This window comes from Lactuca sativa, chromosome 4, assembly GCF_002870075.4.
Source record: "Lactuca sativa cultivar Salinas chromosome 4, Lsat_Salinas_v11, whole genome shotgun sequence".
NCBI classification, from domain to species: Eukaryota; Viridiplantae; Streptophyta; class Magnoliopsida; order Asterales; family Asteraceae; genus Lactuca; species Lactuca sativa.
In genome coordinates, this window is record NC_056626.2 from 50369645 (window position 1) to 50441733 (window position 72089).

General features: G+C 34.6%; 6 protein-coding genes, 1 long non-coding RNA gene and 1 pseudogene across 8 annotated transcripts; 4 read left to right on the forward strand and 4 right to left on the reverse strand.

Moving 5' to 3' along the window:
* Positions 1–4213: 4213 nt before the first annotated feature.
* LOC111903139 (carotenoid 9,10(9',10')-cleavage dioxygenase 1-like) lies at positions 4214–4929 on the forward strand (annotated as a pseudogene).
* A 514-nt stretch (positions 4930–5443) lies between these two features.
* LOC122197287 (uncharacterized) lies at positions 5444–7164 on the forward strand. The gene is made up of 2 exons (XR_006190272.2): positions 5444–6345; positions 6693–7164. It is a non-coding gene; the product is annotated as an uncharacterized LOC122197287 (long non-coding RNA).
* Positions 7165–8517: 1353 nt separating this feature from the next.
* Positions 8518–10764, forward strand: LOC111901092 (nuclear transcription factor Y subunit A-4). 2 transcript variants are annotated; one of them, XM_042900956.2, is made up of 7 exons: positions 8518–8727; positions 9011–9214; positions 9286–9371; positions 9462–9524; positions 9616–9765; positions 9843–10190; positions 10393–10764. In XM_042900956.2, exons 2-6 carry the CDS (start codon positions 9022–9024, stop codon positions 10182–10184), a joined length of 834 nt encoding a protein of 277 aa, XP_042756890.1. In that variant the 5' UTR covers positions 8518–8727; positions 9011–9021; the 3' UTR covers positions 10185–10190; positions 10393–10764. The 2 variants fall into 2 exon arrangements, with proteins under 2 accessions (XP_042756890.1, XP_023752753.1); XM_023896985.3 differs by having other exon boundaries at positions 8521–8727; positions 9011–9217.
* A 1694-nt stretch (positions 10765–12458) lies between these two features.
* Positions 12459–17282, forward strand: LOC111901173 (telomerase reverse transcriptase). Its single transcript, XM_023897082.3, has 11 exons — positions 12459–12882; positions 13150–13227; positions 13379–13444; positions 13604–13763; positions 13856–14166; positions 14251–14377; positions 14484–14619; positions 14701–15775; positions 15849–16339; positions 16429–16701; positions 16794–17282. The coding sequence occupies exons 1-11, from the start codon at positions 12559–12561 to the stop codon at positions 17071–17073; spliced, it is 3321 nt and encodes a 1106-aa protein (XP_023752850.1). The 5' UTR covers positions 12459–12558; the 3' UTR covers positions 17074–17282.
* Positions 17208–18265, reverse strand: LOC111901276 (uncharacterized). The gene is made up of 3 exons (XM_023897165.3): positions 18021–18265; positions 17641–17868; positions 17208–17554 (listed from the first exon to the last, which is right to left on the reverse strand). Exons 1-3 carry the CDS (start codon positions 18078–18080, stop codon positions 17390–17392), a joined length of 453 nt encoding a protein of 150 aa, XP_023752933.1. The 5' UTR covers positions 18081–18265; the 3' UTR covers positions 17208–17389.
* Positions 18266–33632: 15367 nt separating this feature from the next.
* On the reverse strand, positions 33633–34772 carry LOC111901468 (chaperonin-like RbcX protein 2, chloroplastic). Its single transcript, XM_023897355.3, has 5 exons — positions 34562–34772; positions 34392–34483; positions 34228–34285; positions 34079–34144; positions 33633–33993 (listed from the first exon to the last, which is right to left on the reverse strand). The coding sequence occupies exons 1-5, from the start codon at positions 34751–34753 to the stop codon at positions 33877–33879; spliced, it is 525 nt and encodes a 174-aa protein (XP_023753123.1). The 5' UTR covers positions 34754–34772; the 3' UTR covers positions 33633–33876.
* Positions 34773–34908: 136 nt separating this feature from the next.
* Positions 34909–40152, reverse strand: LOC111901375 (cellulose synthase A catalytic subunit 3 [UDP-forming]). Its single transcript, XM_023897255.3, has 14 exons — positions 39881–40152; positions 39569–39685; positions 39147–39342; positions 38809–39029; positions 38593–38707; positions 38310–38505; positions 37938–38204; positions 37378–37861; positions 37169–37294; positions 36864–37076; positions 36516–36783; positions 36232–36434; positions 35784–36134; positions 34909–35695 (listed from the first exon to the last, which is right to left on the reverse strand). Exons 2-14 carry the CDS (start codon positions 39590–39592, stop codon positions 35111–35113), a joined length of 3249 nt encoding a protein of 1082 aa, XP_023753023.1. The 5' UTR covers positions 39593–39685; positions 39881–40152; the 3' UTR covers positions 34909–35110.
* Positions 40153–51469: 11317 nt separating this feature from the next.
* On the reverse strand, positions 51470–53130 carry LOC111904682 (transcription factor MYB83). The gene is made up of 2 exons (XM_023900439.3): positions 52752–53130; positions 51470–52672 (listed from the first exon to the last, which is right to left on the reverse strand). The coding sequence occupies exons 1-2, from the start codon at positions 53054–53056 to the stop codon at positions 51997–51999; spliced, it is 981 nt and encodes a 326-aa protein (XP_023756207.1). The 5' UTR covers positions 53057–53130; the 3' UTR covers positions 51470–51996.
* Positions 53131–72089: the final 18959 nt, after the last annotated feature.

The following is a 72089-nucleotide window of genomic DNA, read 5'->3' on the forward strand; positions in this document are numbered from 1 at the left end:
TAAACTTTTTAAAAATAAAATAGTTTTTCTAAAAATGTTTCTACAAAGAAAAGGGTTGTGATGCGTGCAATTAGCCGAACTCAAGTAAATATTTCCCAAAATACCCATACATGTGTTATGCTTATTGTTTTGGTATGAATATATGAGAATTGCGTGCTAGATTAGGGCTAAGGATTTGCTTAGGATTACAAGATAGACTAGGAGAGATGTCTATATATGACTGCTGATTGAGCTTTTGGAACAACATGCTAGCATGTATTTCAAATATTGGATAGAATGGCCTGATTTGTGATGCTTTGTAGCCTAGGAGGAATTGGATGTTATGACAGATTTGGAATCTATGTTGGTGGAATTGATTGCTAAGTGTATGATTTAAAAATTATAATACATATAGGATCATATAGCCCTAGAATGACTGATTTGGCCTTATTTCTCATTCCTTGTTTGGTTGTGGGCTTAGGGTAAAATTATTCATTTGACAGTCTATGTGATCCCATTTTGTGTATAATTTGCATGCATAAGGCAACCAACAGTGTTGGTAGAAGTTCCTAGCATCACATAATCAAGTTAGTTGGAGGATGCATTTTTATGTTTTATGGCATTTAGAGTATTACTGTCCGAATGATGATTGCTTTGTGCTTTGTGGGACCTATATTGATGTGAGCTAACTATTAAATAAATATGTTAAGTTACATGCTACAAAGGTTAAATAATTCTAGAATGATTGATTTTGCCCTATTGCATAGCTCTCGTTTGAGTCTAACGTTGTAGGGTTGGTTCTTTTATTCAAAAGATTATATAAGTTTGGTTGCATGTAATTGTATTCATGAGGTAGTTAACTGATATTAGTAGAGGTTATCCAGCAGTTAATGGAAAGGTGAGGTAGGAATCCTGGGAGAGTTTAGGAAGTGCCCTAAAGGAATTAGTGCGCTGTTTAGCGGTGTGTATTTGTTAAGAGCGGGTATATGTGATTGGATCGGACGCTAGTAGCCATGAGTAGTTACTTAGAGGATCCAGAACGATTCCTGAGGAAAGTAGATATATATATATATATATATATATATATATATATATATGTGTGTGTGTGTGTGTGTGTGTGTGTGTGTGTGTGTGTGGAAGGTAGTATTAGGCCCGTACTACTGAAATCACATGATCCGTACTCGAATCGAGGAGGATTTCGGGGATTCTAAGGAGCTGATTGAAGGTAGATTATATGGTTTGGCACCAAGATCCACTGCAGTGTGTTTCTGTGCTTATCGGTTATGGTTGTTCAGATTGAGGATGGGTTTGGTGAATTGTTGGGGCCTTAGTGGTCATGTCAGCCTGGGTTTTGAATGGTGCAGACCTAGGTGAGTTAGTTGATTTTGAGGTCTCGACGTCCTTGCTCGAGGTAGTGCTAATTGAGTCGTGGGACTCAAAAAGGAAGCGATTGTGATGATCAGATCGAGGATTGTTGTCGGATGCTGGGTGATTGGGAGATGGATTGGGATGTCACTATCTCCGACGGGGGTTATGCACTTCCATCTTTCTGCATTCGAAGGAAAGATAGAGCAGACATGTGATTTTCAAAGTTGGGAGGTAGACCCAACATAAGGCTAGATAGTTGCGGTTTTGGCAAAAAGTATGGCAGTGTATGAATGCACAAGAGGATTGTTGTGGTAGGTTTGCCTTGGGATGAGATCAAGGGTCTGCTTCCTTGAATATGGTTAGGCCGGGTGCTAGTTGATTGTTTCAAGTGACCGGGGAAGTAAATCGAGAATGATAACTTTTGTTGTCTCTAATGTATCCCGACTATGAGAATGATGCCTCTTATATTTATGAATGATTCTTGTGATGAATTAATGGTTGGGGATTTATAGACGAGGTGTGTGGTAGTCCATTTGTTTCTAAATAACAAATCGGGGCTATGAATGGACTGTCAAAATTATTGCTTGTGCATCTGCATCAGATTCTTGAGGTTAGAGGCGGTTATGATTGGGAAGTTTTCCAGGTCTCCATCTGAGATTCGGAATCTCTTTGAGTTTGCTTGGTGTTTATCTGGAAGACCATAGTATGTTGTGTTATACATTCCAAGAGTCAGGGATGGTATGTACTTAGTTGATTCGATTCAATATATGGTTTGTTTGCAACGTCATTTGGTGATAGTCAAACCCTAAGTGAGTGAGAACTAGATATTCTGCTTGGAGGTTCATATATATGTCCGAGTTTATGATTTTAGAAGAATGGGTCATAGGGATCTGCGGTCCGGGTATATGAGACTTTGGTTCAAGATATGGTCAATATTAGGGCGCATAACAAGTTGCTATTAGATATATGTGCTCAGAAATGCATGAGTTGTCTTCACGACAAGAAGCTGTTGGACAAGGTGTAACTTCCCAAAAATTGCTATGTGAAAATTTCATTTTAAAACCAACATAAACATCATTCACTCATTGCAAATCCATCAAAATGTAATAATGTATAAAATAGTTATCAGAGTAAAAATCATGTCATAAAATGCGGAATGTTGGTGGATGCGGTGCGATCATGTCAGACCTTTCCATTTTGAACTAAAAGTACATGAAACCATAAACATAAAACTGTAAGCACAAATGTTAGTGATTTCCCCCAAAATACCCCATACCAAAAATACATAACATCTCGAAACTAAATTGGGTTTATTTCACCCCTTCGGTATCTTTCAACTGTACTGAGTCTATTTCACCCGCTTCAGTATCTTTCAACCAGTACTAAGGATCTTTCAACCAGTATTGGGTCTATTTTACCCATATAGCTAAGCATACAATCATATCAACAAGAGTCACAAAGACAACAAGCACAAACAAGCATATCAACAAGTGTCACAAAGAGAACTATCATCCTATATACATAATTCAGTGGGCCGACACCCACAAGTATAGTGAAGAGACTCACCTAACAAACAATGATCAACTGCTACTGCTCCTACTGCTATGAGTGCAGGTGCTACAACCCACATGTATAGCCATACAAACTACAACCTTAGTTTCTCTTCCAAAACTAGGGGTTTGACCAAAAGTCAACGCAAGTTAAATGTCAAAGTCAATGGTCAAGGTTGACTCTCCATGTCGTGGCCATCCTTGGCCACGTCGTGGCCCTCCAATGACAAAATAGACGTGTTTTCCCCAATCGCCACGATGTGGCAACTTAGGCCACGCCGTGGGCACTGGGTTCCAAGTATCTTAATGGGTTAAGTCGAATCCTCCAATCCTAAAGGTTCCAAGGTCCAAATCTAATCATTATTATTGTCTAAATTGATAAAGTTTCCAACTTTTTCCCTTAAGAATTACCAAGAGGTCTAGATCTCAAGTCTTAGGTCCATAAAGCACAACCATGGCATGAGCTGAATCAAGAATCACTTAATCCCTTAAGTCTCAAGCCCATTTGCTCTGGAAGAGCTTATAACACTAAAACCAACCTAAAGATTGGTGCTTTTTAAACATGCATGTCCAATGCATGTCTTGGACTTAACTTAGGTCAAATTTGGGGTTTATGACCAAAATCTTATGCATGGCTTAAACAACCCACCAAACTCTAAATCCAAATCATGAACTAATCCAAATGATCTAGAAATCCATAAAGTTGCAACCTTTATGAAATCTCACCATCCTATCTAACAAGACCAATAAGAAATTGAGACAAAATACAAGATCTAGCACTTTATCATAAAAGAGGCGGAGCCTTGAGCACTTACAAGGGTCCAAAATAGAGCTAGGAAGGGAGATGGAGGCTTTCTTGTTGATCATTGGCTAAATCCTTCTTGCTTCTTCCTTCAAAACTCTCAAAAGCACTCAAGAAAGCTTCAACAACAGAGGAAAAGGAATTTGGGTTTCTTTTGAGTTAAAGATGATGGTGGAGGTTGAGGGTAAGCAAACCCTAGTCTCCTAATTCTTTTAAATAAGGTGCAAAACCTGGATAATTAGGGTTTAAGACGTCAGCCACGATCACGCCGTGGCCTTCCTTGCCACGTTGTGGCGAGTCAAAAAGACCCGCAACCAAAAAATGTATCGCCATGTCGTGGCCATCATTCCCGTGACGTGGCGACTCCTTAAAGTCAAATCTTAAATTAAAATAAAACATACCTTAAGACCGGATGTTACACAAGGAACTCGTTGTATACACACTTGACTTCGCGGTAAGAAGTTGTTGGACAAGGAATACATGGTGATGATTTCACATTTGATTGAAAACTCAATTTGGAATCCTTCCAAGTTATGAAAAGAACGAGCTCCAAATTAAATGGTTTGAGCTTCCAAATTGCTTCATTTTCACAATGGTACGTTTCCCTATTCTACCCTTTCTTGAAGAATCTCTTTCCCTTTTTACCCCTCACTCTCCCTCTTTACCAACCAATGCATGGGAGGAAGGAGACGAAGTTGTTTTAATCACATGCCGCCTTCAGAATCCAAATTTGGATATGGTTGGAGGAGGTGTTAAGGAAATGCTTGATAATTTCGCTTATGAACTATAAGTTTCTACCAACCAACCTTTAGGGGTGTAATAGTAATTTTTATCATGATTAAAATAATTTTTATTTGTCAAATGAGATGAGATTCAACATGGAAACCGGTATTGCTTCTCGAAAAAAGTTATCCGAGTCAGCAGCTGACTTTTCTAGAGTCAACAAGTGTTACACTGGTAGGTTGGTCACTAACTTATTATTATTTTACATTTTTAATGATTTTAGTCACTATTCGAAGTAAAATGACTTTTTTACCCTTTACTCCAGGAAACAATGATATGTGTACTGAAGATAGCATTAAAAAGGTTACATGAATTGTGAAATTTGATTTACATGAAGAGCCTGAAACCGGAAAAACAAAGCTTGAAATTGGAGGAAATGTTTTGGGAATTTACGATCTTGGCCCTGGTAGATATGGTTCAGAAACAGTTGTTCCATTGCCCCCATAGAGTTCCATATGGTTTCCATGCTTTCTTTGTGATAGAGGTTAGTTAGTGTAGGACTAGATTTCTCGGTATTTTTCCTGTTGACCCTTTTTAAAATGGATGATTTCTTAATATCTACTTATACCTTTTTGTTTTGTGCTTTTTAATCAAGAGCAAATTCAGGAAGAAACGAATTTGTGAGTGCTTTAGAGTCAAAAATAACTATACATACATGATGGTATGAGAAGTTTCTCTTGACATTTATATGTTATATATGGTTTCGTAGTATCTTAATATGATTCCAATGTACACATACATATTCATACTCTATAAGTGATATATACAATTTAATACAATGGTATTATCAGATATGTCTATTTGTTTCTTTTTTGAATTTGTAATGTTTGTTTCTTATACGAATTATAGGGGTAAAACACCATTGTTAAATCTACTTGATAAAAATTAAACATTATGATTAATCTATAAAAAATGTAAAGACGAACTAAATATAATAACTCAAAAGGTGAGTGGTCTATCCGTAAGAAGACCCACTGTTGCCCTTTAACTCCATCCCTTCTTCCAATCACCGACGACTCTTCCCTTTCTAGTTTCAAATTCCCATTCTTCCTTAAATCACTCATCGACGGAAAAACTCCATTCGCCATTGTAATTAGAAGTAAAGACTAAAAACGGAAACTCACCATCACAACCTATTTAGAAGTAAAGATCATAAATTGAAACCGATAAGGTTCGAACCACCAGTTCCACCCTCTTCGTCGCTGTGAATTTGATATTGTTCGATTTTAGTGTAGAGATAAACATTCAAATATGATATGGTTCGATTTCGATTTTGCATCTTATTTTCAATTGCTTAACATAGATTTTGAGTTCCCTTTAATGTGGTTCCCGATTTGTTTAATATGAGTTCAACTAGGTTTAACCTGGTGAAGATATGGATGTGTAATGGTTCATCGATTTGTTTTTTAGGAATGTTGGTTTTGTTAGACTACTGAACAAGGTATGATATGCTTGTCTATGTTAGTTTTTCTGAACTACTTTTGGTGTATAAATAAGAAACTAAAAATGACAGTGATGAGTGGTGATTGAAGAGGGTGGGAAGGGAAGAGGTATTGATGGTGTTTGATTTGATAAGGGGTGCCATGGGAGAAAAGGTGGTGGTCGGAGGCTTTGGGATATCATGATACAGAAAGCGATGAAGGTGGACGGATGGACTAAAATGGAAAATGAAAAAAAATACAGGGACCATCTATGTAATTTTGTTTTGCTTAAAACGCTACACGCTTCCTGAACCCTCGAGCACAACTAAACCCTAGAGATTCCGTCGCCGAAACCGGTTCTTCCTGTCGCAGACTCCATAACAGAGCACCGAAGGCTCATGTAGCCTTGCGAGTCTGTTCAGGACATTGATTCCTGGATGCGGTAATATCCAGTTATCTGTGTATGAATCTCTATTTATACAAAGCTCGGAATGGAATCGATATTTTTTTGATAAATTCTGATAACATTCTTCACTTTCTTACCTCTCCATAATCTTCGATCGATTTGAAATGTTTTCATTACTTGTCTTTGTGGGGATTCTTCTGTGCGTTGTCGAACAGAACATGTAGCTGTTTGAAAAAGAAAATTAAGATTATTGCATCGGAGTTAACTCAGGGGCATCAATTCTCTGTTTTGAATTAAAATAAACATTTTGTTTTTGGTATTCAAAATAAAATCCATGATTGAGATTATTTTGTGTTGAGAAGGTGTTTTGTTTTCTTTCACAGGCATCTTTTTGCTGCAATTTATATGCTTCGGTTTAGCATAACAAGAGCATATGCATACTTTCCTTTTTATATTTGCTTCCATTTTGTTGACCTAATCATGTAATTATTTCAACATCCCCATGATGAAATATTTAGTAATCTGAATGTGTACATGTTATTGGAAATGTGGTGCTCCCTTCTGCTTCCTATAAGCATAAGGTAGAGGAATCACAATTTCACAACTACATGTCAGGCTGATAATAGGCATTCTGAGGGATATACATATATCTATCATATCTTATGGTATTCTGCCTTTTATTGTATTTAAAATCAGGATTCTTATAATTGTAGTTATTTATCTATTCATTGTTGTTGCAACCTTTTCCTAGATTCTAGGCTATGGTAATGTAAGTGATTTGCTAAAAAAGCATATCATTTTTGTGTATATGACAAAAAATGTTGTGTTGAATCAACTTCGTTTCTGTATTTTCTCTTTAGGGATCTATTGAACTATTTGTGTTCATTCCCTATATCACTAAGCAAAAACAAACAAACAAACAAGGTTGAAGTTGATGAAAATATGAAATCAACACATAATATTCATTTAATGGATGGTAGTTATTTCGGGAGCTATGATAAACATGATCTAGGTCAGTTAGATAGTTTTGATTGTTCTAATCATCTGATCATGTAAAAAAGATTGTCTTAAAAGTTACTAAATAAAGTTTATTAACGATTACATATATTAATTGAATATGTATTTAACAATTTGCTTGGATATAATTGGCGGTATCGGGTGACATTCTTCAATCTTCATCGCCAACTCTTTCTTTTGTTAATAATTTCATGTTGTTTGAGAAAATAAAGTGATTTTTACGACAGTAATATCCAAAACCAAATCCATGGTTAGATTATAAATACTCAAAAGTTTATATTTATTTTGCGAACACATAAGGTGTTATTAGTGATTGTCTGTTGATTAAACATAAAATATGTTGCCCAAATAAATGAATGAAGATTAGTTTTTGTTAGAAAAAAAAGTATCACACTTTTGCAAGAGTGGATTTTAACGAAACAGATGGTCATTTTATAATAAAAAACAAAATATATGATTGTCTTGGTATAATACTATTATTTTTCAATTTTTTTAATTTTAAATAACGGCGGATTGTTTCAAAGTAAAGAATCTTATAAATCCCGAACACTATTTTAAATGTTTCTTTAAAGTCATCAGCCACCTTAATGTGGCATTTGGTAATTTTAGTGAATATTTTTTCCTTTTCTTTTCAATTTTTAGCATACTATAAAAATAAAAAATAATACAACTTTTAAAAACAGGTGAATCTATAGATGCCAAATGGCAGGAAACGGGCCACAAGAGGGGTATGTGGAGGAAACGTGGTCGTTTTATCTAGAATCAAGCTAGCCAACAACACTACCGTTCTGTCCGTCGAGTTGACTACGTCAAACTTACTCGTCATGACTCATAGTGACTTACGACGCCTGCCTTTCTTTTTTATTACCCTATTTATTTTATTATTTTATGTGGTCCACATTTAATTATCAAACTAAATTACTAAAAAGATAACTTAAGGTTAAAATAAGAATCTTATTAAAAGTAAAAGTGTAAAACACAATTTTTATAAGATGGATGACCATTTTTATAGTTTACTGTAAATAAAATTTTGACCAAACCCTCGAAATTAATTACAGTTTCATGAGTTACCGACGGCAGACAGCAAGCGAAGGGAATTTATATTTCTCCTTAACAGCGACACAGAAAGCAGAAAGCGACGTCGGCGTGAACTCTAAGTAAAATTATTTTATTAAACACAACAAAAATCCTAAATATAAAAGTATGAGTAGTATCAATTTTATAATGAATAATTACAAACAGCACACACCATTTCTTTGTCAAATGCGTCTCTTCAATTTATAATATTGTTATACTTGTTTAATTTATTTGTCATCGATCATATTCGAATGGGTTGAACTCAGTTTCAGTATCATCTTCAAGATTCCCAATTTTCTCCTTACCTCCGACAACATCAAAAAGGTTAGTCAGTTCAATTCTATCCTTTTTCAATTCAATTAGGGCTTCCTGTTTTCAATTGATTGGATATTAGGTATTACATCAAACTCCATGCACGCTCATGGAGTTCGGAATAATGATAATAATTAGGGATATTTTCCTTTTTAATCGGAATTGATGTCTATACGCTCAGTGATTGATTATTACGAACTAGATTTGCCAAATTTAATGATTTTATTAGTTGAGATTAACCATTTTGATTACATATAACAGTTTTTACTTTCCTGATGAGTTCTGTTTTTCTAAGGATTCGAGAATATGCCCACAAAACGTCAAGAAGAAGGTCAACAAGCACACAACATCTCTCCATCAACAGCGTATTCACAACCTTGGTGGCATGGGATTGGAAATGGCGTGATGTCTTCTTTTGGTGAAACAAATGGTGTTATCAAGTTCGGAGATAAATTACAAACCACTAGTGATGATGTTGTTGAAGATACAGATTCCCCCAGTGGTATTTATGGTGAATTTTATTTAGTTAATTCATATATTTAAGAGTGTGTTTCTTTACAATTGACATAGGAATCAACATTTCTGGATTGAACATCAACAATTGCCAAGAACAGGAACAAGTCAAACAAGTTGAAACGAGTTCACTAATGGAAATTGTAATCGCTTTTTTTGTACATATATGTATGTTTATATTGGTAATTACTAACTAGAGATATAACTTTCTGATATATAAAACGATTTTGCAGGTGTTGACATCTAATTTGTATCAGGATCCACATTATGCAGGAATGATGAATTATGGAACACAGGTGAGAATGTGACAGATACACACATGACACACCATTAATGCAAGAATGATGAGTTTTATACTTAGTTTTTTTAATCATTTTCTTGATCCAGACACATCCAAATTTACATAGAATGCCATTACCCCTTCAAATGGAAGAGGAGCCTGTTTATGTAAATGCAAAACAATACCATGGGATTCTAAGGAGAAGACAATCAAGGGCAAAAGCAGAAATGGAAAAAAAAGTGATTAAATCCAAAAAGGTAGGATTAATAAATGCATACATGTTAAATAAATTTCCATTGTTAGTTAGTTATATTATTGGCATCCGATTTTTTAGCCTTATCTTCATGAATCGCGACACCAACATGCTATGAGAAGGGCTCGGGGTTGTGGGGGCCGCTTTCTGAATACAAAAAAGCTCAGTGATGACATGGACACAAATTCTGTACAACAAAAGGAGCCAAAATCAGGTGTATCTAATTTCCATGGAAGCTCTTCAATCTTTGAAGATATGCTTAAAAGAAACTCTTCCTCAAATGACAACAATGATGATCATCATGGTTTGTCATCAACATTCAACTTCCATTTGATGGGTAGGGAAGAGGCAGTGCATTACTTCAAAAAGGAGAAGGGTAATTTGGTAAATCAAATCCCAAAAAGAGACCCCTATTACAAATGAGAAAAGGTCAGTATCTGTTGAGTAAAGTATCTTTTCAATTACTTTTTGTCCATTTGGCCTATTTTATGGTAAAAACTAACAGCTTGGACATAATTACCCCACACCAAATATGGTGTAAGTTATTTAAAAAAAAAAATCTGGAAAATGGGTAAATAAGTAATATTTATATTAGAATTGGTAAAACTGGTTTTGTTTTGATATTTTGCAGGGGTGAAGTAGATGTTGTTTTCCCTGTGTGTGAGTGTTAACTGGCAATTCATTCTTGGCTTTGGTTACTTACTTGAAGGGTTATTAATGGTGAAGCGTTGATAATCTTTTGTGCAATATGGAGTTGTACTATGTACGAAGAAGTTGTACATTTTGGAATCTCAAAACAATGTTTTTTTTTTTTTTTTTTTTTTTTTTTTTTTTTTTTTTTTTATAAATACTTGAAAGGTATGGTTTGCGGATGACCTCATACACTAGCTGCTCAGCATGTTTGGAACTGGTGATTTTCATTTATTTTTGAACTGTAATCGTGGACTTGCACTCAAGAAGCTCATAAATTCGTATGATTTCCCTACAAGGATTCCAATGTTCAGACTTAAATGTCATTGCATTATAGTCATTAAGATCATATAACATATATCTTCATTTATTTACAATAGAGACAAATGTGAAAAGATAATAATGCCATTATCAGAGTTATAAATGAAGAAAAAAAGAGAATTAAAACTTTTGATTGAGAAGTACCATAAGACCCGAGGGTGTATGGAAACAATCTTTCATTTTTTTGTCTTACATACGAGCCTTTCCATCATTTTTTTCCCTTACCAAAACATAGGATGTGTACTTTCATTTAATGTTTCTTTAAAATAAAAATAATTGATTTTTAAGATTTATAATTTTTTTAAAATGAGTAATAAACATAAAAATTGATTAAAATTAAAACACCACATCATTAATTAAAATAAAAAGTAGGTAAAAAAACTAAGATTAAAATAACTAGAAAAAACTACATTAAAAAAACAAACCAATTTCATAATCTTCTTTTTCTTTTTTAAAACTAGCTCGAGGGTGTGTCCTGAAAGATAAATAGTGTTCTCTATCAAGAATTGTTTGAAGGTTATATATATATATATATATATATATATATATATATATATATATATATATATTTTTCGAGTTTATAGTCGTTACCTAACAAAAAAAAATTACATTTCTATCGTTTTTTAACGGCTACAAAAAAATGGCATCAACGAATCAAAGTAGGAAATCCTCCCTTACTCCTATCCTGCACACCCATTCCTACACCCTCGATGTTGTGTTCCAAGGTGTGGGATCCGTTCTTGCTTTTGCTTCCGGCTGCACTTCTTTCGGCCTACTACTACTAATAATAATAATAATAATAACAATAATAATAATAATAATACCGTAAAAATAAAGAGTTTTCGGAACCAAATTCATAAACTCCAGGGAACAATACATTTTTTTTAAATTTACTCTTAAAGTAATCATATTTTATCATTTAGCTTGTGTGTATTGGAGAATATTTAACTTGAGAAAATAAGACAAATTTAGTCTAATTTTATAATTATTTCAAAAAAGTTAAAAAAAACTCAAATAGCTACTAAAACTGAATTGACACTTAATTGTTGAAACTAGGGTTGGTACAATATGAAATGGCAATATGGAAATTAAGAATGATGAATCAATCTCAAATAAATAAAGAATCAATGAAATATTTCTGTTTTCATATAATCATTATATCCGATTAGATTAGGTCAAAATTAAAAATACCTATCAAATATTTCAATACCCAACATTAATGGGCTCATAAATCCATAGCTTAATGACTTCTCAATATCCAACATTAATGGACTACAATTTGGTCATAAACTTATAGCTTATTGACTGCAATTTCGTTATACTATTTAAGATTTATAAAAAATTATTCATACTTCAAATAAATAAGAATAGACATATCATATGAAATTGAGGAGCAGAAATGGTAGGTAACCAAATGCCATTTACGATTTTCTAATGCCAAAATGTGCCAAAATTCAAATTTCTTTATTTATTCGTTTGATGAATTCGCAGATATAACCGTAAACTCGTAGTCCGAATAACAAAAAGTTTAAATGAAGTATTAATCTATTTCTCTTTATATTGTTTATAAAATTAATAACGGTTATTTGTCGTGCTTATTACACACGACAAATATTTACCGGAGCCGATTTTCATTTGTTGGTCTTTCTTTATTTATGATCAATATTACTGGAGCCATTTTAATTTTGAGTTCCAATTTAAAAAACAAACAGTAACTTTTTAGTCGACCAACCCCTGACCTTCTCTCTCCCTGCATTCCAGTATTTCTAGTCTCGATGATGGTTTAATGGTCGGACGAACGGATCAAATGACGAAAAAGCCGAGAGTACCGGGGGTGCTATGGAAATTGTTCCAAAACCGTGCCCACACACTCGCCGAAACCATACTCTCCTTCATACCTCCACCGTCGTCGGCGACGGTTCAATGCCGTTGCAAGGATAGTCGCCATTGCCTCCGTTGCTGTTGCGACGGTGACCGTATGTCGTTTCTGATCAGGGAAGACGACCCATCCGACTACTCGAAGCTCCTCAATCAATGCTTTGTAGTCGTCTCGGACAATGCGCCCTCTCTTCCTCCTTTCGATCCTCATTCTCGTTGGTCCCAACTTCAGGTCTCTCTCTCTCTTATGCACACACACTCACACACAGTTCATGTACAGACGCAGCGAATGCAGTAGGGTTTTTTGTGGAAGAAAAGAGGTGCAATTTGACTTGTACGAAAATGAAAAATGGAGGAAAATCTGAGATTAAGTTTAATCCATGAAATGAAAATATATATTTCGAAAGAAAAACTTCAATTTCGTACAGGAAGTCATCACTACTCCATCTACTTCAATCAATTTGGATTTCATTACAATTGTATTGATGGCTATGTGCAGATTGTTAGAATGACCATTGAAATGATGTCATGTGAGAATGTGCTCACAAAAAATATGATATGCGCAGGCTATAACAAGGTACGCCATTGTTTGGGGCTAGCTGAACTTGTAAGCTGCACCCTTTTGTTGTCTTCATTACTTCTACTTTCTTTCTCTCTTCCAACAAAATGCGAGTTCTGCATCTACAATGCACATATACTACTGCTAATGACTTCATATCTGTTGACAGCAATTTCGCTCAAGCATCATTTTAGAAGCTCTTACATCGGCTTCATGGAGTCTACTATTACAGAGGGTATCAATATCTGATTATTTGTGAAAGGAGTAAACAAGAAATCGATTTAAAGTATAAATTGAAAAGACCGAATTGAAGATATAAGGGTTTTTCTTGTTCTCAATGTCCTTTGTCTATCTATTTATCTGGGTTAATCTTTTTACCATATACCATATGCAGATAGGAGATGGCCTCATGGTTTATCTACTGAAATATTCTTCAATATTTATCCTCATACATCGAAAGAAACACCATCAGGTAACAGGAATACCCATTAATGACATGTGCTGGAAACTCTTGAAGCAGACATCCGAATCCAAAAATCAGCAGCCTTCATTAGGTAAAACGCTTCATATGTAGCTTTTTCCCACTTTTTTTCACCTTATCTTTTATCTGTTCATCATCATCTTCTTCTTATGATTTTCTTTTTAGTCCAGAAAGTTCCAGAGAGATACCATGAAGTTGATAGTCAAGAACATTCAATGACATGTCTTGGATGTGATATCAAGAGTTCTGCAACTCCATCTACAAAGCTTCATATGAAACAATGCTCAAAGATGAGCTGTCATGGAGATTCCAATTCCATAACAGATGCTGACTGTAATGGACCCACATTCACCCAAGAAGATGAAGTTCTGACTGTGCATCAATCTAGGAAGCGGTTAAGATCATATGCTTGGCTACACAGACATAAACTTAGGAAGTTGTCATCTCAGAACGTGTGTGATTCAAACTCAGAGAAGGTAATTTCTTTTCCATTATATACAATCTCATCAATGGTGTTGTTTGTCTTATCGTCTGATACTTGCATATGATCTATCTGGCAGATGAGAATCCCATGTTCTTGTTGTTCAATTTGGAGAACACTCCAGAAAGTTCCCAGAAAAGCTCAAATTAGTAAGCAATCCATGTTATATAAACTAGAACACGCCTCATCGATTCTTCCAGGAAAACGTATCCTGTTCCATTTATACATTTTGTACAAAACTTTATAATCATTATTAAAATAATATAAATATCAAAGGGTACCTTGATTGATTGATCTTAACAAAGTTAAAAGACATAATCAATTCCCTGAAGCCAAATATTGCTGGAGCAAATGCACTCTTTAAAGAAATATTTGGATCAAGTAATGACTCTCATTCAACCCTATGCTTCCACAGCAATAACATTTGTGTTATTGGAACAACATGCTTGTGAGTGACATTAACAATTTAACATTAATTATAAATACATAAATTATATTCATTCTTTCACTTCTTTTTTAACTCTTACAGATATCACTCTCTTCATAAGCTTCTCAAGATTCTTATAAGAAAAGCCATTCGTTGCCCATGTCTAAAGTTATTAAAAAAACATATCTTTGATAAAAAAGATTTACATTGCTCAAAAGGGCAAGTGGTGTCTTTTATATGGGCAGCTTCTAGAAGCATTGTTCCCGAAGAACTACTAGGAGATTTGAGAATCCTCAGAAAAAATATTTCCAAGTTTATCAGATTAAGGATATACGAGAAGTTTTCTTTACATCAATGTATGCATAAACTCAAAACATCAAACTTCTCCTTTCTATCAAACAACCACTCTTTCTGCAACTCGAGCAACATTGACCACAAGTTTGGGGAAGTCAAACAAAGAATTTTAGGAAGATGGATATATTGGTTCTTTACAAGCTTCATAGTGTCATTAATACAAGCAAACTTTTATGTAACTGAAAGTGAGCATGGAAGACTAGATGTTTTCTTTTATGAGAAATCAATTTGGGAGAAATTGATGAAAAGCTCAGTGTCATCCTTAAAAGACAAGTGCTACAGTTTATTAGATGTGAACGATGTTAAAAAGATTCTAAGTAGTCGAAAATTTGGTTTCTCAAGGGTAAGATTTTGTCCAAAACCAAATGGAATAAGACCATTAGCCAATCTTAAATCATCATCAAGATTACCTAAAACCAATAAAAGCTTCAAAGCTGTAAACATTGTTCTTCGTGATTTGCATGCTGCACTAAAAGACATTCAACTCAAAACACCAGAAAAGTTGGGATCTTCGGTTTTCAGTTACAATGATGTCCACAGAAAGCTGCGTGGTTTCTTGACACGTGTCAAAAGTGGATTGGAGAGTTCGCATTGTGTTTATTATATGGTTGTTGCTGATGTCCAGAAAGCTTATGATTCAATTGATCAAGATAAGCTTCTTCATGTGATGAAAGATGTTATAACAGATGATCATCTTTTACATGAAACACACAATGTCACCATTTCAAAGAGAAACATTCAAATCTGTCAAAACATTAATTTGTCTAGACAGTTTCGATCTCATCTTCATTCTCCCTCATCTCATAGCATCCTTGTTGATATGGTATATTACTTTTTCAAATATAATTTATATATAATCTGAATTAAAAAAAAATTCTATGATGTTTTGATTTCAGGGAAGAAAAAGAACAGCAAGGAAAGACGAATTACTTTCTACTTTGAGACAACATGTTAAGTACAATGTGTTGCGTATAGACAAAAGTTTTTATCTCCAAAACGTTGGTATACCTCAAGGAAGTATTTTGTCTTCGTTGTTGTGCTCGTTTTACTATGGACACATGGAAAATAGTAAACTTGTTCCATTTCTTGATAAGGTTTCTGAAGGGCATTTTGGTCAGAATTTGTTGCTTAGGTTTATTGATGACTTTATTTTCGTCTCGACATCAAAGAAACAGGCTCTTGCGTTCTTATCGAGGCTTGAAAGAGGATTCTGTGAGTATAATTGTAACATGAACAAAGAAAAATTTGGTGTAAATTTTGATGGTGAGAAAATTAGGGCAGAAGAATCGACTAGGGTTTATTTTGATGAAGATGGTAATAAGTTTTTGAAGTGGAGTGGTTTGTTTATCAACTGCAAGACTCTAGAAGTTCAGGCAGACTACACCAGGTTTTATTTTGTTTTTAAAATGTTATATATATAATCATGTTATGTTGTTATATTTTTATAAACTTTTTTTTTAATGATGTTTTAATAAGGTACTTGGATGGGAATATAAGTTCAAGTCTTACAGTGAGTTGGCTAGGGAATCCAGTTTGTGATTTGAGGGAAAAACTGTGTAACTATTTGCGACCAAAATGTCATGCGATTTTCTATGATTCAAAGATCAATTCAGCTTCTGTTGTGAGATTGAATATCTATCAGTCGTTCGTGATATGCGCAATGAAGTTCCATTGCTATGTTTGTGATTTATCTAACATCTATAAGTTTGAATCGGGGTCCTATATGAACATCATCCACAACTCTTTGAGGTAATAAAAGCAATATTTCTCTTTTTTTCATGTGTTATGATTGATGATGAATTTTATACATCATACATGTGATGTGTTTATGATTTTGTTAGGTTTATGTATAAGCTTATGAAGAAACGGATGTATTCTTGTGTGGTGAATATGATTGATGATAGTTTAAGGCCGATTTTGAGAGTGAAAAGGAGGGAAATGGAATGGCTTGGATTAAGAGCTTATTTAGAGGTGTTGAAGCGAAAGCAAGGGAGGTATAAGGAGGTGTTATCTTTATTGGAGTTGAAGTTAAAGTCGCTTAATGTAGGAATAGTGTCACCTGCCTTGAAGTTTGCTGTTGACAAGTCAAACTCCTCAGTACTCTGGAAAATCAAGTATTGAATCCTTTAAACTTGAAAGCTTACTTTCAATCCTTTTTGTGCAATGTGAAGCTGTACCATATAGGAAAAGGGTTGTACATTTTTGAATCGCAAAACAATGTTTTGATACTTGAAAGGTATGGTATTAATGTGTAATGATACATGAATCATGATGATCATATTTTAAGCTCACAACCATTACATCTATATAACTCATGCAAGTTAAATACATGGATCCATAATTGAAAGAACAGACTTAATCAAAATCCTAATCATAAAGAAAAAAAAACTTCCAACTTCAAGAAAGGAGAAACAAAACAAGTGATAAAAAACTTGATTTACATTCTTTTCGATGAATTGTTGCCTGTAACACAAGATTTGACCAACTCCTTCAACCCTCGCTTTTTCTTTCTCTCTGTCGTCGTCGTCTTCTTCTTCATAGCTTCTTCTTCAACAAGTCTCCTCTTCTCCCCTTCTATCTCCTCTTCCATCTGCATACACAACTAATCATCGCAAAAACTCAGATCAATATATGCTCTAAACACGTAGTACATAGCTACTTGGATAAAGCTTGATGCATGCGTATTACCTTGGCTACACGCTCTTCCACATAAAGTAGCCTCTCGATGAGTGTGCCTTTGACTCCTGTCTCCACTATCACGTCGTCAATCGGACGACAGTGCTTCTCTAAGCTCCTGGGAGAGAAATCAATGGATGATATTTGACCTTCGCTAGTCAGTGTGCCACTCGATGGTGTCGATGCACAAGAACTCTTCGGTGTTCTGTTTCCCCCTCGTATCTCTTCCAATTGCCTCACCTGTATGTCCACAATTTCAAATCAATCGCCAAATTTTTAACAATAAAATATTACCAAGTGATCATCGATCATACACGATTAATCCAGAATATGATAATTAGTTATATAAACTGGTTAATTAGATACAAAACCAGATTATACTGGAAACTCACAATGGTATCGAGACGATCAAGCCTGGAAAGCATGGGTTCTTCGACTGTACCTACCGCCATTGTTTAAAGCCTGAAACACAACTTTGTGCGAAAACTGCTCTTACTTTGTTTTTTTTCCCGGGAATAAAAGCTTAAAAGACTTCAGGGTTTCCCTCTTTAATCTTTATTGATGCATTGGGAAGAATGAAGATGATTTTATATATGCGTTTCATTTATGCAACTGAAGATCGACGTGTGGCCGGAGATCGGCAGGTGGCGAACTGGGTTTGAAGCCACGTTGCATGATTACGTGTCGTAGATAAGATTGTTATCGCGGACATGCATATATGGGACTTTGTTGGGAGTATTTTCTTTGTAGGTCCCTTTAGTTTCAACCTATCGCAAAATATCAAAATATATTATTTATTATCCAATATATAATTTTTTTTTTGAATAGTCGGATATATTAAAAAGAAAATCTAGCAAACAATTAGAGGTATAGTAAGAACAAGTGGTGACAGCTACAATGGAGTTATATCATCAATTTAACCAACTAACAGGAGATATTTGTTTCAAGGAAAGAAAGGATTACTTTGAAGTTCATATGATAAAGTGGGGTGGGATTTAGGCTCACTTGAATGGAGTTTGTGGTTGTATCACGAATCCTTGATCATATATTTGGCGAATTTAAAGGTTCAAATTGTGGAGGGTCTTCAATTTCATACTTAATTTTGGGGTGGTGATTACAATTTGTATCACATGTTATGATTTTGATCAACCTATTAAAATTAAATTTATGTTTGTGTATCATTGTTACTACACGGATTTTGATCCTTTTTTTTTTTCATCATATGCTACGAGGGTTCGTTACGTAAAATATTGAACGATCACGTTTGTATCATAGTATATCATAAACTTTAGGGGTTTAAAAAATCATTTGCATTTGCATGCATGATTCGTGATTGGTAGACATAGGATTTAAACGACTAGTGGAGGCCGAGGGGGTCATAGGTCATAACCTTCTTTGCTCTTCAAAAGTTTGTTGAAAATTTTGTTCGTACTTAAGAAGTGTAGTTATTATTAATATTGAGATAATCTGAGTTTTATTTACTCATCAAGACAGGAGATGTCGGTATAGAATATTGAGAAAATCAATCACACGAATCCCCTTTTGAATTTTATACTTCATTGTGTATATCATTTTGTCGCGGGGGAGCTTAGTAAATTTTTATCCATTCAAGATCATTCTCATGACCATTTGAAGGCTTTATAATCATGTTTTTGATTATAAATTGGGGGAGAATTTGGTATGGCCATTCGAAATTGGATTTGTGACTTTTCAAAGTTGAAGATTTTTGATAAAGCTTGTGGTAGAATTATGAAGGTAGCTTTTACAGTGGAAATTCTTCATCGAGCTCTACTAAAGCTTTTATAGAGAAGTATCCTTTACAGCGGAAGTTTTTCATCGAGTTCTGCTAAGGACTTGTTATATCTCCGACTTCTTGGATTTTCTCGATCAAGTGGAGTTACGAATCTTAAAGTTTGGGTTGTTACATGATATTTTTTGATGGCTTATATCATTAGCTTATTTGAAGATCATTGTGACTTGGAGGGGGAGCTCTTCAAAGACAAGAAGTGATTCAATTTCTTTGTTCTGAAATGGGTTTTTATGGCGGGTTTGGTTTTCATGAAGATTCTTTGGGATTACATTCGAAAATGAAGTTTAAAGACATTACTTCAGTGCTTGATTTATATATCCTAGAGCCCGTGTTTGAAGACTATTGAAGAATCAAGATTCGTGGATTGCTTCATATATTCCTCGTTGCAAATCTTTTTATTTGCTAGATGCTTGTTTTGGAAGTTAAAGCGTTGTCATCCATTCCATACTTTGAGGGGGAGATTGTAGGGTTTCAAAGCACTCCATGGATGATGGCAATGGGCCCTTTTGATGAATTCTAGGTTAAAAGCCCAAGACTTGTATTTTCCCTATAAATAGTCATGTATTATTCATTATTAGGGTTAATAGAGTGAGGCAAAATTTTGCCGCCACGTGAGGTTTCTTATGTAGTGTTAGATTCTTTAGTCTATGCTAAAAGTGTAATTTATTCCTCTTGTTATGAATAAATCGAGTGATCATTCGACATAATCTTCATATTTGTGTTTGTTCTTATTTTCCGCATCTTGTTCATCAAATCTCAATTAGGGTTTTAATCCCAACATAAACCCTTTTGGAATTAGGGTTTTCCGAAATTAGGGTTTTCTTAACCCTTGGTTTCGAAAATTTGGAAAGGGTTTAACCCTTTCCCTTGTCTTTCAAGTTTTGAAATTAGGGTTTCGTTAGCCCTCCAGATTTTCAAAACACGACAATGATTGAAATCATTGCCTAGCTTCCTCCCCAAGATTTGCCATTTTCGAAAATTAGGGTTTTGGTAGGGGTTCTTATTTTTTGTAATTATCTCCTTATTTGATTAACTAGATAATTATAAAATTTGATTTGTCCCTCCCATTTTTTTTTTTGAAAATTAGGGGAGTGGATTAGGTTAAATTATCTTGATTAATTTAATTGGCTAATCCCATTTTAATTAAGATAATTATTGAATAATGTGTTTTAATTTTTAAATTTAAATTAAAGATTTTAATTTTCGAAATTTAATAATTAAACATGAAATGTTTAAAATATACCTTATACTATATGTAAAGTTAAATGTTTAATATTTACTATATGTATAAGACAAGTCAGTCGAACCGCTAGTAAGCCTCATTCACGAAGTTGATATATCCCATAAGGAAACTGCCTATAAAATGGTAGTTTAATGTGTGTCCACTCTCACCCACAACTTCCCTGATCTCAGACCCACATATCCACCACATACGCTAGATAACCTGCACATTCGTGCTGAATGTACTGCCGAGCCCTGGTAGCCAAAAAAATCCCTGATCCCAATCTGGTGCCCTCTCCGCAAACAATTAGTTCTCCCTCACTTGGGGTTCGAACCACCACCCGTTGACCCTCGCAGTCAATCATGGCACCAAAGTGATTGAGCCAATCCATACCCACGATCACACACACATCCCCCATGGGAGTCGGAATCAAGTCGATCAGAACAGATACCACGAAGATTTCTAACACGCAACCCCAATAGACTGCAGAAGCGGAGATTCCATGTTTGTTGGCGATAGAGACTCGCAACAGACACTCTAGCTCTACCACTGGCAACCCGAACTCCCTACTAAATGTCTGAGAAACAAACGACCGACTCACCCCCGAGTCAAATAATACCAAGGTAGGTAAGGAGTTCACTAAAAATGTACCTAATCACAGGCACAACATATAAGCATAAAAAAGATATAATCAGTAAGATAAGGGATAGAAACATACCAGCAACCACGTCTGGTGCTACCTTGGCCTCCTCTGTTGCGAGCTGAAAGGCGCGTACCTGAGCCCTCGGGGGGTCCGCTCTACCCTGCCTCCCATCGGTAATCCTCAGTGTAGCTGGCATCGGAGCCTGTGTTGGTCTTGTCGCGAGCTATGGACAATTGGTCTTCACGTAACCAACCTGTTGACAGTGGTAGAAGATCCTCATATCCTAAATCGAGGCTGTCTGGTGATAATCTCTCGCAAAATTCCCCTCCTTTCCGCATTTACGGCACCCGCTACCAGATCTACAAACCCCTGAGTGACCCTTCTCGCACTTGCTACAAGTGCGGCTTTGTTATCCCCCTGACCTGGAATCAGCGGTCTTAGACCGCTTTGGCGCCGACTGTGACTATGTCAGGGCCTGCCGCTGCTCCCTCAACTGCAACTGAATCTTCAACTCACGCCGCCTAGCGGCCTCCTGTAACTCCAGAAGCGTATCACAACGTTGAGTTGCCACGAACTGTCGAATTTCCGTCTTGAGCATGCTCAGATAACGTGTCATCTGAGCCTTCTCTATAGCAAACTCTGGGAAAAACATCGCCCTTTCTGTGAACATACGGGTGATCTTCGTCACCGTCTCACCGTCCTGTCTCAAATCTAGAAACTCCTGAGCTAATCGCTCCTGCTCGACTCGTGGAATATAGCGAGCGTGGAACATATCCCAGAAATGCTCCCGAGTAATTGCAGCTCTCTGATCATCAGAATATGATCCAATCATCAATCTCCACCAGTCCTTTTCCCCAGACCTCAACAGGTTCAGGACACATCTGACCTTCTGGTCAGTAGGACATGAACACGTGAAGAAACACCCCTCTACGTCAGATAACCATCTGATGGCTTTGATGGGGTCCTGAGTCCCATCAAAAGTAGGAGGCTTCTTGTTGTCAAAGTCCCGATACTGAAAATCCCGACTGGCTCCTAACCTGCCGCTGATACAACCGTTGTAGCTCCTGCGACAGCGGCCTTAGTGAGGGTTGTGTAACGTTCATTGAATTACTCCATCATAGCGGTCTTGATAGACCCAAACATCTCCGATATCTGAGCTCGGAACATCGCAACAACCTCATCATGAAGGATCTCCCGGATCCTGGCGTCCATCTCGTTTGGACTCATATGACCGGTAGTCTCGGGCACTGGTGGTGCCTCCTGTCCACCGTCTCCTGATCCTGATCCGGATCCAGTCACAAATCGTCGAGTAACCACCATGCAGAAAAATATACTAGAAATATATCATATATTCCATATAACAATCTGGGAACCAACCCCCAACGAAACCCTAGGGGTCGTGACTTCCTTGCTACGTATATGGGTCCTATGCTTTCAGTATTATGGGCCCATACTAACTTTCACACCTACCCATATTTGTCTCAAATATCATCACAACGTCCTAAAACTATACGTAAGCATGGCATGCACTCAATCCTCACTCCTAGAGGAAGGCTAAATATCTCATAACTGGCGGACTCATCCCAAACAATTCATCCATGAAACTTCCACCAACCCTACAACACTAGCGTATGCTAGCCATACGTAATACTAGACCCTATAGACATTTGAATACTTGGTCCTACTATAAGCCCACAACCAAACAAGGAACAAGAAATAAAGCTAATTAAACCAAATATTCTCAGCCTATAAGATCTTAATTATGTACAACCTATGATGCATACACTGAGCAACTACAATAATGATGTCAATTTCATATAAGGAAAACCCTAGGCTACAAGGCATCATATAATAAGACAATTCTATCATGCAATTCGTGAAGATCCCTAGCCTAGTACTAGCATGCTGTTCTAACGTATCACAAAATCAAATAATTTGTAAGGTATTTTGGGGTCTATCCGCGAGCTCCGGCTGATCGTACACTTGCATCCTCTAGTATTTTGAAAACGATTTGAAAAAAATCATTTTTAAAATCTTGCCCTTAGTTTGAGACTTGAGACACACGGGTGTTTCCTCAAATTCACTCAAACCAAGGCTCTGATACCAACTTGTAAGACCCATAAAATTCAAGCCAATTTAAAACTTTTTAAAACATTTAAAACCATTAAGTTATTACAGTTTGTTTTCAAAATAGTTTAAACATCAGAGTATCCCCAGAATCAAATCATGAAAAATATAAGGAGGTGCACGATCACGCCTTCGCCTTCTCGCGATCATCGGAAGTACCTGAAACATAATCAACAACTGTAAGCCCGAAGCTTAGTGAGTTCCCCCAAAATACCAATGACATAAATATATAATCATATCATATAAACAAACACAGTATGCATAATGAGCCATCAGTCTGACTGGACCGCCTCATAGGCCATCAATCTATCTAGACCGCTCTCCGAGCCTTCGGCACGTCTGGACCGCCTCTCAGGTCCGTCAGCCTATTCGGACTGCTTGTCGGGCATTCGGCCTGACTATATGCCCTCCCGGGTCTGCATTCTATCCGATCCGCCTTGGGTATCTTGGCCTACAACACAAAGTAGGACCTGCCTCAACCCAATCCCCCAAACCAACAAACATGTGCACATATGTAACATCCCAAAATTCAAGGCCAAAAAAATTTGTTTTTAGTTTAACAATTCATAAACCAACAGTATAAAAACATCTGTAATAATATCCCATATCAAAACCAATGTGTCAATAACCAAAGCAAGTTATTGTAAAATAATATCAGAGTGTAATATCAAAGATCTCATATGCGGAAATCGTAGTGTGATGCGTTGCGATCGAGCCGACTCATTTCCTTTGAAAGCGAAGTACCTGAAACCAAAACTGAAAACCGTAAGAACTAAGCTTAGTGAGTTCCCCCATCATACCATATATCATATAAACACATAATGCCTAGCATATCTGGGTGCTGGCCTCCCTTTGGCATCTTTCAACCGGTAACTGCCTAGCATATCTGGGTGTTGGCCTCCCCTTCAGTATCTTTCAACTGGTGACTGCCTAGCATATATGGGTGTTTGCCTCCCCTTCGGTATCTTTCAACCGCTATCTTCCTAGCATATTTGGGTGCTAGCCTCCCATTCGGTATCTTTCAACTGGTAACTGGGGACTATTTCAACCCTACCACTACCACATAATAACATAAACATATAAATCATATATTGCCTAGCATATCTAGGTGCTGGCCTCCCTTTCGGTATCTTTCAACCAGTAACCGGTGACTATTTCGCCCCCTACCACTACCACATAATAACATAGCATACTAACACATAAAGCATAATAGATAGTGGCAAACCAGACAATCATCTCAAACATAATCACCTACTGGTGGGCCGGTATTGGTGCCTTAGACCCACCTCTACTGGAAGGTAACTCACCTCGCACTGTTGAAGTCCCGTAGACAAAACTCTACCTGCTGGATGACAGGTTCTCGAATGTCAATCATTAAAATAACACCCAATCAGTAATTGGGTTACAATATATATATCCATAAGTCCATGCTTGGGGTAAAAAGGCTACTTTACCCCCAGCTTAGCTGTAACGCCTGTGTTTCTGGGCTTGTCATTAATGTTTATATAATAGTCTAGGTTAACCTTTATAACCCGTTTTGAAATAATAGAAGTGTATTATTTGAGTATTATGTGTTTTGTGCTTAATTGCTTAATTATGTGATTTGATTAATTAAGAATAAAAATAAGCGTCAAAATTTAAGTGTGAAATAAACTTGATATCATTGGATAATGTTGTAGTAGTTGAAATGAGATTTCCGAATATATATAGAACGCCCAAATCTGACTTCGTATGAGGAAGTTATGATTTTCTGAATTTTCGACTTAGCGGTATGCAGCCCGAACACTCGATTTGAGATCGAGCGGTTTTTAGCCGAAACAATCTAAACGAGAATCGAATATCTCGTTGTTAGTAGCGAAACGATGAAAAGTTAGGCGAGAACGAACGTCAAACGAAGAAGTTATGAATTTATAATGAAGTTTTCTGTCCCGGCCTTCTAAAAATAAATAATAAAAATAAAGTCAAAATTAGCCGACAGAGTCTAAACGAAAGTTGTAGAGCATAGTCTCATCTACGCGTGGATATAAAGAACTTCGAAAACGGAGTTTGTATGAAGAAGATATGAATTTCCGAAGTTTATTAAATATTTAATATTTAAATTTAATTCCAAATCTTGGTATTATCCGAAGAGGAGTCATCGGACTCATCCGAAGTACGCCCAGCGTACTGCTGTACGCCCAGTGTACAGCGAAGCATGACGTCCCTCGCACTCGAGTTCTTCGGATACGTAAGCAATGACGAATTCGGACGCGTACGCCCCGCGTACTGCTGTACGCCCAGCGTACTGCAAGGCTCCAGCCTCCTATAAATAGGATGCGAGGCTGTCGAGTTCTTTTGCTCTTTTTCTCTTCTCTCTCTCCCGTTTTGCATCGTTTAGCGTGTCGTTTAAGCCCCGAAGCCCCGGTAATATTCCCAAGCCCCGAAGCAAGATCCGAAGCCCCGAGAATCCCGAAGAGCGTTATTCCCGAGCCGAAGCTCTGCCCACGAGAAGTTTGATTTTTGTGGAGGTCTTCCAGATCTACGGAGAATACTACTTCTGCAAGCCGTAGTGCTGCTCGATCATCTTTTGATCAGGTGAGTGTGTAGTTAGTTTCTTCTAACGCATAATTATGAAGTATTCTTTACGAAATACGTGTTATGTGTATAATTTTGTTGTTATGTGTGTGAATGTATATTCATTCTCTTCTATCTCATAGATCTGATTTATTTTCTATGAAATACGTGTTATGTGGGTGTGCCTCATCTGTTATGTTGAATATGTATTGAATGAAAATGCTATACATGTTTTAAACTATGTATAAAAATATATATTTTTATCTACTAATATGTTGGGTAGAACATGGGTAGATAGTTGATGTGTGATAAACAGATGAGAGGCCTTGATGTTGTTGTTGTTGATCTAGTTATTCAGCAGAGTATGGATAACGACCACAGACTTTTTCTAGATAGTCCAGTGGAACGCTAGCAGGTTCATAACCTGTAGCTGTTGTGAACAATGTGTTCACCGGTGTACTCTATCCCCCTCATGGTTTCCTTTAGGATATCTATTGTTGAGGAAACCCCTTAGCAGTAATGTTCGTCTCGATGAAAATCCTAGATTAGGTCCCTTGAGATAGATGTTGTTTTAGGGACGTAAAGTGAGGATAACGGGAATGGGTAATCGGGATATTGTTGGTTGGTGAAATTAAATATAATTATTTATTGTTGGTTGAAAACCCTATATGCTCACCAGGCTCCCAAGCCTGACCCACTCAGTTTTATTTGTAGTACAGGAAGTGGCGCAAGGGAATAAGATGGATGAATCATCGAGTTGTTTTGTTTACAAGTCTGTATATGTTTATATTTGTTGAATGACTTGTAATGTTATCGTTTATGCTTTATGGTCTGTATCGGAACATGACATCCCGAGTTTTGATTATATAATGAAAATGCATCTCTTGATGAAATGCTTTGATAAATATTATTTTATCATATTTTGTTTTGGGAACAAATTCCGCAACTCTTTTAAATCAAAAGGATTTACTCTGAAATTATTTTAAAAGCATAAATGAAACCGGTCTTTTCTGGCCGAGATTTTGAGGATGTCACATTAGCTTGACTCAAGCCTAAGGTTCAATCCAAAGGCCCAAAAGTCAACTATGAGTCAAAGCCTAACATATGGCCCAATTTTCCAAATTAGGCCTAAACCTCTACATGGTCTTCCATAAGGCCCAACCATTTAGTCCAGTCCAAACATTTGGCATTTCTAATGGCCCAATATCTCATAATCATAAAGGCCCATCTATGGCCCGATTTTCCAAATTAGGCCCAAACCCCCCACATGGGCCTTACCCTAAAGCCCATCCATATATTCTTAATCCATATGATAGTTCTTGAATGGACCATCAATAGTCCAATCACCAAAGCCTAATAGAAAGGCGCAACTTAAGGCCCAAGTAAGATTAGGGTTTCACATAAAATGACAATTAGGGTTAAGTGTTTCTTACTTAGCCCATTAAGGACTTAATCCATTAAGTCCATCAATCTACTAGGTCAATCATATGGTGTGATCGGCTTAATACCTACTCCCAATCCGGTCATCCAAAAATGCGGGTCCCGATAACCCATAATGCATATAATCTAAAATTAGGGTTTTCTAACCCTAATTAGGGTTTCCAATCCAATCATAACCCAATAGGCCTTAAACCTAAGTCCTTAGATCCATTCGGGTTTCACTAGGCCCACTAGGGTTTCATAAGTCGAGCACCACCCACTACCACCTCGGGTAGTGGTGGTCAACGGCGGCTCACGGTGGTGGTTATGGTTCTAGTCCATTTTTGTCTAAGCATCCCAAACGAAATCTAAACACAAACAAAATCACACCGCCACCCAATACGGCGGCTGGTGGCGGCAGGAGGCGGCAACCACCACCTCATGGTGGTGGTTATGAGTTTTCTTTTTATTATTCTAGCACCGATTACAACATTACAATGCAAAATCCCAAATAACACACACACACTAATACAAACACACACACCACCATCCTTGTGGTGGCCGGCGGTGGCACATAGTGGCAGCCACTACCTTACGGTGGTAGCGGTGGACTTTTCTCGGTTTTCCGGCCGACAAACCCATACAAAACACCTACTCACAGCAGAAACACACACACACGTTTTTTCATGCAAAGTGGACCCAGCTACCCACCTGGTGGCGTTTGGCGACGGCAGCATCAACACAAGCGGCAACAGTGGCGGTTGACGACGGTGGTCAAGATTAGAACATATCACCTGCGGAAGGAGGAGAATTATGGAACTGTGAGCGACGGAAACAACGGAAGAAGGTGTATGCTCAGTCTTTGTTGATGGTAGAAAAAGGAGAAGTCAACGTTGCTGGCAGTCGCGACGTCCGACGGTGGTTTCCGTCTTCACTGAAGTGATACAACGACCACAGTTCTCTCGTCGTTCTCAAACCATGCGTTCGCGTTCATAGTTCTGACTCCGGTCTCCGGCGTCTCTCTCTCTCTCTCTTTCTCTCTCTCTCTCGACTTTTCACGATGTCCGGTGGTGTTTCAATGGCGATTCGGTGCAGCTTCACTCCTATTTCTTGTCGATCTTCGATGTTGCCGGTGACAAGGGCTGCTCGATGGTGCTAGATGGTCGGAGAACAAACGAGGTGAATGGTGGCGGCGGCTGGAAGAGGGAGACATAAGGGTGGCAGATGGTGAGGGGCTCCCAGGGTTAGGGTTTGGGTTATGAGGGTAACGGTTATATACTCTCGTCTCCCATATCAAACATTTGTCATAATGACGCTTCCAGTCCCTCCTTCTCTTTCTTCTTTCAAACTAAGTCCTTAATTTTGCCCTTTCTACCCTGACTTCGGAAATCCCTTTCAAGTCCAATTTGTAATTTACTCAACAACCCCCAGATATAAAAATCCTTTCATAATAAGCCCAATAGTTACCAAACAACCCCCCCTCTACCAATTATTTTTCAAATGAACTCCAAAATTTACTATTTAGCCCCTCTCTTCTAAGAATATTTTAAAAAAATCTTGAATCTACACTTTAACCCCCGAATAATCCAAATTATAATATTTGGCTCCCAAAAACCAACACCTCACTAAAATTATGGATTTTAGCGCTACTATTCATATTAATTTTATCTATTTATTTATTTAATAAACGGGGTGTTACAACATACATATAAACAAATAGTCATACAGATCTAACAGATCATTAATCATGACAACCATCCTATAACCAGGATACCGATCTAACCGATCACTAACATAGCAACCATCCTATAACCAGGATACTGATCTAACCGATATCTAACATAGCAACCATCCTATAACTAGGATACTGATCTTACGGATCACTAACATAGCAACCATCATATAACCAGTATACAAATCATAAAGCATATCGTGGTATAAACCCGGATACAAATCCAAAAAGGGCCGACATTGGTGCCTTCGACCCTGTTAGTATAGTGAGGGCAACTCACCTCTCAAGTAGCTCGGAATCATAGTATCAATCTCCTCCAAATACAGCTCCAACACCAATGCCTATATCAACCAATGATCCAATTCCATAAGTTCCCGAATTACCTAAATACCCCCAAAAGTCAACTGGTCAACCCTTGGTCAAAGTCAAAGTCGACAGTCAAAGTCAACAGTCCATGTTGACTCGACTTGTCGAGTGTAACTAGCAACTCGTCAAGTTTCTTAAGAACTCAGAAGTCACCTAAAACCCTAATTGCCTCACTGAGTTTCCAACCAACTCATCGAGTCCATGCGTGTCCAGATGTCAGGGAAAACCCTAACTGGCTCGTCGAATCCTCTTAGTAACTTGCCGAGTTCATGCAGAATCAAATACAGGAAACCCTCATCCGACTCGATGAGTCGGCTAAGCGACTCTTTGAGTTCATACAGATGTTTTTAAGCCACCCCAAAGCTCCATGTTGCAGATCCAACCTCCTATGACATGGTTTCCACCTAAAGTTGCAAACTTTACATGCATATATGGTCCTAAATGCCAAAACTAGACTAAGGGAAACGTTAACTCAAAGGGAAAGGTCCATGCTGTCCAAATCTCATAACTGTATAGCTATAGGGACCAAGGGAAGTCCAGATCTGAAGTTACAACTTTAGATCTTGTCCCAATACTCGAAATGACTCCCAAATGTGCTAAAGATGGCCCTAAACCCAAACATAAAGAGATTTAGCTAGGGATAAACCAAGGTAACGACTTGTTACCTTTAAAATGATGCCAAGACGAAGTAGAGTCAGATCCACAAGCTCCTTTTTTCTCCAAGCTTCTTATACTTCACACAAAGCACCAAAGTCACTCTTTAAGCCTCACAATCACTCAAGAACAAGGTCAATAGCGATTAGGGTTTCTCTTAGCTGTCAATGGGGTGGTAAAGGACTGGAAGAAGGGACTTAAGGTCCTTTAAATAGGGTGCAAACCCTAAAAAAATAGGGTTTCATCTCCCGGCTCCTACTCGTCGAGTCTAGGTCCTCTGACTCGTCGAGTATATCCAATGATCCACGCGGGCTAATCCGCTTCTATGCGACGAGTTTGGGGCAACCAACTCGTCGAGTAGGTCCATTAATATGTATATAATGCTTGTAAACTTGTACTTGAGAGTCGGGGTGTTACACACACAAAGTAACAAATAAAAAATTGACCTTATTATTAGAAATCAAGTTATTGAAGATTTGGAATAAATCACAAAATTCGAAACTCCCCGTTATCCAATAAAACACTAAAATGCCTAATAATAAACCAAAATCACCAACACGATTAGTTACAAACGCCTTTTGACAAGCCTTTGCTGCAACAGGTCGTGTGAACCAAAATCCTATTAATAGATACGAACACATTCCAACTAATTCCCGAAAAATATAAATTTGTATCAAATTTGAACTAGTAACTAATCCCAACATGGAAGTACTTAAAAAACTCATATAAGCAAAAAATCTCAAATATCCGTGGTTATGAGACATATAATTATCAATATAAATACGAACCATTATTCCAATAGTAGTAATTAATATTAACATAATAGAAGTAAACGGGTCGATCAAGTATCCAAATTCTAAAGAAAAATCATTATTGATAATCCAAGACCATACATATTAATAGATATAATCGCTATTTATTTGTTGAATAGATAGATTAATGGAAAAAAATCATGACTATACTTAACAATAAAACACTTTGAAAAAACCACAAACGACGGACTTTTTGTTGTCGTCTGAAAAAGAAGAAGTGCCAACCCTATTAACATAGGAATCGGAAGTGGAAGGAAATGTATTATCCACACATATTTATATGTATGTTCCATAAAAAAAACTTTTTTATTCTTAATTAATTGTTTCTGATTCACCGGATCTTACCTCGTTCGAAAAAAGCCAATAAAAAAAATCAAGATATGCACTACCTTATTTAATAATTTTAAATTAGTATTTATTCTGAGCCTTTTCAGAATCGTTCAAATCAAATATTCAAAACAAGAAGTTACAATTGGTCAAATGAGATGATCAAGTTAGACATAAAAATGAATTGGGATCTTTTGGCTCAACTTTATCCCACTTTTGCCAATATAATGAATTGGGATATGGATGAAATATAATGAATTTATCTTGAATCGGAATCTTTTGGCTCAACTTTATCCCAGGTTTGCCGCGGGAGCAACCTCATTTTTCACCTTGAATTGGTTAAAATATACGAAATTTCTTACTTTTCGTGGAGGATTAGACCCAGTAACTAGAGGTCTATGGCTAACTGATAAACCACACCACCATTTAGCTACTGCAATTCTTTTTCTGATAGCGGATCACATGTATAGGACCAACTGGGGCATTGGTCATGGTCTAAAAGATATTTTAGAAGCTCATAAAGGTCCCTTTACGGACTAAAGATCCCTTTACGGACTAAACCTGGATCAGTTTTAGAAGGAAAAAGAACCCCTCCAAATGGTAAACTGTATAACCTTTGTATTAGGTGTGATATTATTAATACTAATAATTTACAATTCCGTGAAACTTTTTAAAATTTTAGCTATTGTTCATAGCTTTTCTACCATGTTTTTGTATGTAAAGGAGATTTAGATTATGTTTGGCGTGCTATGTGTTAGCTGAAAATGTAACTGATAGCTGAAAATTTAGTTATTAAATTAAAAGCTAACTGATAAAAATTGATATTTCGTAAAACTAGCTAAAAATATAAAATGACATTTAAAAGAAGATGTTTAGAAAATTAAGGCAGGGGTTTATTTAGAAATTTTAAAAAATCTCCTAAAAAACTAGTATAAGTAGCTTTTTAAAAAGCTAATTTATAAACTACATTTTGGCTTGCTAAGCATAACAAATTAAAAGAAAATCGAAAAATAAATTAGCATAACAAATTAAAAAAGATCGAAAAATAAATTAGCTTATTATATAGTATGGTGTCCCAAATATAGTCTTTGACCCTTTATCAGTGAGGTCAATGAGTTCATTCCTATTATTTTTACGCAAAGAATGCAAGTCGAGGCTGCCTGCTCATATCGACCAAGTCTGCCTCATCCAACTTTCCTTTTTAATAATTTTGATTTGTTACAAACTCAATCCAAGTACATTTTTTCACAATTTTTTCCTTTATCTTTTTGCATATTTGTATTTATATGTTTTCTAAAACTTTAATTTAGTTTTTTATAAAGTTACGTTTTCTACAATTTTTTATTAAGATGATATTTTATTAAAAAAAATTTCACACAGTTATTTTTTACAACTTTTTTATATATTCGTTTTGGTTTATGTTTATTTAAGATTCTTCCGTTTTTATAAATTAGTTTTTTTTTTAATATTTGTTTTTATACATGTAGGGTTGTAAAGTAAACATGTAGAAATTGCTTTTTTTTTTTTTTACATATTTCACAGACCAGAAATATAATCTAATATAATTGGTAAATTATGTCTAATCAATTGCATATTACATAAATAATAAATTTTCCGCATAATCACAAAGAGCTACCTCTAGTTTAACATAAAACATTAGGGGTGTTCGTTTGGATGGATCGGTTTGATCCGATCCAATCAAGTAATTCCAAATTGATTTCGGTTTTCAAAATATGGATCCGAATTGTCCAAACTAAATTCAAATCCGATCGGATCCGATCCAATTACAACGGTTTTTATAATTCAGTTTTCAAAAACCAAAACATTTTAAAACGACATATAATTATAATATTATCCAACTTTACATAAGAAGCAAAAACAAATAATTTATTTGTGATTTGAAATTTATAAACAACTAATAAGAAGATATATTATAGTTAAATATTTTATAGATACAAAACTTTTTAGAGAAATGCATGTTAATGTTATTTTTATCGGGTGAAACATTTTGAACATATTTGAAAAAATAAATTACAAAATTAATAAATAATTATAGATATATATTTTAAATAGATATATAATAAATGTTTATTCGGTTTTTTTGGATTATTCGGTTCTTATTTTATAAACCAAAACCAATCCGAAATCCAAAATAATAATTCGATTTTGTTGAAAACCAATCCAAAAATCCGAATATCCGAACCACATAGTCCAATCCAAATTGTCCAATTGGATAATTCGGTTTTATCCGAATAGTGAACAGTCCTATAAAACATATTGTTTCCATATAATGACAGCAACAAAATGTTAACCTCCATCAATTTAATACCAACTAAATCTTCAGAAACGAAACTCCTAATTTCATAGAATCATCTATTTACATGTATAAAAGATGGAAATTTAAGACTTCAAGCGATAAACTGTAAGTATTTATTTAGAAGTCAAAGCTCGAATTAAAATTGACCCAGATATATTCTCTTCTTAAACTACAAAATATTTCCTTATCAAATTTTCATCAATTATTTACAATTTCTACAAACTCAATTATAATTTATTTATTTTTTTCTAATTTGAGACAGACCTCTAGTCGGTAGTTTTTTCATCAGCAGCAGGCCAAACAATTGTTTCCAAGAGTCTTTCCCTCATCAACTCCAAGTTTTCATCCGAAATTTCTTTGTATATTTCGCCATGATCGCATTGCTACATACATCACCATGTAAATTGTAATAATATAATATATTATTATCCTTTTCTCCAATAAGCAATTAAAAAACAATTATATTACCTTAATCCATTTTCCATATAGGTGAAGACGCGTTATCATTACTCTTTCAGCCAGATCTTGATATTCCTAAAAAATAGAAAATTAATATCAACTTTTTACTTCCCACATGTTTAATATTCATCTCAAACTTGAAATTTTTAGAAAATTACTTTTGCAAGAATCCGAAGAAATCGTTTTCCATCTGCAGGGTCATTTTCAGCAATGAAACTGCAAATCAACAACTTGAAATTAATCAAATAAAACTTGAAGAGATTTTCAGGAACAAAACATAACATATGATCATAGAAGAAGAAGAAGAAGAAGAAACACTTGCTTGTGTAGCCAGATATATTGAGGAGGATTCATCTCATACAGTTGATAAAGAACAGTTCTAACAGCTTTTGCTGTGAAACAATTCCTTAATTCCTGCATCCAAATAACCATATTCTTTCCTCAACAAACTCCATTAATGTGTTTGTGTGTGAAAAAAGAAAAAAGAAGTACCAGTTTCACGTCATTGAAGACCTCTTCATACTGCCCACCAAGTTCATTAACGATTGTTTTCCTAATCTTTTTTGCATTCTTGTGTTTTCTCATACCCACTTGGTTTTTCTTCATTTTCAGACTACATTTAGACTCTAAAAACAATCCAAAACATGGGCATGATTTTGCATTTGCAGACATAGCCATAATCATGGTGTTTCAACGCTTCAAAGCTATATTATGAATAACAATTCTGATTTATATATACATAAAGAAGATAAAAAAAAATGGTATCTTCTTTGTCTTGTTCTCAGATTCTAAGGTCCAAATTGATTCAGATAAAGTATCTTTAATCTACACAACTCAAGTAATAAATAACCACATATATATATATGATATAATATATCCCGTGACTTGTGAGAGTGTATTACAAATAATAAAACTGGAAATTACAATTATAAAAGTGTCCGAATTACAAATTCCAACAAGCATACAAAATTGTAAAAAAAAATAAATATATGTATCGAGTGTCTTGAATAAAAAAAAAAATACTAGTAGTAAAAGTGTAAATTAACAATTAATTCCACAATAAGTGACATCAGGGCCAGTAACTTTAGTGGTAAAGGGATCAATTCGGACCCAAAGGAGAGAGAAAATGGAAGCAAGAAGAATAGACCACACAACAACAATGGTGGGCGTGCGATTTTGTTTCCCCATAAGACCCTTGAGGAAGGGGTAAAGATGTACAATCACCCAAAACGCAAAGAAAAGTTTACCAAAAAGTGGACCCCACGACTGGTAACCACTGTTGATGGCGTAAGATATTCCGGCAACCACTCCAACCAAGTTCACGATTAGGAGAGTCGTCGGTGGGATTAAAAGCGTCGTCCATTTGAACAAATACAGCTCAGCAAAATCACCATCTTCATCTGACGCCTTTGATGTCACTGTGAAATTAGTGTCGATACCTGCAAGTACTTTTAGCAAACCTTGGAACACGGCAAAAAGATGGGCGGAGACACCTCCGATAACCCAAAACTGCTCGTTCCTCCACCACTCATCAATTCCGACACCACTCCACCTCATTTCAAGAATACCGGTGGCAAAGATGGAAAGAAAGAGGGATATAAACCATAAACTCGCAAGGTTACTGATCTGCAATTATAAAAAATCAAAGAATTAGTGGCATTTCATCAAACACGTTGTGTGCACATCATCATGTAAGTGTCGAATTCTTTTTTACCTGTGGGATGATGAACTTTCCGGTGAGAAGACAGACGGCGGGAAGAGTACAGTAGATGAGAAGAGGGATGGAAGTGATGGGGTAGATGGTGGTGTTGATGTAGGCAAATCTTTCGAGCCATTTGAGTCTTCCATTATATCCGTACCATATAGGACAATGTCTGCTGAAAAGAATTTCCACCGATCCTAAAGCCCACCGGAGCACTTGGTTTAAACGATCGGAAAGATTGATAGGGGCGGAACCCTTGAAGGCTGCCCGAGGTGGCATGCAGTATATCGACCGCCATCCACGTGCATGCATCTTAAATCCCGTCAGAATATCTTCCGTCACCGATCCATAAATCCATCCTATCTGCACATTATCAACAGTTTCCACAATTGAAAATCGCGTTTTTTTTTTTGGAATCAAAAGAACAAATATGATTTATTTTTATTTTTTTATATTTTACCTCAGCTCCCCAATCTGTTTTGTCTTCATAACCACAACTGATGACATGAATCGCTTCTTTCAACAGAGTTTCAGGTGCTGCAGACTGAGGGACGCCTCCATTTTCCATAAGTGTAGATGCAACAAACACAGCCGATTGTCCAAATCTTTTTTCAAGCGACATTTGTGACATAAGCAATGATTTCTCATCATCAAATCCAGCACCTGAATATATACAGATATAATGAATCAAATCAAGAAAAATGGAAAAACTATATACATAAGATGATCATACAATATACATACCTTCAACTCCTTCTTCTATATCTTCCAGGTTGAAAATTGGCACAGTGGGGTCAACGTTTTTGTTTGATTTCTTTTTATCTGATCCCTTTTTGCTTGATTTGGAACTCTTCTTTCGTGATCCACCAAAGCAAGAAGAAAAGAAGCCATCTTCTCTCTTCTTCTTAGGCTTAAGTGGAGGTTCATAACCATATAGAGCTGTTCTATTGAACACACATCCAGTTCCCACATAAACCGGACCTTGAATCCCATCTAAACCTCTCAAGTTAATCTGTTCATCAAACAAATTAAAAACAATCAATCAAATGCGGAAATATAGATTAACTGATTAAAAAAGATGAAAGAACTCACATCAAAGAACACTGTGTTTCTGTTAGCATATCGATCGTTTCTATCAATACCATCAAATCTCTGTGGAAACTGTACATAACATACGTATTTTCCAAGATTTGGATCCATCATAAAACACATAGCTTCTCTAATAGCCTTACTGTTGTTAATGTAATGATCACAATCAAGATTCAACAAAAACGGGCCATTTGTAAGAACTGCAGATACTCGAACCTGCAATCAACAAGATTCAAATCCATCTATATAAGTCAATATTCATGTCAAAACGATTAAAACTTGAATTGAATTTGTGTAAAACTACGCACAAGGGAATTCATGGCACCAGCTTTCTTGTGATGTTGAAAACCTGGACGCTTTTCTCTTGAAACATAAACCAATCTTGGCAACTCATTACCCTCACTATCAAGCCCTCCATTTTGACCCAAGAAAACCTGAAAAAAAAAGTATATTTATAATTAATTAGACCTGAATTATCCCAAAAAAAAAGTAAAAATGATTGAAGAGATTAATTAACCTGAATCATTCCTGGATGATCCCTAGTGTTATTTCCAGGCCAAGGAGTTCCATCCTGCATAATCCAACCTTCATCAGGGACTTTCTGAGCTTTTGCAACAAGACCATTTACACGAATTTTAAACTCTTCATATTCTCTCTTCATAGCTCTTCGATCTTTAACAAAAGTTGGTTGAATTTTATCTTTCAAGTAGTCAATCTTCTGGTTGAAATACCATTCAGGAGCACGGGGCTCAATGTTGTATTTCTTGCAAAAAGGAACCCATTTTCTTGCAAACTCAGATGTTTCTGATAGTGACTCAAACGACAGCATGGCAGCCCCGTCATCAGACACATAACATGACACCTTGTCAACCGGGTAGTCAACCGCCAGGATGGACAGCACCGTGTTGGCTGTGACAAGTGGCGGCTCCTTCAACGGGTCCACAGTACTCACAAATATATCAACAGCAGCTAGTTGTGATGGCTCCCCTTCTCTCTCATACCTATCAAATATAATAATTAATCCATGTTTTTTCTTTCTTTCTTTAAAAGGGTATCAAGATCATACATTCATGTTACCTTAGGGATAGCCGATCAAGATATGTTTCACGATTAATTGGAAGCCATTTAGGGAACTGATCCAAAATCCAAGAAAAAGCAAACCAAATCTCACAAATAACAGAGAGTAACCATAATGGATATGCATTTGTCACAGGGTTTGTTATTCGATAGTGCAAAAAGATGCAAAGAATAACCAGCCGAAGAACAATGACCATTCTGTATGGATTTATTCTTGATGATGGAATGGAGACTTTTCTTGAAAGTGGTTGTCTGGCTTCATCGTTCCTTTACAAAAACAACACACATCATATTATATTAATCAGTCAAGCAAAATCTCATATTGGATGATATGAAAAAAGTCAAAAACCAAGAAATAAAGAGGGAACTTACAGCAATGAATCATCAACTAACACATCTGTATTGGCATCAATGTCTTGACCTCTTTCAGAAGCAGGGCGACTTGTTGTCATTGGAACTACATTCTTGTCTTGTTTCATTTTCCACCCATCAACTCTCTCTTTCCATGCAACATTTCCTAGTCCTGTAGATCCGTAATCTCTCACAGGGTCCACAACTCTAACATTGGCTGCAAACAAAACAAAACCCTGTTTTTAGAAGTTGGAAAGTTTGTGAATTATGAGTTATTAATATTATTAAAGCATAAAAGACATACGGGATTGATTCGCATATGCAGAATAAGGGAGTGAATGTGTTAGTCTTTCTCCACCAGGTGGAGGTGAAGACACTGAAAGGCGTTGTGGAGAAGCTGCAGACAACTCACCAGAAACCTGAAAAACAAGCAAGACATGAAAAGTATGCTCAAAATTACAGATTTGCCACAATGTAGACATGAATAGGATGAAAAAGCCAAGTCAAGTGATGTATGTACCTCTTGTCCACTGGTGAGTAAAGGTATGTGGTTATGAGAGACCTCTTTATCATAATTTGGAGTATTAGTGTCTTCTCCTCTTCCATATGTCATGTGCCAGCTCAGCATTCGCTCTGCAGTCTTCTGCTTCTCACTTTGGGTTTGTGAAGAGAAGGGGAAATTAGTAGTTTCTTCATCAGTGTCAACATCCTCCTCTTTGTCTCCAGCAATAGCAGGGCTTCCTGTGATGAAGCAATTAAAGGTAGCTTAGATTTATAATGAGATAGAAATGTAACAGGAAAGTGATTGAAGGTAACTTAGATTTATATTGAGAAATCATGAAAAACGTAGATCAAAACCTTTATGTCGTTTGTATCTAGTTTTGCATTGAGGGCAAGATTGATTGCCATCTTTGCGCTCGTATTCATAGCAAGGCCTGCAAACTGGGAATGCACAAACATCACAGGCACCAAAAGGGTCTCCTTTAGCTGTGGTGCCAACATTATCACCACAGATCTGGCAAACCTGACCACCGACATTCTTCATAGATGTCCCCTGCACAATCCGAATGTCAGAACTGTAAATTGTTCTTGTGGATCAGAGTGATAGTGATGGAATCGGTGACATGAGTTGATTATAGATCAAACATGAACTAATGTGAAACTGAGATGGATTTAATAACATGTTTTCAGTGTTCAAATAAAAATCCAGATCAGAAAAATTCGAAGCAATTGACCTAAAAATGTGAAATCAGTAAGTACAGTACATGATTATTACTTACCCCGGTCTCTCCTTCCGATTCCATCTCCTCTGGCTTAGAAGAGCAATCAATCGATTAAAAATATCAGGAATCAGTCGCAGCCAGCAACCATAACCACGGATCTGTACGTGTGATCACCTGGTAAAGAAAATCAAACTTCAGTTCCCTTCCTCACTAAACGCAACTGGAATCAAGCATCCCAGAAAGGAAGGCACACTAAACTTTCAAATCTCTATCATACACTGACATCCAAGATTTCAATTGTAATAACTAATTAGACTACCTACAGTAGTGTAATTCCTAATAGATAAAATCGATGCAAAACATTCTTACCTCAGAAGATCTCGCATATATCGCAACCGACGGCACATAGACCAAGAGAGTCAAACCCAATCGGACATCAATGGAGTTAGCAGATCAAATCTGAGCCGGAAGGAAATACTTAGGGATCTGTGATAATGGAGTAGAGATCGAAGAGTATAAGAGAAGCACAAGGGCCTGTTGAGTATCTTTACATAAATATTTATATAGATGCAGAGAGAGTGTCTGCAAGATGTTCCAGCTGTTAATGGCGATGTAGAAATCGCTAACGACACGAAAGCGATTAATTTTCTAGTAATTTTGAAGACGTTTGTATGTATAATGAAAAATGAAAGTAAACATTTTTAATAAATATATAATATTAAAAAATAAAAAAGTTGTTGAAAATAATGTAGTTGTCTCTCTCTCACACTTTGGATCAAAACCAAGTCACCGACAGAAAAATTTCATCTTACAAAGTGGTTATTGACGACACTAATTTTACTTTTTCTTTTAGTTAACTTCCAACGAAACCCAACTCGGCTTATTTATTTTCTATGGTTAACATTTTAAAATTAATTTGCATCAATTTCAACGTTAATTTATGTTTTATATTGTTAATTCTATGAAGAAAAACGCAAATCGGACTAATCTGACAAATTACTTTTCAAAATTTAAATGAAAATTAACAAATTTACCAATATAATCATGATATTTGTAAACGGAGATCTGCAAAAATCTTCTTACATCTATAAAAATCTCGTTGTTTTGATTTTAATTTTGCAACCTCATAATTACTATATATGAATTGGTATCTAGGGGATATTTTTCTACGGATTCTTTGTCGTGTCAAGTTGTCAACTCCAAATTTCATTTAGAAAGCTAATGCAATCAATGTCTAGATGTTGAATTACAATGCCATGAGCATGTATGGTCCTATAAAATTTTCTCATAACATATTGACAAAATTGCAAGAATGGTCATGTGGTTAGGTCGAAATTACTATTTTAGACCAAACAGGTTTGGACGAGTACTCGTGGTCTAAAGGTTTTCATTTTTTTGTCACTTTGGTACAATTTATTTTAAACTTTTTTGTAATGACGATTTTGCCCTTGGATTTTATTTTTTTTAGTTTTTTATTTATTTAAATACTTTTATAATTAATAGAAAAATAAAAAATACATATCTCTTCCTCCTTCCTTCCCTCCCTCTCTCTCTATCTCTCTCTCTCCCTCTCTCTCCCCTCCCCCCCCCCCCCCTCTCTTTCTCTCAAAACCATTTATCACCCTTTTTTTCCTTACTTGACAAACACCACCCAAACCACCGGAGTCGGCGGTCATAACCATAGTGTCGGAACCCTAACTTCACCTTCACTAACGCATCTCATCCTCGACACCCCCTTTTCAACCACCGAACATCTTTCTACACCCAAAACTCTAACTTTCTTCTCCTCCACCTTCTTCATGTCCCTCTCTTATCTCGCTCTCTATCAGAAACTTTATGGTTCCGATACATCAACAACCTGAAAACTTTGACGACTCCTTTCTTCTGCAATATTCCTAATCTGAAGAACATGAGGTATGTCTATGTTGTTTTAATTGTTCCCTCGAAGGCAATGATGTTGATGAGTAGAATCAATCTCGCGTTTGGACAACAATCCCTCTTTCAATCTTCATTTCCATCTCCGACTGGAAAACTTGGTCACACGTTTGATAGATCCCTCTTCCCTGCATCAACGTAAAAAAAGAAACGAACCCATCAAAATCATGGTTGTATGTAATGGGGTTAAAACCATTATTCATATGGTTAAAAGTCATCGAGTAGGGATGCCAGTTGTGTAGATCCAAGAATGAACCCAAATTTTAGGTTCTCCATGAAGGAGATGATGGGTACGTGATTTCCTCTACCTGTTCTTCACCTCGTTCAACCTCAAGCGCTTGATTTGCTCCGCCACTGCCATTAAATCGATGCTCCATCTTTAGTGATTAAATCGATGGCCATTCCCTGTTTCCACTTCAATTTCTGGTTTTGATTTGGGGACTTAAGTTCGTTGAGGAGGGTTTAAGAAGTAATTACTAGGATTCTTTTACGAAATCGGTGCTTCAAGCTCTAGATTTTGCGTTTGGGTTTAAAAAAAGAAATTGTTTTGAAGATAAATGGGATCAAAAGCATTTTTTAGGTATAAAAGAAGACATAATAGAGAAGAAGACACACTGGAGAGAGAGAGGGGGGGGTGGAAGGAGATATATATATATATATATATATATATATATATATATAGAGAGAGAGAGAGAGGGAGAGAGAGAGAGAGAGAGGAAGGGAGGGGGAGAGAGAGAGAGAGAGAAAGAGAGAGATGTATTTTTTATTTTTCTTTTAATTATAAAAGTATTTATATAAATAAAAAATTGAAAAAAAATCCAAGGGTACAATCGTCATTACAAAAAAGTTTAAAGTAAACTGGACCAAAGTGGCAAGAAAATGAAAACCTTTGGACCATGAGTGCTAGTCCAAACCTGTTTGACCCAAAGTAGCAATTTCGACCTAACCACAGGGACCATTCTTGCAATTCTGTCTAACATATTTGCAAGATACTACTTTAGTGACCACAATTTCTTCATTTTAATTCAATTATTTGAAAAAAAATTGTTTTTTCATAACAAATGGTCATCCATGCATATATCACATTTGAAATGTAAATATTAGAAAGTCGTACATTTTAAGCTCCAATGTAAATTACTTGATAGTATTTTTTTATTTTTTTCAAAGATCACCCTTTTCATATGAGCTTCGGAGGAAATGCCAATTGTGACATATTACATTAAATGACCAAAATACCATTTCTAACACTGTGACAATGATGATGATTAAACGGAACCTTAGATAATACTAGCACTTAATCAGAGGAGGAGACTCCTGTTTAACCCATTGAAAATTCGTTACTTCTTTAACATTCTCGTAGAGTTAGCATGTCACCAACGTTATATGGTTTCCATATAACGTTAGATGGTAATACGTTTATCAATGATTAAACACTAGTAAATTTGGATGAGCCAACTAACTACAAAGAAGCGATGGCAGAACCTGAGCCTGCCAAGTGGAAAGAGGCAATAGATACTGAGATCAAGTTTATGTATGACAACCGAGTTTGGAACTAGGTTGATCAAGAACCTGGTCGAAAGACATTTGGTTGCAAATGGATCTTCAAGAAGAAGACCAACGCGGATGGAAATGTACACACTTTCAAGACTCGATTGGTTGCGAAGGATTTACTCAAACCTCAGGGATTTGATTATAATGAGACCTTCACACCAGTTGTAACATCCAGATTTCCAGGTATTATATTTTATCATTTTATTTTTGAGAAAAAGAAAGGGACTCGACGAGTTGAGTCGTAAACTCGTCGAGCAGGACCGCGATTGCTGACTGGATTAATGAACGGACTTGAAGAGTCGGAAATGGTGGACTCGACGAGTCCGCGCTGTGGATTGAAACCCTAATTCTCGGGGTATGTCCCCTATTTAAAGGACTTTATAACCTCCATTTACGGCTACCAGTCCTAAGAGAGAAACCCTAGAGAGCTTGAGCGAGTTGTGAGAGAGGTTGAGCTATTTTGATCATTTTTGGTGTGATTTTGCAAAGAATAAAGTGTTTCCAGCAAGGGGAGGTCAAGAGGATTGCATTTCAGTGGGTTTTCAGCTTGGATCTTCAATTTTGAGGTAGCTATTCGATCCTATCCTTCTGTTTTCTTAAGGGCCTTGAAATTAGGGTTTTCTAAACCCCTTTTGGCTTGTTTAGTTGAGTATAGTGTCCCATTGAGTGCTAAACTCTAGATCTGGACCTTTTGAGGTCCAGAGAGCCTGAACCATGCTGCTTTTTGTGGTTCTATGGAGGAAATGGACATAGGTTGCCATGTTAGAAGGGATTTCACCAAAATAAGCCTTGGGAGCATTGCATGTGTAGCAAGATTCGACCTTTACGTGTTTATTGGTCATGGGGAAGTCAGATCTATAGATTAGAGAAGCAGATATGGCCTCAGGAGGTTAGATGAGTGTTGTCATGGGAGGAACTCGCCGAGCCTATAAGGGACTCGACGAGTCGAGTCGGGTTGCCCCGCGACTCGCGACCTGTGATAACCCGTTGAGTGTAGGGTTGAATCAACGAATCGAGTGAGGACCAGGGGCGAAGAGGAAACGCATGTACTCGCCGAGTCACACGAGTGCACTCGACGAGTCGGGTCAAAGTTTGACCGTTGACTTTTAGGGTCTAGTCAGTGTTTGGACTTACAGGCCATTAGAGGGGTAGAATGGTCTTTTACCCTTCTTAAAGAACTTATAGAGAGGGGTTAGCCTAGCCCTTAGAAGTTGTATTAATTAGAGTAATTATTTATGTGACTAGGCGGAGGCTAGTGCAGTATTCAGAGTTCGAGGTTTACCGAGTTACCCGAGGTGAGTCTTCTCACTATACCTTACCTAGAGTGGTAATTAGAGTTATGTGACAGAGTATATTGTATGCTATTACATGATGTGATATCTATGTGATTTTGTGCTATATGTGATTCAGAGTTTACAGAGTTAGGACCGAATGGTCCACAGAGTTAGGACCCGAGGGTCCACAGAGTTATGGGACTAGAGGGTCCCACTGAGACACTTTGACGAGAGGGTCATACAGAGTTATAGCCTCGAGTGGCTAATATGTGTTGCATGTGGTATTTTGGGGAACTCACTAAGCATTTATGCTTACAGTGTTTGGTGTTATGTGTTTCAGGTACCAGTGAGGATCGCGGGAAGGCGCTGGCATGATCAGTACACACTTGAGGAGTTTTTATACATTATGATCTTGGGTTGTGTTATATGGATTGATATGTGAAACGATGAGATTTTATAATGTTTATGAATGAAAATATGTTTTTAAAATGTGAAAAATTGTTCGAAAAATTACGGTGTTACAACAATAGCTAAGATAAAGTCTATCAAGATAATGATCGCTATAACTTCCTTTCATGATTATGAAATATGGCAGATGGATGTCAAAACTGCTTTCCTTAATAGGAAGTTGACTGAAGATGTTTACATGAGTCAGCTAGAGGGTTTTGTAGATATGAAGTATCCAAATAGAGTGTGTAAGCTTGAGAAATCCATTTATGGCTTAAAACAAGCGTCTCGTAGCTGAAATGTTTTCTTCCATAAGAAAGTCAAAGAATTTGGTTTCTGTAAGAGTGAAGATGAGTCATGTGTGTATGTAAAGGCTAGTAGGAGTATAATAACTTTTCTAGTATTGTATGTTAATGACATACTCCTTATGGGAAACGACATTCCAACCTTAAAAGAAGTTAAGTATTGACTTGGAAAGTGTTTTGTTATGAAGGATCTAGGAGAGGTAGCCTATATTCTTGGGATAAGAATCTTAAGGGATAGAAAGAAAAGACCAATTGGTCTTAGTCAAATTACATACTTGGATAAGGTACTAGAATGTTTTAGTATGGAGAATTCCATGAAGGGAGAGCTAGCTATTAAGGGTAATGCCAGATTGAGTAAGACTCAAATTCCTAGTACAGATGAAGAGACAGCAGAAATGAGTCAAGTCCCATATGTTTTGGCAGTATGATCGATCATGTACGCTATGACATGTACTCGCCTTGATGTGTTTTTTTTCTTTGAGCATGGTTAGTTGCTTTCAGATAAATCTTGGCAGAGCTCATTGGACAACATTAAAGAACATTCTCAAGTATCTATGAAGGACAAAGGATATGATTTTAGTCTGGATAGGTGTTCCTATTAAATGGTGAAGCAGCTACATGGAAAGTTCCAAACAGGACACGGTGGCTGATTCTACTTGTGAATCAGAGTTCATAGCGGCAAGTGAAACATCAAAGGAAGTGGTGTGGCTGAAGAACTTTATCGGTGATCTCGAAGTAGTTCCGACCATTCAAGATCCAATGGAATTTTTCTGCGATAACGGTTGCTTTAACCAAAGAACTAAGAGATCATGGTAAATCAAAACATAAAACAGAAAGTACCATTATATCATACATAGATTTGAAGAAGCCTATCTCATAGTGAAGAGAGTTTCGTTAGAAGATAATCATGCAGATTCTCTCACAAAGGCTATGAGTAGTATTAAGCATAGTCAGCATGCTAGGAGCATTGGTATGAGAGATGACATTAGTTTTAGTAGTTAGATGACTAGTTTGAAACTTGTAACAAAATAAATGTAATTGATTTTTTGTGATTGAATAATAGAGACTATTTATAAGTATTGTTTACTGTCATTGTCATTTATTTATTCTTGTGTTTCACATGTTTTACTTCCTTGATAATTTGATTGTTCAAAGTGTTGGGTTTCGAGCAATACATCATTCCTATGGTGTACATGCAAACCCTAATAACTTTTGGATCTAATTTGTCTAATGAACATGCAATTGAATGTCCAAAGCTATAAACCCTAGATCTAGCATACAATTAATCATATTAACATAAAATAGGGTTTAGATCCAACCTTTGATTGTTATATAGCAATAAAAATCTAATCCTCGGCTTCAGAAAGCTTAGTGCCTCAAGTGTTGCACCTCTAATGGAGTCACAAACACCACTAAGCAACTTGGATGAAGAGAGAAGAGAGGGGAGGCACCAAAAACAGCTGGAAACCCTAAAGGAAGTGTTAGCCACGTTTTTGGTGCCTAAGGGCTCCTTATATACTTAGGCTATTAGGGTTATCAAGCTAGGAAACCCTAATTTGACTGCTTCAGCCCTAAGCAGCCCATGGACTCCTTCTTTAGAAGCCTTGGACGATTTCTAATGGGTTTCCCCATAGAATTCGTCCACTCCACTTCTATGGAGTCCATAAGCCCATCTATGTAACTATCTTATAATTACACAATAAGTCCCTTAAGTTTAATTAATCTCTTTTAGCCACAAAATTAATTCTTAATTAATTCTTGACCAATATTAATTAAACAATATGATTTCTCCTTTAATATATTATTCTTATAATATATTAATAAATCATAATTAAACCTTTCTCTCCTTAATTCATCCTACATATTGCTATGGTGAAGGCAACCCAAAATGACCATGCTCATAATCGAGTTAAGTACATACCAAAATAGTTATGGACTTAGACACTAATCCAACACAAAGCTCCCCACAATCGCTCATACTTTATGAAGTAAGTAGTAAATGAAGACTGTCATGAATTAGATTGTAGATTATCTAAGGAGTTTAGACATAACAATTGTGTTGGTACAACGTTCATGAGTACTTAGAAAATGGAGATTTGAGTATTAGATAAACCTATGCTCAGAGAATTACTTCATGGATTATATTATGAGTAATTCTAAGACGGTAATATCTTATATTCTTAAAATGGATATATACGAGTTAATATTGGTATTGTGTAAATGCATCAGTAACTTGATGTTAGAAAATGTAGTGTAATGTATGATTTGGTGAGTAAAGGATACAAGCATATGAGTCAAAGTTTATTCGTTCCTTTTGCCTTAACGGGAAAAGCGATATCTTTGGGCCCCTTGGTGATTTGGTGTTGACTTATAGTGTTGGCCCCAATCAAGACTAAATTGATGTGTTCAATTATAAGTCTGAAGTCGTCATCACAAATCAAGAAATCGGGAAACATAATTTTGGACAATGAGATTGATTTTAATCCATGTCTCATGTCCATAGAATATCTAGAAGAATGGAGGAATATTTGCTCACTTATCTAAGGACAAATATCTTATCGGATCAGAGTTCTGCAGTTGCTTTGGAAAGCACCATTTGCTGTTTAATTTAGAAGTTATACCTGTAATTTAGTTTTAGACTTATCCAAGTGGGAGACTGTTGGATTAGGTGTCTAGGCCTATAACTATAATTGGTATGTACTTGATTTGATAGTTGCGTGGTCTTTATAGTAAAACTTTATCATATATTTTAGTTAATGGCCTTTATAGTGAAACATTATTCATTACCTAAGTTTAACCACTTAGTAGACCCTCTCGGCTATATCCGTTAATCCTCAGTGCGAGATACATATGTATAGATATATATGGGTTGACACCCCACCTGCGGTTGTTAGGTACAATCTCGACGAATTAATCGAAGTGAGTGATAATTATCTCTAGTCTTTATCCACGATGTCTAATGAAGCGTCGTAAGAGGTTATATCTAGTCACATAGCTCGGTTATAGGAATCATTATAAGCATTAACTGGATCCTTTACCTAGAAACCACGAATTCGGTTTCTCTTTTTATCAAAATGATTTTAACTACAAAAGAAATACTTTTAAGACTTTTTTTTTTAAAAAAAGTGTATTATTACTTCGGTTAACATAAAACCTGTAACTCTTATCAACCTTTGTGTTGACTCTCAAACTACATGTATTCTGAGAAGATCATTAAACCAACTTTTAGCAGAAGAGATAGTCATGGATTTTGGGCAATCTAGTCTTCTCTGGTTTTTGTTATATCGGCCTATTTGTTAAGGCAAATTCATGAACTTATTATTATTATTTGTATAAACCATGTATTCAAACCTTAAAGTGGAATATAACTGTTGTGTTGTTATTTTTGTAACTTATGATGCATATTCAATTTGCCTGTGATCCATCAAGTAAGCCGCACAACCTGACATGTCCCACCTTCTTGGTCGGGGGTGTGATAGTAATTCTTAGAGCCATCACCTTCGTTGTTCTTGTTAGAATAGGAGTTTCCACCTTTGTAGTTTCCAGAACTCCCACGTTCAAACTTAAATTACCTTATTTCCTCAAACCAAACTTTGAAAAGTTGTTCTTAAAGAATTTTTTAGGATTGCTCACTATCAACATTTTATCTTCACTCGTCCATTCATCATCTGTAGCATCAGAATCTGAATCTACTACAACTTTCTCTTTTGTTTTCTTAACTTTTGAGACTTCTTCTTTTGCAACCAAGGCCAATGGACCAACATTTATCTTTAGTCACTTCATATTCATTTGATTATAAAATTCCAATCACTTGCGACAACTTGTAAGTTTTGAACTGTTCGTGAGCTTTCATCTTTGACACAATCGACTTCTATTAAGGACGAAGTCCTTGTAGAAATGTCACCGTCTTCTCTATTAGTTGACGTTCCAAATCATACGTCATAAGCTGACTTAACATATGATTGTACCTTTCAGATGTCTGATCAATACTTTCACCACTCTTTTGTTTGAATGAACCAAACTCCAAAAGTAATGAAGTTTGAATAGAATGAAGTTAACCATCATCACCATAATACATATCTTTCAAACGCTTCCAAATATTATTAGCAGTTTTACATGTACTCACTAATCTAAATGTATTTGGAGTAAGAGTGAAGCGAATCTATCTCTTTGCTTTCAAGTCATTTTCAAGTTTCTCTTTCTCTTCAGCAATCATATCAGTATACTTTTCATGAAGTCTTTCATAATCTGTAAGAGAGTAAACATATTCCTTTGTATTCTCAAATAGATGTGGACCTTCAGTTATTGATTTCCAAATGTAAGAACCATGCTTTTTAATACATGTAATGTAATCTTCAAAATGAAGTACTCACACTTCATAATCATCAGGGAAGAGAGTTGAAACTCTAGTATTAGACCAAATACTGCTTGACAGATTAAAAGCAACAATATGAGGGTCTTCTTTTGCCATGATTTCAATGAAAAAGAACAATATATCAAATCAATGGGTAAAATATGAAATTCAAATCAAAGCGAGATTTCGAACAAGAATTTCTAGATCAAAATGCAAATAAATTGCAAATGCGGAATGGATCTAGAAAAATCAAAGATCGCAAACGAAGAACTCAACGAACACAAGAAAATTCAACGATTTAAATTAAACTTAAAGATTTCCTGCTCTGATACCAATTGTAGGATTCAATGACTGATTTAAAATGTAAAAAATCATGTTAATTTGAATGCAAGAAATGATAACATGAGAATGTAAATAATTTTTTAATTTGATTTAGAGTAAGAAAACTCGATTACAACTTTTGAGTGTAAAAACTAGCAAAAACTTACTTTACCTTCTAACTAACATCTTTATTTATAGGTTGACAAAAAAAGAATCAATTAGAGAATAACCATTAAGGTCGTGACAAGTAGACAACGACAAGTTGTATAAGAGTTAAGCAACTTCGAAACCTAAAGTGTTTATATTCCGAAACCTAAAAAACTATTAAAAAATTACAATGAAGACCAAGATATTGCAATAATAGCTTTTGCAACAAACGAGACACAACATATAAAACTACGAGACCTAACAAATGAGTTGTTATTGTTTCATGATTTTATGATTGTTGACAAATTTAAGTTTATGCATTGTGTTTTGTTGTCATTGCACTTGGTAAAAAAAGTTGCATTCAGAATAACATAAGTGTACCTATATAAGAGAAAATGATATCAATGCACCATTTTGTCATGTAGGATTATATACGATAGTTAGATTTAAAGTCTATATATTAAGTTTTATTTTATCGATATGTTTCAAATTTAATATAACTTGTGAACATGTATGTAGAGATGTACTTAGGGCTGTTAATCGGGTTAACCCGATCGGGTTTCGGGTTAAACGGGTCGGGTTAGTCGGGTTTTTTTAGAAAAAATATTCACCCGAAACCCGACCCTAATAAGGTAGGGGTTAGTCGGGTTCGGGTTAATCGGGTTTCGGGTTTGTAGGGTCGGATTAATCGGGTTATTCGGGTTGAGGTTGAAATATAAGATGAATTTATGTTGTGATATTTTAATACATAATCCATATGTATAGGGACTTAAATTGTAAAGTTGGTATACCATATGAATTTTTGGAGTTTCTATTATAATGTAAACAGTTAATAAAATTCGTAAAACTGTTACAACACAACCGTACTGCATTAAGAAGAGAGGAAAGTTATGTCATTTTATACATCTCTATATATAGTAATTTTACTATCTGGTTTGTTTAAATAAAAATTATGTATTAGTTGTAAAATCTCATAGGATCTTGAATTCATGTCATTCAATTCAGTAAAAATTTTGGTAATAAATTCTTAATCGGGTTATTCGGGTTGACCCGAAACCCGAATTGTTTTGAAAAAATCAACCTTAAACCCGACCCTAATAATAATTCAGGTTAGTCGGGTTAACCCGAATAACCCGATTAAGAGTTCTAACCCTATTAAACTCAACCCTAATTGCCTTATTCGGGTTCGAGTTGTGTCGGATTAATCGGGTTCGAGTTTTTTTGACACCCCTAGATGTACTTTTGGGTTTTAAGCTTACAATTATTTCAATTAGGTGGGATCTTCAAATCCAAATTCATCTTATCATCATAGTTTTATAAAATGAAAAAAACGGTAAAATCTTAATTTTGACAACATTGGTTTTGGTTTGAATTTAAGTAGTTACATTATTTATGTGGTTATTATTCAATTGGAGGAGATAAAGTACTTACATTATTTAACTGGTTTGTCGGTTGTACGTTTCCATTGTAAATGATTCAACTAGTGTAACCAGGGACGACATATTGTTAAAAATAATATCATTGTAAGGTCGATACAATGTAGCCACACAAGCAAAAACATGTTATAGGATCTAGATCATCGTAATTGCTACCAACAGGTATCAAACAATTTTCCCTTAATAACAAATGTATGTACACAATATCACGAGATACAAACTCAAGCACATACATACAGAATATATAACAATGACCTTGTATCAAATTAATAGTAACACGATTGTACAAAAGATGTGCATACAGAAAGAGTACTATGTTCCTATATATTTCAGTAGTTGCTGATTACACACTTACAAAACAATCTCAGATTAACAAACTTGTACTTTTCACTTCGTTTCAATTGTACATAATTTTCTATAATCTTTTATGCCTCCCCTCGTCTCCTAAAACAACTCCTTTATGTATTCTACACAAATGCTACAACTTTGACTATTCAGCATCCAAATTAACCCCGTTTTTATTTTCTTTTACACTTGGACTATTCACATTTTTCTTGCAAGATCAAAGATTGATATTACTATCGATGCGTACCGATTTCCTGACATTTTCGGTGACATTACAAATACCTCTGTACCCAAAATCTTGATTTACGAACCTTTGTCAAAAATAAAGATGATATGAAAAGAAAGGGTGGGGTACATGGCCATATGTGTTCTAGAAATCAAGATGAGGTATTGAAGAAACATTGGGAAAAAAACCCTCCAAATCCCATTCTCCAATCCTGAAGCTTTCTCCTGGCCAATGATTTCCAAACCCAACCACCTCCTCCACTTTGATATTTCCATCACTACCCCCATTGAAATGGTGATTAACATGGGTTGATTTTTTATCCAACGCATGATGATGATCAATAGTAGCACTAACATCCCCTTTAATCACCCTGTTGATCATTGCAGGGTTAGTAATGCCACTTTCCATTCCAAACATGTTCGGTTCTTCAACATAATCCCCACATCCGGAGATGTTCAAGAAACTTGATCCACCATTTGTGTCACAGTTGTTGTTATCAATTATCAATGGTGGCAAATGACCGATATAGTCATGACCCTCCATGATCATAGGCGGATTATTATGCATTGATAATGATCTATTCTGCGATGTCAAACATGAGTCGATGCACATGGTCATGATCTCATAGTCATGGATCGACATGAACATACCATCCCCTCCTGTGCTTGCGTCTAAAGACAACTCGCCAATACTATTATCTGTCGAGGTTGTGGAGGCGTCACTCATGTTGGTCTTCAACCTTTTCTTTATTGTTGAGTTCCAGAAATTTTTTATTTCGTTATCTGTCCTTCCTGGAAGACGTGCAGCTATTTGTGACCACCTGAATTATTTGCACAAAAAAACACAAGTTAATAATGTTGTTAATTAAACTGCGATCATATATGCATATATCTACGTACCTATTGCCAAGAATCGAATGCAAATGAAGAATCATGTCTTGTTCTTCAGGAGAAAATGAGCCACGCTTGAGATCGGGTCTCAGGTAATTGATCCAACGAAGGCGGCAACTCTTTCCGCATCTTTGAAGCCCAGCATTCCTGGCTATATCGGTCCAACAACCTTGTCCATTCTTCAACATGTAATCGATCAACTTCTGGTCTTCTTCAGGTGACCATAACCCCTTTCGAACCTTCAACATTATTCCTTTACTAACAGCATTATCACTGCAAACTTTTTCTCTCCCAGTTTGGTCTGGCTTTCTCATTGCAGGAGATTTATGTACTTAATTACTGTAGGTTTTGATCTCAGACAACAGAACACTAAAGTTAAGTTTTTTTGTTGAGAGAAATAAGAATACATATGTTTATGTTGATGTGTAGATATATACGGATACTATTCTATGAAGAGAGAGGAAAGGTGACGGTTGGTGTTCTTGTCTTTGACTCAAGCTTGTCTTTTTTTGATGCATTTATCTTCACTCACAAGGTAATCATCATATGTATATGAGATTTGATACATACCCTATTGCTTCCACTTCAAATAATGATCTCTCTCTCTCTCTCTCTCTCTCTCTCTCTCTCTCTCTCTCTCTCTCTCTCTCTCTCTCTCTCTCTCTCTCTCTCTCTCTCTCTCTCTCTCTCTCTCTCTCTCTCTCTCTCTCTCTCTCTCTCTCTCTCTCTCTCCTGGCTGTGTGGGTGTCAGAGGAGGTCCACCTACAGCCCGTTTTCTACTCTAACCTATAGATTACTAACACCTCAATCTCTGTCTCTCTCCTGGTTAAACCCCACAAACATTACTTGATCATCACCATTGCCGCTTGAAGAAGCCATCGTGTGTTCTGAATTCGTCCGCGTTGGCTGAACACGTGTACTTTTCGTGCAGTGTGGAGTCTTAATTTGTTAACAATGCCACAAAATGGAAGATAATTATACATTTTTTTTTGAACGGCAGATAATTATACATGAATGCTTTTTTATGGAATTAGTTGAGACTACGAGACAAAAGGGAAAATTATGTCCGAGTTTAATTTGAGGTAAACCACTTCCTAAGCAAATTAACTGTCAGCAACTAATACTCTTTCGCTAACAATCATGTATGCAGAATAAAAAAGTGTATGTAATATCTTTTTATAAATTCTTTTTCAAATGTCTTTTAAAAGACCTTTGGTACAATTATTAGGTGTTTATATTTTTGCTAAGTGTACATCAATTAATTAACTATTTATAAAACTTGTGAATCATTTAAATATTTGATTATTAGTTAAAAACATATATATTATATTACAGATCAAACATAATATATATTATGAGAAATTAAATATTTTCTTAATTTTTGCTCTTATAAATCATCTTAATCTATTAAATTCTAACATTATAACATTTAATGCTCATTTAATGAAATTTAATGATATTTTAATATCCTCCTTAATAAAAGAAAATAATTTTGACACCTGTCAATCTCTCATCAATTTTGACGTTTGTCATTTTTATGATATTTTTTAAATAAATAAAATACACATGTCAATTTATGAGTGTTTTCAAAATTTTAAATTAAAAGGCTACATACTAGTTTTAGTTATATATGTAAAGTATTAAATATAGTAAATATGATAGCAAATTGTAATTAATATGTTTATTTCTTATTTTAAACTTTTATGTTAAAAAATACTTTTTATTTAGATTTTATTATTTAATTAACCCGTATAACATACAGGTCTTCCATCTAGTATACTAATATGACACATGTCATCATTTAATTAGGTAGGAGGATTTGTAGGAACAAAAGTAGAAGAATATTTAATTTCTCATATATTATGCATCTTAAGAAAAATGAAATATATCATCTTATCTTACTTTTTTCATGAGTAAATGCATACATTTGTATTGATATTATTAACAATCCATTGATAAGATTGATTAAGTTTGATTACTCCTAGTTGATAAGCATATTGTTGTCTAAAGTCAGCCTTATTTTCTTTTTCTTTTTTTTGCTCTTTTTGATCTCAATGGCTTGCGGTAGCACCTCCAACGATGGTACCCTCTCCCTTTAACACTATCTTGCACATGCTTACTATTAAGCCCTCTTCATCAAATTATCTTTTGTGGAAAAACCAAATCTTTCCACTTCTTAAATATTAAAACTTGTTCGCTCATGTTACTGATACTTCATTTTGTCCCTTTGAGTCGATTCTGATTGAAGAGAAGCAATCTCCTAATACCTTGGTAACAGTTTGGGATGAAGTTAATTAACGGGCACTTCTAATTCTTTAGGCCTTTCTCACAAAAGAGGTTATGATAGATTTCTTAGGCCTTTCGACTGCTCGAGAAGTATGGACTACACTTGAGTCAGCCTACAACCATGACTTAGTTAAAAGAATGCAAAACCTCAAAGATTCCTTAAGGCAACATCAAAAAGGTTCATCTTTTGTCTCTGATTATGGTAAGAAGTTTAAATTACTTTGTGATCAGCTTGTAGCAATTAGACAACTGGTGGAAGAGTCTGATAAATCTCATTGGTTCTTATGTGGTCTCGGTCCTTCCTTTGAGACATTTTCAATAGCACATAGGGTTGTAAAACCCAGACCTCCTTTTCGTGATCTTCTTTTATAGGTTGAAGGACACGAATTGTTTCCTCGTTCTGTCTATGGTATTACTACACCACCAATTGCCTTTAATGCTCAGCAAACTCGGTCTTCTTGCAGCTCCACCCGCGGATCTTTCTCTCGTGGCGGTCGTTCTGGTGGACATGGGTGTGATCGTTGCACTCCCATTTCCAGTTGTGCCGAAAAGACGGACATTATGCCTCTCAATGCCCAGATCTTTCTACTTTTGCAAATTGCAGCCCTATAATCGATGCCAACTTAGCTCATGCTTTCACTACTAATTGTAATGTTCATAATAACTCTTCTGATTGGTATGTTGATTTTGGCGCTTCTACACATATGACACCATCAGCTTCTAATCTTACCGCCTCCACTCCATACAACGGGAATGAACATGTCACCTTTGGAAACGTTAATATTCTTAATATATCACGAACTGGTAATGCATCTCTTACAAACGTTATTAATCTCGCCGATGTTCTTGTAGTTCCAAAACATACCAAGAACCTTATTTCTATAAGTAAATTAACATTTGATTCTCCTGTTGATGTGTTATTCTTTAATCAAAAATTTACCATTCAGAAATGACTCACCAAGGAAGTGCTAGCAAAGGGCAGGGTTGTCAATGGACTCTATGTGCTTGATCATGGTCATAAAGCTTTGATTGCTCTACTAAACTCAACTCGGTTGAAGGCATCTTATGAGCTTTGACATAGTCGGCTAGGACATGTTTCCTTTTCCATTATTTCTTTATTACATAAACATGGTCATTTGTTTGTTACTTCTCTTTTACCTAAGCCTAGTATTTGCTCCTCTTATGAGATTTCTAAAAGTAATAAGCTTCCATTTTCTTTAAATGAAAAACAGTCTTTTCATGTGCTAGATATGATTCATTGTGATTTATAGGGTAGTGCACCAGTTTTATCTACTGATGGTTACATGTATTATTCTATTTCTATTGATAACTTCTCCCGATTTACTTGGTTCTAACCTTTGAAGCACAAATATGATTTTGCAACGTTTCTTAAAACTTTTTTGGCATTTGTTCAAACTCAGCTTTCGTGCAACGTTAAGGTTTTCCAAAGTGATGGTGGCACTAAATTCTTAAACAACCAAGTTAAAAATTTAATTGTTGAAAATGGTACTCATTATCGTATTTCATGTCCTTATACACCCGACCAAAATGGGCATGTTGAGCGACATCGCCATATCACCGAAATTGGGCTAGCCATGTTATTTAATGCAGGTGCACCGTGCACCGACATCCTTATGTGTTAATGCTTTCAGTTATGGCGTTTACATTATTAATCGACTACCATCACACGTGGTAGAAAACAAGTCACCATTCAAGCTTCTCTTCCACACTCAGCCAAATTTTCATGTGTTTCGTACCTTTGGATGTCGATTCTTCCCCTATTTAAGGAACTATTCAACTCACAAACTTGCTCCACATAGCCTTTCCTGTATTTTTACAAAGGTTACCAGTGTCTTGATATAGCTACTTCCAAGATCTACATCACTCGGCATGCTATGTTTGATGAGAAATTTTTTCCATTCAATGGAGACATTCCTGTAACTAATGATACTAATCTATCTTTATCATATTTTAAAGAAGCAGGTGCACCACTGCCAACCCAATCAAAGCTCACTGATCCACCTATTCATACTCATGATAATACGAGTCCAAGACCATGTTATTTATGTCATGGTGAATATGTTCGCAAGCCCACTTCAGCGACTTCTACTACTGTCGACATGTCTTCGGTGAACTATGAGCCCATCTCACTTGCATCCACTGGTCAGGAATCCCCTTCCTCTGCTGTTTAAGACTCGCCTCCTTTTGTTGCCTCGACACATCCCATGATTACATGACGAAAGGTTGGCATCTCCAGGTGTCATCGATTCTTAGACTTCAAAACTCTCACCTCAAGTGCTTTACATACGGTATTATTGTCTCTTAAAGATCCAAAGGGTTTCAAAAGAGCCACCAAACATTCCAAATGGCTTGACGTTATGCATGTTGAGATACAAGCTCTTCAAAATAATGAAACTTGGGAATTAGTTCCTAGACCAATTACATCCAACATTGTTGGATCCAAATCAGGTTTTCTAACAAAGTATCGATCTAATGATTCCATAGATCGCTACAAAGCCAGATTAGTCGCCCAAGGCTTCATACAAATATCGGGTCTTGATTATTGTCATACCTTTAGTCCATTTGTGAAAGCTTCTACTGTGCGTATTATTATTTCTCTTGCGGTTCATTAAAACTGGACTTTACATCAACTTGATGTAAATAACGCATTTCTAAACGGGCATCTTAAAGAAACCGTTTTCATGGAACAGCCGCTTGGTTTCATTGACTCACATTTTCCGAATCATGTGTGTCGTCTCAAAAAGGCTCTTTATGGATTGAAACAAGCACCAAGATCTTGGTTTCAACGCCGTAGTTCCTTTTTAATTCAAGTTGGTTTCACGTGCAGACTTGCCGACCCTTCTTTATTCATGTTTAAACAAGGCTCCAACATTCTATTTCTTCTTGTTTAGGTCAATGGCATAATCTTAACAGGAAATGATCAGGCGGTTATTACAACATTCTATTTATTCTTGTTTAGGTCAATGACATTTATTGTTTAGGTCAACTTCTTCTTGGGACTAAAGTTTGTCACACTACAAATGGATTGTTTCTTACTCAATCTAACTATGCCTTAGATATTCTATCTAGATCTAGCTTATTGGATAGAAAACCAATCTATACTCCTCTCTACCTCTGAGGCGTTAAACAATCATGGTGACCCGTTTCATGACCACACTCTCTATCATTCTCTAGTGGGTGTTCTACAATACCTCATTATCACTCGTTATGACTTATCCTATGTCGTAAATCAAGTTAGTCAGTTACTGCATGCACCTACCACATCTCACTTTCTGGCAATTAAGCGCATTCTTTGATATGTGAAGGGAACTTTATCCTTTGGTCTTTATTATCAATGTTCTTTCGCTATTCCTCTCATTTCCTGCTCGGATGTTGATTGTGATGGGTTTTAGGCATAAGAACAGTCCTATGTGCTCATACAAACCCTAATGCTTGGATCTAGGTTTCTCTATTGTACATGCTTTGAATCCAAGACTAATAAACTTAGATCTAACATATTATAAACTGAATTAGGGTTTAGAGAATTACCTTTGATTGTTATATAGCAATAACAATCAATTCCTTGCTTGGATTGGCCTTAGAAAGCTTAGTGCCTCAAGTGCTGCACCTCTAATGGAGTCACAAACACCATATACAATTTGGATGAAGAGGAGAAGAAGAGAGGCTGCCCAAAAACGACTAGAAACCCTAGAGAATCAGTTGTCCACGTTTTTGGGAGCCTAAGGGTCCTTTATATACTTGTGTGGGCTGCTAGGGTTTCAGTCAAAACCCTAATGGACAGCTTAAACTCTAAGCAGCCCATGGAACCTTCTGGATAAGGCCATGGACGAAAATATGATGGGCTTCCATCATAATTTCGTTCACCTCTTATTCCTTTAGCATTCCTTAGCCCAATAACTCAATTATCCAATAATTGCAGTCCAGTCCCCTAAGTTTAATTAATCTCTTTTAGCCACAAAATTAATTCTTGACTAATATTAATTAAACAATATGATTTCTCCTTTAATATATTATTCTCATAATATATTAATAAATCATATTTAAACCTCTCTCTCCTTAATTCATCCTACATATTGCTATGGTGAAGGCAACCCAAAAGGACCATGCTCATAATCGGGTCAAGGACATACCAAAATAGTTATGGACTTAGACACTAATCCAACAGTCTCCCACTTGGATAAGTCTAATAACTATTTTCCGTATGACTTCAGAACCTGATCAGCAATCGTAGCTTTCAAAAGCCGCTGTCAACTCTGATCTTATCAAATAGCGTGTCCTCTAGATAAGGGATTATATATTCCTCCATTCTTAAGATATCGTATAGACAAAAGACATGAATTTCAATCATTCTCTTTATACTGTTTCCCGACTTCCGATTTATGACGACTGATAACAGACTACAATTGAACACATCAACTTAGTCTCGGCTTGGCCAAGCGCTTAGGTGTCATCACTAAATCATCGAGAGGCCCACAGATATCGCTCTTATCCCACTTTAGATAAAAGGAATGGATAAACTTCGACTCAAATGCTCGCTTGAATTTACTGATCGAATCACACACAACAATAAGTTTTATAACACCAAGTTACTGGTGCGTTTACTTATTATCAATGTGCAACCGACCAACAAATAACAACTCACACGTCTCGGTTTCAAGAATATACAATATTATCGTCTCACTAATCACTCGTGATAAAACCATGAAGTGATCCAAGTGAGCGTGGGTTTAATCCAATACTCTAATCTTATCAAAGCACTCATGAACTCTGCAGCAAACTTGTGCTATGTCTAAACACTTCAGACAATCTACAGACAGATTCATGACAGTCTTTATTCATATCTACTCCCAACGTATGACCGACTGTGGATGTTTGAATAACCTAGTTATTCTGGAAGTCAAAACATGCAAACTGAAACATGACAATAATACTTAATCCTATATGGCCCCAAACTTGTGAGAGTAAATAAAACACTTCTATTTATCCACCATATTGATCAATCATTATTTATCATTTAATGTTTCGGATAACCAACTCATTACTTGAATTACAACAACAATTGTCCCATGCTCTAAGCATGCACAGTTTGTTTCCTATGGTTCATGCTTTGTGAAATAGAACAATTGAAAACTTTTCCAATGATTCTCATTTCACAATTCCTCAATCCCCATTATTAGTGTAAGAACACAAGGTTCTTCCACTACTAGAATATGCTAGATTCTAACATTTTACGCAACGATCCTTTCGTAAAGTCATAGCACAAAAGTCACCAAGACTTAGCTAATGAAATTACAAAGTACTTTCTTAGAAATTGTTACAAGACAATTCCATAGACGTGAAGTCTCACATTCAAAGTACATTCCTTTGAACATCCTTCTTGCATAAAGTTTTCTAATCTAGACACAGAATCTCAATATCCAACTCCCAATATGGAAACATTTCCACATTTTCCATATGACAACTCATTCTTAATAGAATCTTATCTATTCATAATAATGTCGATATGGTCCATCCAATACCATACTTCCAACTACTCACAAGCGACCAATCCTCAGCGAACTTTGGATCGTCCTTTGATAGTTGTTTAATAATTTTAGTCAAAATCCATTCTAGTCCTTTTTCCCTCTTAATGTGCTAGAAATTTGAAAAAATTTAGAATGGTAAAATATTATAACATTTGCAATCGATCCTATATCCGAAGCGTATGGGACACGATGCATAATGTCTTACATAAAGATATGATACTTTACCAATCTTTTTCCATAATATTTTATGTGTCATGTTCTCACAATTCGAACTATGAAGAGGGATGCCATAATCATAATCGAATTTTAAGAACACACAATGTATCCTTTGACTGAAAATATTAAAATTTCTCAATCTAAGCTTTAGATTTTATTGTTTCATGTTCTCACAATTCGAACTATGAAGAGGGATGTCGTAATCATAATCGAATTTTAAGAACACACAATGTATCCTTTGACTGAAAATATTAAAATTTCTCAATCTAAGCTTTAGATTTTGAAACGAAGTATAATATTCTCTCCATTAATTATATTAAAACAATTTTTCAACCCATGCAACTTTGCAAATTGAATCTTTGTTTTTTTATAATTAATATTGCTAACTTGCAATACTTGCCATAATAATCATACAAGCATAACACTTATGCTCCCACTATCATGATGATTATTATTATATAAGCATAACACTTATGCTCCCACTAGCTTTGACATGTATTCAGAAAACAAATAAACTTCCAGAAAACAATGCCTATTGAATTTCTGAAATTCATATTTCTAATACCAGATGCTTTGATAAGCCTTTATCTAAGCTTCTTAAACTTATACACCTTTGCCTTAGATAGCTCATATGTGTGCTTAAAAAATCCAGAACTTATGTTACTAAGTTCCAAATGTTCAAACTAACTGCCAAATCTCACAATTCGAACTATAGAAAGGGATGTCGTAACCATAATCGAATTTGAGAATACAATTTTCACAATCGTTATCTTCTTAAAATCTCTTTTAGTGAAAGCATTTCCTCACAGTCATTTTCATGAAGGAGGGAATCTTATGACACTTAGATTTTATGGTGTATGATTTCCTATCCATGTGAATTTGCCAAAACCAAGGTTTGCGACAAATCCAAACTCATATGGACTGAACTTTCTTAATCTTGATTTCTTGCCTTATGGTAACACGAGTGCCCACCATGTCTTCCAAGTAGTTTAGTAACTTGTCCTTACATATCAATGTACTTTCCATCGACTAAGGCTCTAGTATGCATTCAAATGAGAACTCATAGAACTCACATACGCAATTAACTCAATTGGAATGGTACAAAAACAAAATAATGTCAGCACGATAGGTTGCAAACCTCAAGTTGTGTGCTAGTGATGATCGATAAGGTATATTCTTGATTTGTTCTTGAAACCTTTCAAGACCATTAAGACTCCCACTGACTCCTTGACATATAAGATTCTCTTGTCAAGAAACATTTCTTGACAAAGCAAATATTCAAGAGTTAGTGTAGTTCTTATCAAGACAAAACACTTCACAAATTGGTCCTAGTTGGTCTTTGTCTTATCCAAGACATCATAACTTACCAATTTCTAATGTGCAAGAATAAGAAAACTTTTCCAAATTCCACATTTGATGAGTGTTATAAACCTACTTAAGACTTGTCACTCAATGTCACAATCTTGGAGTATGACTCTAAGACTTGATATTGGAACGAAGTATGATTGACTCTTTGATTTAACCATTTCTACAATTCTCGATTCCTCTTCTTAGACATGCAAATGTACTAAGACTCACTTAGAGGATCAATTGAGATATGGATCTTAATCATTAAGACTTCGTCATAAAACACAATAAAAGGTACTCTCCCTTCTTCTTAGAATGGAGAAACTTTTATCTTTCTGCCTTCTTGATTCTTCTTATTCGTTCTGCTATTGATTGAAACTATTTCAGTCAACTCAGAGTTATACTCAATCTTATAAGTATAACCATATTTACTAAACTTTAGTAAATCATGACGAATATCTTTGTCACTCTTGTGGTAGACTTGATCAACGCACAACCTAGTGTACTTGATCTTCCTAGTCCTTCAATTTGACACTTTGTCAAAGAATTAGTCTAAGTTTCCCAAATGTGAAAGTTTTTCATTCATCATACAATACACATTGCATGATTCCAAGTTTCTGTCCAATTGAAACTTGGGCGATGAGAAACTCTCCCAATTTGGTAAACTTTTGATATTTCCACAAATAATACAATTAAGAATCAAATCCATTATTGCTAATAATAGAAACCTTCAAACATCAATTTTTTATACAAGCCATTGCAAGGATAAAAAAGATAAAATCAAAAATCATTTTATTGCGGAAAAATTTGTCCTTACAATGCAACTCAATTGAAAAAACTATGTTATTACATATTTCTTAACAATCTATTCTAACTCCAAGTTGTAGCTCAAGAATCCAATCTTTAAGTAATGCGATCGAAATCCATTTCTTCACGATCAGATTCAGCTCACTTCTTCCCTTAAGCTTCCTCTCTTTTCTTCGATCCTACAAAACATCAAAATGCAATCTTATCACATCATGTATTAAGAATCTAGAATAGGAAGTTAAAAGAGTTAGATAATGGATTTTACCTGAAGTAGAGCCAAACGTCTTGACTCTCCCATCTCTTAGATCTCTCAGGTAGTTAGGGCAGCTTCGTTTCCAATGCCCCTTCTCTTGGCAATAAAAGCAAATGGACTCCTTTGGCACAGCACATCGGACAATCACAGACTTAGTTCTTTCTGTACTTCCAATGTTGCCAGTGTCCATTGAAGTTTGGGAGTTTGATTCACTAGACAAATTTGCTTGACCAGCACGCCAAATCATTGCTGATTCAGCAGCTATAAGCAAATAGGTGAAATCAATTAGGGTCACGTCGTGGTCCATCATATAGTACTCTCTAACGAACTCACTATATGATTTAGGAAGTGACTGAAGAACCCAGTCAACAGCTAACTCGCTTGAAATCTCGACACCTAACATGCTTAATCTATCAATGTATGACTTCATCTCTAAGACGTGTGCACACACAGGTTTCCCATCTTCGTGTTTACTTGCCAAAAGGGCTTGAGTGAGCTTGAACTTTTCAAGCCTTTAAACTTGTGGGTCAGGGAGAACGATTGGAGGAGGTGGAGGAAGTGAAGCATGACTCTCATTTCCTTGATCATATCTTGGAACGTCATCTTCATTTGGAAAGCTTGTTCCAAAGGATTTGGGAAGACCATTGTAAGATTCAGACATCTACAAAACGGGATAAAATTCAAGTTAAGTTGATTAGAATTCTTGATGTAACACCCAAATGAAACATCAAGCTAGGATCCAACACAATATTCTACAACCTAGAAAAGGGATGTCGTAATCTAGTTGCAAAATATTTGAAGGTAGGTAAATGACGATTTACCAATTTCCACCATGAAAAACGAAAAGAAAGATTAAGTTTTAAATGAATTGAAACTCCTAGATCTTTTGAGATTCATTGAACTTTTCAATGGCATGTTTAATCTCGATTATGCCCTACTATTTGTGACTGGGATGCCGAGGATCACAAACAAGGTGTGAATAACCATACGAATCACGTGGTGCACCCAATGCTACTATCACCTAATCAATGTGCCGGTTAGCCACACACGCTCCATTGATCTATGACAAACATCAAGTCACCCTTCGCTATCAATGTCATCCCCAAATTAATGTGCCGGTTAACCACGCACGCTCCACTAACGTTTGACAGGGGTACGAAGTGTAATTCTATGGATTAGCATACAATTTCACATTTTTTTTAAAGTAACTATGATTTGGGAATTTGAAAAAGCATTTAGTTACTTTGTACTTCATTATACTTATAATGGAAGGTTTATGTCCTATCCTACCCGTTCGGCTAACGACCCTCCACTAGTCAAGAGTGCGGTGGGTAAGAGTGGATACCCATTCAATCGCCATTTTATAGGCAATTTCCTTAAACACCCCTTATAGACCAACTTCGTGAATGAGGCCTACTAACGGTAGGACTGACTGATTACTCATACATATATAATATTAGACTTTTAATGTTATATATAGTATAGGGTGTATTTTACACTTTTAAAATACTAGGTGGTTTAACTTAGTAAATTATACTTTTAATTTAATTAAATGTAAACCAAAAACTTTATGGGTTTATTAAATCACTTTTAATTATACACTTTAATTAATTAATAAAACCATAAGGGTGTGATTTGAACTTTTCAAATTACTAGGTTTTTAGAATTTAACATTTCAAAATTAAACTTTTAATCAACTTTTAAATTTCAAAACTTGAGGGCAAGTTTTGAGACATTTCAAAACATTAGAGTTCAGAATTTAAATGTTTCAAAATTAAACCTTTTAATCAAAATTTAAATTCCAAAACTTGAGGGCAAGTTTTGAAACTTTTCAAAACATAAGGGATCAAATAGCAAATAACATAAATTAAACAATTAATTTCATAATTATCTATATTTGACCTAATCTTATTTTAGTCACTAGATAATTACCAAATAACTTTAAATAATTCATATTTATCACATAAAAAACTAATATTTAAAAGATTTGAAATTATCTATTGTTTTGGCATGGATAAACACTTAATTAAGATAAAATTCGGATTTTAACTTCATAAAACAAATTAAGCATCAAGTCCAAGTCAAAACAGCAGCCAAAACCCGAAAATCCCTCTGTCTGACCCCTGGACTCGCCGAGTCAGGGACTGGACTCGCCGAGTCAGACAGACTCGCCGAGTTCATCCACTGACTCGCCGAGTCAGGTCGGGCAGAGGCCAAAAATCGTTTTTTCAGTAAATAAAACATATAAGCATCAAATACAACTGACACCAATCAAGGCTTTGATACCACTGATGGGTTTTAGGCATAAGAACAGTCATATGTGCTCATACAAACCCTAATGCTTGGATCTAGGTTTCTCTATTGTACATGCTTTGAATCCAAGACTAATAAACTTAGATCTAACATATTATAAACTGAATTAGGGTTTAGAGAATTACCTTTGATTGTTATATAGCAATAACAATCAATTCCTTGCTTGGATTGGCCTTAGAAAGCTTAGTGCCTCAAGTGCTGCACCTCTAATGGAGTCACAAACACCATATACAATTTGGATGAAGAGGAGAAGAAGAGAGGCTGCCCAAAAACGACTAGAAACCCTAGAGAATCAGTTGTCCACGTTTTTGGGAGCCTAAGGGTCCTTTATATACTTGTGTGGGCTGCTAGGGTTTCAGTCAAAACCCTAATGGACAGCTTAAACTCTAAGCAGCCCATGGAACCTTCTGGATAAGGCCATAGACGAAAATATGATGGGCTTCCATCATAATTTCATTCACCCCTTATTCCTTTAGCATTCCTTAGCCCAATAACTCAATTATCCAATAATTGCAGTCCAGTCCCCTAAGTTTAATTAATCTCTTTTAACCACAAAATTAACTCTTAATTAATTCTTGACTAATATTAATTAACAATATGATTTCTCCTTTAATATATTATTCTCGTAATATATTAATAAATCATATTTAAACCTCTCTCTCCTTAATTCATCCTACATATTGCTATGGTGAAGGCAACCCAAAAGGACCATGCTCATAATCGGGTCAAGTACATACCAAAATAGTTATGGACTTAGACACTAATCCAACAGATTGGGCATGTTGTATTGAGACACGCTACTCAACCTATGGTTGCTCTATCTTTCTCGGTAGTAATATTGTTTCATGGAGTACCAAGAAGCAACCTACTGTGTCTTGTTCTAGTTGTGAATCAAAATATAGGGCTACGACAAACACGACTTCTGAAATCATTTGGATTACTCATCTCTTACGAGAACTTCATAACCCAATATCTCTTATGCCATGTCTATATTCTGACAACAAGAATGCAATCCTTCTTAATCAAAATCTGGTTGCCCATAAGCGTGACACATTAATATTGATTATCATTTTGTATAAGAGTTGGTCACCTTTGGCAAGCTACTTACTCATTTTGTTCCAACTACACGTATGGTGGAAGATCTCTTTACTAAAAGTCTTTCAAGACCTTTATTTGAGCACTTCAAGTCCAAGGTATGTGTTGGTCCACGACCACCTTCTAGCTTAATGGTGGTATTAACGATAAGATTGATTAATTTTGATTACTCCTAGTTAATAGGCATATTGTTGTATTTAAATTATTATTATCTTTTACTATTTTATTAAGTATACATACCAATAACTAAACACTCTAGAATTCATTAGAGATTAATTTAATCTATTCTTATAGATATTATAATTTAATGTGTCACAAGTACTTTTATTTACTTGATAATATTATATCATGTTTTTATAATACAACTAGTAAAAAGCAAACAATGGATAAATCCACTACAAATTCAATACAATACAACTAGTAAAAAGCAAACAATGAATAAATCCACTACAAATTCAATACGTAATAAAATAAAACTAAAAAAATAACTACAGATGTCAAATTATAATAAGTATTGGGCCAAAAATGTCATTAAAAAAACATTTATTCAGATGAGGATTGAAAAGTCAAAAGGACCAAAAATATAACATTTACAAAGTAGTGTGGTCAAAACCCAAAAGAATAAAACTTTACTATTCCCTAACGGTTTGTGATTAATATCTAAAAGGACGAACAAAAGAATAACATTTACAAAATTATGTAAATTGTATGGGGAAAATCCAAAAAAATGAAATTTTACTATTCCTTAAGGGTTTGTGCATTAATATATATATATATATATATATATATATATATATATATATATATATATATATATATATATATATATATATATACTAGACGAATACCCGCGCATTTCGCAGAAACATCTATATAGTTGAAGTTTTTACAAATATATGTTTTTTTTTAATATAACAATAACGTTATTGTTAAATTTGATATAATAATTTGTATACTAAATTGATATAATATATAGATTACTTTGAACTATATGATAATATATAAATCTATTATAACTGCATAATCTCAATCGTTTAAATGACTTTTATCAGCGAGTTACTCATGAATAAATTTAAATATAATATATGGTTTAATGTTATTTGTAGTTGTTGTTATTAATAATTAATTTTTAAAATTTATTTGTTTAATGTTTTAATTTCTATCATTATAACTTATTAAAATATCAAACATTTTTTTTTATTTTAAAGATAACAATGTAATTATTTATATAGATTTATTTTTAACTATTTTTATTGTAAATTATTTTAAGCTACTTATTTGAAAATTTTTCACGATTATAAAAATATCTTTAGGAAATATTTTAGTTAAATTGATATTACAATTTAGTTTTTGCATTTATCACTACAGTTTATCATTTTTAACTATTTACAAAATATTCTTTGGTTTTTTAAGTGGAACTGAAATTTATATTTAAGTTGACACTGTAATTTTATATTTAAATTAACAATTTAAGTATTTTGTCCAAAGTGTTCAAAAGTTGTAGTTTTAAACTTATAATGGTTCACATATAACAACATTTTCAATCTATTAAATTAAGTATAATATTTTAAAACTTAAAGACATAAGTTTATAAGTATAAGTAAATATATTATTTTAAAATTGAAATTTAGTTTATTTATGATTACACTTTAGGTTTTATATATATTTAACCTTAATAACCAACTTATAATCATTATTAGAAATACACTACAATTTATCATTTTTAACTATTTACAAAATATTTTTTGGGTTGTTTAAGTTAAACTAAAATTTATATTTAAGTTGAACCTATAATATTATATTTAAATTAATAATGTAAGTATATTATACAAATTGTTCCAAAATTGTATCTTTAAAATGATAATGGTTTACATCCAACAATATATTAAAACTAATAAATTAACTATAATATGTTAAAAGTTAAAAAACATAACTTTATAAGTAGAAGTAAATATATTATTTTAATATTGAAATTTAATTTATATGTGATTACACTTTAGGTTTGATATTTATTTAACCTTATTAACCAACTTATATTTATTATTAGAAAAAATTGAAAAGTCAAGGAAGTTTCAAATGAATGTGGGGAAAAGAAAAATGCATGTGAGTTTCAAATGAATGTGGTGAAAAGAAAAATACATCATTTATAAGTAGAAGTAAATATATTATTTTAATAAAAAACATAATTTTATAAGTAGAAGTAAAGATATTATTTTAAAATTAAAATTTAATTTATATATGATTATACTTTAGGTTTGATATTTATTTAACCTAATTACCAAATTATAATAATTATTATTATTATTATAAAGAAATTGAAAAGTCATGGGAGTTTCAAATAAATGTGGTGAAAGGAAAAAAGAATGGAGGTTTCAAATGCATGAGATTCAAGAAAAAAATGCTAGCATTATAAGTATGTACTAGGCGAATGCCCGCGCGTTGCGCAGAAACACCTATATAGTTGAAGTCTTTACAAATATATGATTTTTTAAATATAACAATAACGTTGTTGTTAAATTTGATATAATAATTTGTATATACTAAATTGATATAATATATTGATTATTTGAATTACATAATAATATATACATTTATTATAACTTCATAATCTCAATCGTTTCAATGACTTCTACCCGCGAGTTACACATGAATAAAATTAAATATAATATATGATTTGATGTTATGTATAGTTGTTTTTATTGTTAATTAATTTTTAAAAATTTATTTACTTAATGTTTTAATTTCTATCATTATAATTATTTAAAACATTAAACATTGTTTTTTATTTTAAAGCTAACAATATAATCATTTGTATAGAGTTGTTTTTAACTATTGTTATTGTAAGTTATTTTAAGCTATTTATTTGGAAACTTTTAACGATTATAAAAATATATTTAAGAAATATTTTATTTAAATTGAAATTACAATTTAGTTTTTGCTTTTATCACTACAATTTATCACTTTTAATTATTTACAAAATAATCTTTAGTTTTTTAAATGGAACTGAAATTTATATTTGAGTTGACATTGTAAGGTGCATAAACACCTATATAGTTGAGCTCTTTACGAATATATATATATATTTTAAAATATAACACTAATGTTGTTGTTAAATTTGATATAATAATTCGTATATTAATTTGATATAATATATTGATTATTTTGAATTATATGATAATATATAAATCTATTATAAAGTCATGATCTCAATCGTTTGAATGATTTCTACTCGCGAGGTACACATCAATAAAATTAAATATTATATATGATTTAATATTATTTATATTTGTTATTTTTAACTAATTTTATAAAATTTATTTGCTTAATGTTTTAATTTCTATCATTATAATTATTTAAAACATCAAACATTATTTTTTGATTTTAAAGGTAACAATATAATCATTTATATAGAGTTATTTTTAACTATTTTTGTTATAAGTTATTTTAAGCTACTTATTTGAAAATTTTTAACGATTATATAAATATATTTAGGAAATATTTTAGTTAAACTAATATTACAATTTAGTTTTTGCATTTATCACTATAATTTATCAGTTTTAATTATTTACAAAATATTATTTGGTTTTTTTAGTGGAACTTAAATTTATATTTAAGTTGACACTGTAATGTTATATTTAAATTAAAAATTTAAATATTTTGTTCAAACCGTTCAAAAATTGTAGCTTTAAACTGATAATGGTTTACATGCAAAAACATTTTGAATCTAATAAATTAATTATCATATGTTAAAACTTAAAAACATAACTTTATAAATAGAAGTAAATATCTTATTTTAAAATTGAAATTTAGTCTATTTATGATTACTCTTTAGGTTTGATATTTATTTAACCTTATTAACCAACTTACAATCATTATTAGAAAGACACTACAATTTATCACTTTTAACTATTTGTAAAATAATCTTTGGGTTGTTTAAGTTAAATAAAATTTATATTTAAGTTGAGTCTTTAATGTTATATTTTATAATTAATAATTTAAGCATTTGATACAAATTGTTCAAAAATTATACCTTTAAAATGATAATGGTTTACATCCAACAATATATTAAAACTAATAAATTAAGTATAATATGTTAAAAGTTAAAAAACATAATTTTATAAGTAGAATTAAAGATATTATTTTAATATTGAAATTTAGTTTATATATGAATACACTTTAGATTTGGTATTTATTTAACCTAATTACCAAATTATAATTATTATTATAAAGAAATTGAAATGTCATGGGAGTTTCAAATGAATGTGGTGAAAGGAAAAAAAAATGGGGGTTTCAAATGCATGAGATTCAAGAAAAAATGCTAGCTTTATAAGTATATATATATATATATATATATATATATATATATATATATATATATATATATATATATATATATATATATATAAAAGGTTAGAGATTCGTAGAAACCACAGAAAATGGTTAAGATTATTATAAGATATTATGATATATATATATATATATATATATATATATATATATATATGTATGTATATATATAAAAGTTATCATCTTTTGAGCATAGGAAACTAAATATACATCCTATAGATTCAAAAAATAAATAGTTTCTTCGACAATTTTTGTTATATGATTTGTGTAAAATTATGTTATAACAAGAGATCAATAGTTTAAGGACATAAGTTGTAATTTTAGAGTTGATGGCTCAGAATATTTGAATGTTTTTAGTTCAAGATGGATGACATTTGAGATAAAAAAAAGAACGACAATATTATATTTATTTATAAGAGATAGAATATGTAAAAGGTAATAATTAATGATTTCAAAATTTAAATTTTGATTTGGCATTTAAAATTCCAAATATGAATATTGATATTTATATATTTTTTTAAATATCAAATGTGAGTGAATTTTGAAAATGTCACATCGTTAGAATCATATTTTAGAAATGTGTCATTTGACACTTAATGAGTTTTATTTATTAGGTAGTGTATATATATATATATATATATATATATATATATATATATATATATATATATATATATATATATATATATATATATATATGACAATGATGCACCGGTATGTGATATATTAACACTCATCCTCAAACATAGAGATTCGATAAGAACAGACCGGGACATGTCAAACTACAAAAGTGTTACACGCTGACTCTAATACCATGTGAAATATATATAGTCCTTAATTTACGCTCCAAAAGAGTTCTTATTGAGAGATGAAAACTCCAACATATATAGACCCGGAAGACCGTGTTATACCGATATGATATACATTATTCTCATCTCCCCCCCCCCCCCCCCCCCCCCCCCCCCCTCGCGGAGATAGATGTGGATAAGGATATACAAAAATATGTTAAGCCATATGGGTATAAATGTCGATCTGATACTATGTAAGATATGTAAGAAATTGTTTGTTAATTTACTATTATTTATGTGGTGCATGTTTGATGGTTCACATGTCCCATAATTCGTAGTTATGTATTAA

Bases quoted from the DNA above. Each gene is read 5' to 3' on its own strand.
- LOC111901092 (XM_023896985.3), top strand. From the start codon at position 9,022: ATGCCCACAAAACGTCAAGAAGAAGGTCAACAAGCACACAACATCTCT. The intron at 9,218-9,285 runs GTATTTATGGTG...CAATTGACATAG, and splicing joins AGATACAGATTCCCCCAGTG to GAATCAACATTTCTGGATTG. The intron at 9,766-9,842 runs GTAGGATTAATA...CCGATTTTTTAG, and splicing joins AAGTGATTAAATCCAAAAAG to CCTTATCTTCATGAATCGCG.
- LOC111901173 (XM_023897082.3), top strand. From the start codon at position 12,559: ATGGTCGGACGAACGGATCAAATGACGAAAAAGCCGAGAGTACCGGGG. The intron at 13,764-13,855 runs GTAAAACGCTTC...TTTTCTTTTTAG, and splicing joins AAATCAGCAGCCTTCATTAG to TCCAGAAAGTTCCAGAGAGA. The intron at 14,620-14,700 runs GTGAGTGACATT...TAACTCTTACAG, and splicing joins GTTATTGGAACAACATGCTT to ATATCACTCTCTTCATAAGC.
- LOC111901276 (XM_023897165.3), bottom strand. From the start codon at position 18,080: ATGGCGGTAGGTACAGTCGAAGAACCCATGCTTTCCAGGCTTGATCGT. The intron at 17,869-18,020 runs GTGAGTTTCCAG...GTGGACATACAG, and splicing joins TTGATCGTCTCGATACCATT to GTGAGGCAATTGGAAGAGAT. The intron at 17,555-17,640 runs GTAATACGCATG...TGCGATGATTAG, and splicing joins TGGAAGAGCGTGTAGCCAAG to TTGTGTATGCAGATGGAAGA.
- LOC111901468 (XM_023897355.3), bottom strand. From the start codon at position 34,753: ATGATTATGGCTATGTCTGCAAATGCAAAATCATGCCCATGTTTTGGA. The intron at 34,145-34,227 runs GTAATTTTCTAA...TCTATTTTTTAG, and splicing joins TTCTTCGGATTCTTGCAAAA to GAATATCAAGATCTGGCTGA. The intron at 33,994-34,078 runs GTAATATAATTG...TGATGTATGTAG, and splicing joins TATATGGAAAATGGATTAAG to CAATGCGATCATGGCGAAAT.
- LOC111901375 (XM_023897255.3), bottom strand. From the start codon at position 39,592: ATGGAATCGGAAGGAGAGACCGGG. The intron at 39,030-39,146 runs GTTTTGATCTAC...GCTTCATCACAG, and splicing joins TAGATACAAACGACATAAAG to GAAGCCCTGCTATTGCTGGA. The intron at 37,862-37,937 runs GTAACATGAATG...TATATTTGATAG, and splicing joins CTTGATCGGCTATCCCTAAG to GTATGAGAGAGAAGGGGAGC.
- LOC111904682 (XM_023900439.3), bottom strand. From the start codon at position 53,056: ATGAGAAAGCCAGACCAAACTGGGAGAGAAAAAGTTTGCAGTGATAAT. The intron at 52,673-52,751 runs GTACGTAGATAT...CAAATAATTCAG, and splicing joins CATTCGATTCTTGGCAATAG to GTGGTCACAAATAGCTGCAC.